The sequence below is a fragment of the Tachysurus vachellii genome, chromosome 1 (assembly GCF_030014155.1).
Source record: "Tachysurus vachellii isolate PV-2020 chromosome 1, HZAU_Pvac_v1, whole genome shotgun sequence".
Taxonomy (NCBI): domain Eukaryota; kingdom Metazoa; phylum Chordata; class Actinopteri; order Siluriformes; family Bagridae; genus Tachysurus; species Tachysurus vachellii.
The window spans coordinates 18,241,365-18,313,453 of record NC_083460.1 but is presented as its reverse complement, the minus strand read 5'-3'; the positions used below and the strand labels follow the sequence as shown (position 1 = coordinate 18,313,453).

Genomic DNA, 72,089 nt, shown 5'->3' with positions numbered 1-72,089 from the left:
CTTAGTTCTGGAAAGGCTTCCATTGTAGATACCTGCTAGCTCATTCATACCAGCTGCACCTGAATAATGCAATATATATAGTATAAATAGAAAAAGATCATTTTTGCTTTGTTTTGTATCAGCATGCTTCATTTGTGGCACGGGTATGTAATGTACATAGACTGGGTGGATACCGAGTTATAAACATTGGCATTATCATACTTCTGATATATAAAAGTATACATGCTAACACTTCTTATACACATTAAACAGAGATAGTTATGCACTTATCAAGGTGTGCTACATACACACTGTTATAGAGAGAAAGAACAGAACTGTCCGCAATCATGCGTAAATGAAACGAAACATCTGCTCTGAAATTCGCTGATGAAGGTTACCCGTATAAACAGGGTTTAATGGCACGGAAGGCGCTGCTATAATTAGTGGCTGAGTGCGTGGCTACGTCAGCCCTCACTTTCTAAATAGGCTACTTCATTGAACGAGCAGAAACGGCCATGAAAAGCATGAGCGGCAAAAAGACTCATTTGCATAGCACAAATATGGCTAATTAACATGTGAGTGAAAAGATTTACGTCAGCGGAAGCCTTTATTTTGCTTTCATATGCTTTTCTAATATGTTTTTCCCACCCGTTCGTTTTTTTTCTTCTACAGGATTCTACTGACGGTGGTCGTGATCTTCCGGATCCTCATTGTAGCCATCGTGGGTGAGACGGTATACGAGGACGAGCAGACAATGTTCCTGTGTAACACCCTTCAGCCCGGGTGCAATCAGGCCTGCTACGACAAGGCCTTCCCCATCTCGCACATTCGCTACTGGGTGTTTCAGATCATCCTGGTGTGCACGCCGAGTCTGTGCTTCATCACCTACTCTGTGCACCAGTCGGCGAAACAGCGCGATCGCCGCTATTCCTTCCTCTACCCAATCATGGAAAAGGACTACACCCGAGAAAGCACTCGCAAAGTACGCAATGTCAACGGCATCTTGGTGCAGCACCCAGACAGCAGCGGTGGTAAAGATGAGCCTGACTGCCTAGAGGTCAAAGAGATCCCTAATGTAGCACGTGGTATCACCCACAGCAAGAGCTCCAAAGTACGTCGGCAAGAAGGAATTTCTCGTTTCTACGTCATCCAGGTGGTGTTCCGTAATGCCTTAGAGATCGGCTTCCTCGCAGGACAGTACTTCTTGTATGGCTTCAGCGTACCAGCCATTTTTGAGTGTGATCGCTATCCATGTCTAAAAGAAGTGGAGTGCTATGTTTCGCGCCCCACCGAGAAGACAGTCTTCCTGGTGTTTATGTTCGCCGTGAGCGGCATCTGCGTGGTGCTCAACCTGGCCGAGCTCAACCACCTCGGCTGGAGGAAGATCAAGACGGCCATCCGGGGTGTCCAGGCACGACGCAAGTCTATCTGTGAGATCCGGAAGAAGGACATGGCACATCTGTCACAGCCTCCCAACATGGGCAGGACCCAGTCCAGCGAATCAGCCTACGTTTGATCTTTCAAACAGAGTCAGAGGTTTAATATTTGATAGTAAGGGATAGGGAGTAGCCTTACCAAACCACACCCCATTTCCACCAACCAACCACTCCATTCCCATATGTTATATAGTGTTGTGATATTGCATGAGAAAGAGAGATTCTGTTTCTGGAGAGTCTCAAGAATAAATACGAGGTCTGGGAGAGGACAGAAGAGCGGAAGAGCCGTCAGGGGAAGGTGACAGACTTCCATGTACAGGAACGACAATGTCTTGGATCACCTTAAATCTACTCCTCTTAGTTTGTAGAAAAAAATAATAATGAATTGCTTGAGATAGCAGGAGAGCGTTGTTCCTGCGATGGATCATAGTCATAGAAGAAAATGACTGTTTATGCCCGGTTTTGTCAGTGAGTCGTGCTAAAGAAAACAATGGAGGTGTCTAAACAGATATTTAGCAGATTTTTGCTTCTTCACTCCTTTTCTTCTCTCCCAGTCTACTTCATGTAAACTTCATCATGGCACCTTTATATCACAGTGTTCTGCCCCCGGGATGTCCTCTCTCTGTCTCAGTCTGTCCTCCCTACATAACATATCAGAAAAAAAAGAACGAGAAGAGAAATGTGCACAAAGAAAGGAGTAAAAATGCTTTTAACATTATACTTTATGATACTATTTAGTGCCATGATTTTAAATGACTTTTCAGCTATATATAAATATAAATATATAATTCGATATTTAGTTACCAAATTATTATAAATGTAGAATGATTTCACTTTATCACGAGATAAGATGAAGCTCATCATCATGACGTTATTCAGAGATTTCCTATATACAAATCACTCTTAGTGAATTATTTGGATTTTTTTCTTTCTGATACAGTACATCGTTTCTAAGAAAAAAGAGAGATGTTGTAAAGGCATGACGTTGAAAAAGGCATGTTTATGACGCACACTCTGTTGTGCAGAAGAAATGTGTTTGTTTTGTTGTGAGGGAGCTTTTCTTATTTGGCGATTAGCTTTTGTCCGTCTGTGGCGTGTTTTGAATTGCATGCCTTTTAGAAGAAAAGAAAGGGAGGAATCATGCATGTACAGGTTGCACCTTGTTTATCAGAGAGACGGGGGAGAGAGCGGCTGAGAGAAATACAGAAAGAGAGAGAGAGAGAGAGAGAGAGAGAGAGAGAGAGAGAGAGAGAAACTCACTCTGGGAAGGGGTCTGCTGATAATGCTCTTTCAGTGAGATTTCGTTTAGTTCACTAGCCAAAGAGACAAGAGCGTAGAGGACACAGAAGCAGCCTTGAGGGTTACGTCTATACGAAATGACACGCACAAGCTCGACTGCTCTAAAGAGACTCCTTAGCCTTTAGTGGAGATAAAGATGGAATGGAATGACAACACTCAAGATCACTCCATGTTTTAGTGTCCTTACTTAGAGCTGAGAAAATTTTGTGTCTTTGTGTGTGTGTGTGTGTCTGAGCCATTGGTAATCCAAGGTATTAAAACAAGGTATAAGGTGTCCTATATTCATGCAGCAAACACACACACACACACACACACACACACACACACACACACACTCAGAGCTAACATTTCAATGAGACACTTTGGTCTATATTATCAACACTGGAGTTTAAGTGCTTGATCATGGACTCCACAGATAGTGAGCACTAGCGTAGGCGTGGAGACAAACCACAGACTGGCGGAAAACTGCCAGGAGAAAGTCAGAGGAAAAAAAGAGCGAGAGACAGTCACATGTTCTTTTTCTTTTTTGTCACACACACAAGCCTCTTTGAAAAAAATCTGTTTAGGTTTGGAGCAACAAAAGCTGCAATCTAGCCATAACTCAGCTTGTGAGTTGTTTCAGCTCGTGATCTGCAGCCACTAGAAGGTCGACCCACTTTAATTAAAATACAGAAATAAATGGGATTAAAAAGTCAGAACGGGTTTATTGACAATATTTAAACATTATTAGTTCAGATGTTCCTGTTTCTACTGCAGCAGTTAAACCAACATTTGTTGAGAATCAATACAACAAAAAGGAAACATGGTGTTTTTTTGTATGATGAGAGATATAAGGTGAATTTGACTCACGTTAGTATTCGCTGGAAAACCAAGTGCTTTTGCCTTCTTTACTGTTAAATGACACTGAAAGAAACAGACAAATTATTTAAAGCTCTGACTTTATTAGAGGAACAGATGAGAGAAAGCTGGAAAACTAACCTTACTACCTATTCTGAGCACCTTATTGACTTTATGGTTCTCTCTCGTTCCTTCATGCTTCTAATTGAAGGACGTTACACTTACAGCCAGACGAGCCATGAGCAACCAACCACCCAGTAATTGGGCTATTATGAGAGAAACATTAAAGTCTCACCAGCTGCTTCCCTAAGTGAGCTTTTCTTCAGCCGGTTGTGATTAAAGCCAATTCCTCTCCTCGGTCTCTTCTTCTACTACCTTTATGAGTGTTTTAAATACAAAAAGAAAAACAGAGTTTATGCAAATACGTTACTTTTGAATTGATTTGTATTGATGTTCTTTGTACTTTCATTTTTGAGGTGTTTTCCTAATCTGGTCTTCAGGAACCACCAGATGGTCTGGATCTCTGCTCTCTCTCCCTCTGAGCTTCTGAAAATATGGCCTAAGCCAGACAAAGATCTTTTTAACACGTTGGCAGTCGCTCTTATCCAGTGCTTTGGTGATTAGTTGGAAATCTTATGCTAGTGCAGATGAGGTCTAAAGATGCCAACATAGTAGAGTACCTCCTATTATAGGTCAGGATTAAAGTTAAGTAAATACATTTTATGTAAAGTCTTATTTAGAGTGCTAAGTGCTATTTAGACTTTAAATAAGCAAATTAAGGCATTTAGAAAAAACTTCACTCCCAACAAGGTGCCATTAAAAAGGAGTCTGGATGCTTGTCTTGTCTGTTAATGCAGAATAATATAATACAAGGACAAGATAGTGTATGAGATTAAAGTATGCCACAAGATTCTGAATCTTTTCTGATTGCGGCTTCATACATCTATGTATGTACATTTAAGTATCTAGAACAGGTTCATCATATCGTGTAACATGATTAATGTTCGAACAAACGAAAAACAAAACGATTTAAAAAAAGGTTTTCTAATCTTTAGCAGCTCGACTTCTGTGAATCCAATCACATGCAATGATGTACATTATTTTTACATAAGTGGCTTTGGCTAACGATGTCAGGGTCAAAACGTGGATGATTTTCACATTTCGTTTAGTTTCAATGGTCTGATTAACAATTTAAACAAAAGTCAACAGTGAAAAGAAGAGCGTTTAAAGAAAAGAACAGCTTTAAAGAGTCACTACAAAACTTTCATTTCAAATTATTTTTAGCCATAAACGTAAGATGAAGCAAAGGTTTCATAATGTGACAGTTACTTTCTTATCTGCGCTTTAAGTAAGTAAGGAATTTTATGCAAATGGACCTTTAGAGATTATAGTACTTGTAAAACCACTGACCTACGACTTCTAGAAGTGGAAATCAAATACATAGTTAAAAGGGATGTCAGCCTCATCCTGTAACCTGAAGCATTATTAGAATTTCTATATAAAAAAACATAAAAGAAAAAACAGACTCTTATAAAAAAAACAGACTCTTATTAAACACTGGTACACAAACATGTAGTCATCTGTCCTGGAAGCTGGTAGAGAGCAGAAATACACCTCCACTGTCTGGAGGCATGCTGAAGACCTTTGGGGAACACCTCAGTACTGTAAAGTGGAGTGATGTTAAGAGCTTTGGGGCATTTGCATTAAGAAAAGAGGTTAATATGCCTGAGGAGTGGAAATATATTTATTTATATCTATCTATATACATATATATCCCTCACCAAAGTACTGTAATATGCAACTTCATTCTTGAACTGGGGTTATAAATGATATTTATAGGCTTGGATACATGCATGCTTTAAGGAATGTGGCTGGAATCGACTTCTTTTGTAATTTATTTTATAAGAAAGAAAACAGACTTTTTTGCTCTGTTAGTTAGGCAAAGTAAACCAATTAAAATGAAGGAAGCTCAATCTGGACAACTAATTATGCACAAAGTGCAATATTATCATTTGAACAAAAAGAAAATCAATGTATGTTCTGTCTATTAAACTGTTTTCTTTCTTTTTTCATTTTTTCATTTTTTTCTGGGAAGATTATTGGACATTTTGTCTTATCATATTATCATGTCTATAGCCCCTCACTGCCACAGTGTTTTATAGGATTTGTTTTTATGTTGTTTTGGAGACATAATTGATGTGTTTGTAGCCTGAGCGTTCGATCGACACTATAAACCTTAATCACTGCCACTGGTCGGTCCTTTGCTTTTGAAGCGAGGATGTTTTCTACTATTACGGAAGGTCATAATGTCGATGAAGCGTTCAGAGAATTGAGTGGACCAGCATGTCTGCTGCACATGCAAAAATGTCTCAGGTATGTTCTTTTTTTTTTGTAATCTGACACTTCGAGAGGTCCATCGTTTTTACTTTTTCTACATTTAATACTCAAATGTATCTTAGTAAAAAGCCATTTGGGATTGTACCCAATTATATTGTACCCACATTGTTTATTTTTTCTTTTTTTTTGGCCAATTTTAAAACCTGTAATCTCTATGTTGTGCATCACGTATTAATGCATTCAAAGACAAACAAAAAAATATGAATTTTTATTTTCAGCCATGCCAAGGGACAGTGATGTTGAATATGACTGTTTAAACACCGGTGTTTTATAGGCGCATACAAAGCGCAGCACATACAATGCGAAGTCTACAATCTTATACTGCCGCGTATTGATCCCTTTAAAAAGGACATGATGATGTACTAATGTTCTCTCTCTGTGCTCCAATTACAACCCACACAATCCAGCATGTAGCCTCTCATTCCAGTAAAAAATATTCAATCACACAGATTTCCTTGGAGTTTACATTTGCTGGTCTGGTGCTGGGTTCTGTTAGTACAGATCTGTCCTCTTCAGCAGATCTAAAACAAGTTTTTAATCCATGAAACCTGGTGAAAACTGACTTTTCTGTGCATTTACCAGTCTGAAAAAGTGGTGGGCATGGAGAGAGCGACACTCAAAATCAGGGTACTTTATAGTAACCAGGGTAGCAATGTAATATTCCATCACTTCCTCCCAACAAGCCGTTTTTTAAATGATAGGGCACTTGAACAGCATTCCGTGTGTATCTCAGAATGCTATACTTCTAACATTGTTGTTGAGCATTGGTCTAGAAACATATTCAATGATACAGTAGCAAACTTAATAAAGACATATCATTAAGGCCAATTCATACTTTTTTACGAGGGCTAAATAACAGCAAGATCACTAAACAATTGAAATCACTACATTAATTAAGAAATGAAGCCGATCACACCACGATAAGTGCTAACATTCTTTAAAACTTGGATTCCTAGATTCTATCAAGTCTTGATCCTTTAATAGATTAGTTCAAGGCGACATAGCACCACCAATCTGCCACGGCTGAGCTCTTGAACGAGGCCCTAAACCAGCTCTGCTCCAGGGGTGCTGTACCATATCCTGTGCTCTGACCCCAACTTCCTAAGATGGGACATGTGAAAAAAGTATTTTCCTGTGTTCTAATGTATATGTGACAAATAAAGATTTCTTCTTCTTATGATAATATAAAGAAATATAAAAGCCATTTCCTCCGCAGTGAGCATGGTGCAGTTGATCCTGATGTTCCTCTCTGTATAGTCTGTAAGTTCTGCTGATTCTCTGGTTTCCACTAAATTCTCATTCATGTGCAGAGTCATGAAGGACTCAATTCTTATAGTGGAAATATGTAGCAGGTTGGATGTTATACTGGGTGTTGGATGTCATACCAGGAAGTAGGTTGCCTACTGTAAATCGCCTTAAATGAAAGTGCATGAAATTGTGCATGTTAATGTGTTCCTGGTATCATGAGAAGGACCATCTCATTCAGGGTGTATTCAATCCTAGTGTCCTTCATTTCCACTATAGGCCCTGGATCTGCCCCTGACCCTGACCATGAATGAGAGAAAGAACCTAAAAGTCACCTTTACTGCAATGTATTTATGAAGCTCTCGGGCCTGAGGGTGGGTCAGACGAGGCAGGGAGAAAACGCTGAACAAAGCTTTCTTTGCTGTCGCATTTAGCCACACTGGCAACACAAGACTCCAACTGGTCCTGCAAGAGCATTTAAAGGATATTGAGACAGATAGAATTTAAGAATCCAAGATTTTGACTTTTTCCCTAAAGCCATATAAAGAAAAAGCTGGTGTTTTTGTATGCAACTTATTGCACTGGCATTTCAGCATCATTAACACCATGTTTCAGGAAGAAATACAATCTGTGCTAAAAACACTACGGCTTCATACTGGAACCAGGATTTATTGGTGATTGTGCACATTAAGGGTAGTCTGAAACCGAGACCGTTATGTCGTGACATTAATATGTATTCATAAATAGGGGTTTGGGTTTGTGTAAAATGTGCACTGGAGTTTTAAATATCAAGTTAATTTTTTAGCTTTGGGTTGGAATAACATCTTCATACAAACATGTCCACAATACTCACTAGCTTTCACTTCACCGTCTAAAGCTGCCACAAAAAAAACACTTCTATCTTTAGCCAAGAAATGAAATTGTCACAAACAGCTGTAAAAGTGGCAGCCCGCTGTACTTGTTAATACAGACGCAGCTGCGCTTTACACTTCACACAATTCACACGTTGAAAACATTCAGGTTTGCTGAGCCATCTGACACACACTGAGTCTAAAAAAAGGCTTTCTTCTTTCTAGAGGATCGTAGCGTCCACAACTTCTCCTCAATAGCCTTAGCTAGGATTTCTTCAGAATTTCTTCAGTGTAACTTGTTTCTAATTTTTAGAAGAAAATAAAAATCTGTTGTTTGGATCACAGATATTTTATATCTGAATGAAGTTATGTATGTTTCTGACTCGTGTACTGTACATAATGAGTGAATTAAACACCTTGAATGTTAAAGGAAATGCTATCTGTGTGTGTGTGTGTGTGTGTGTGTGTGTTAAAGTAAGATCAAATAGCAAAACTTCAGCATAACATTTACTTGACATCGGACTTTATTTTAATAAAGTATTCAATTAATTAATTTAATGAATATCTAATGATGTTAAACACAAAGTAGTTTAGAAGAGTGTCGGGTTGCCAGTTCTTCTATAAAATATAACCACAATAAAAAGTAAAGAGCTGAGTAAAGTATTTTATTAATCCCAACAGGAATTTTTGGTGTTACAAGACAAGAGTAACAGTGAAGACTTGTGTCTGAACACCACAGATGAGAATGAATATATACACACAAAACTCACAAAGAATACCCATATACACAAATTCTCCACACATGATACATTCATGTGTGTGTGTGTGTGTGTGTGTGTGTGTGTGTGTGTGTGTGTGAGTATGAGAGTGAGATTTTATTCTGCTTACACCAAATAATTATTCCAATAACTGCAATTTATTTGAATTAAAGAAGAGTAATAGTGGTCAGTATCATTAGGGTTGGGGTTTGATTCCTGCCTCTGCCCTATGTGTGGACGTCCTGTATTTCCTGTCTGGTTTCATTACTCAGTCAAAAGAGCTCATGTTGAAGTGAAAACTCTAATAAAGAAACTTTTCTGTTTAAGTGAAAGATTCTGGATGGAGATTTTTTGTTTGTATAAAATACATCGACGTACACGTACATTATATGATAGAAGGCATCATAGGATCTTTACCACAGATCACGTCGCTCTACGATCTTCACTCCATATTTACATGAAGTTTAATGTCTCTGAACTTTGTCTCATCACTGGACACAAACACATCTATTCACCAACAGATGCTGTCCCTCATGTACCTGGAAGTCATGTAGCTTTGATGCTGTATGTGTGAAAGGTTCTTTAAATGACCACCTTCTGACCAGTCAGATCTGTACATTTTACAGTAATTCTCAGTAATTATCTGATTATTACCAACCTAAAATATACGTATTGTTCACATTCATTAATTGTACCTGAGTATGAATATTTATAAGATTACAAAAAAGTATACAAAAACAAAGATCCCTATTATTTTGTGCTTTGACTGAATCCTGCTACTTTTAAGAAATGTTGAAATAAAAAAATCCATTATCTAACATCTATGGTTTATCCAGTCAGTGGATAATCTTTTAATTAATCATGAAAAAATATCCTGAAATGATTCCCAAGTGATGTTAATGTACGGATTAAAAAACATACATGGCAACCCTGGGCTTGGAAATGAGACACACTGTTTTCTTATCTGTTTGTCTTCTGCAATCATCTGCTGTTATCAGAATGGTAAATGGTGAATGGTGTGTGTGTCTGTGTGTGTGTGTGTGTGTGTGTGTGTGTGTGTGTGTGTGTGTGTGTGTGTGTGTGTGTGTGCGTGTGCACATGCTTCTTCCCATTTCCATATCTAACCCCGCCCCTCGTCCCCCAGTCACATGATTCTAACACAGAGTAAGGATTGAAGGCTTGTTGCCAGGGCGATAAGCCAGGCAGTAATATGTGAAAGCACTGCAGGGATTAGTGTGTAGACAGATGGCCAGAGAAACGCGTCACTTCCTGAGAGCAGGGCAGGATCATGGGCCCCGTCCCTAATATGACCGTGACCACTACTGTCACCACCTGCAGCTCTGTACACACCACCTCATGTTCATCAGTCTCTTATAGCAATGTAACTCATTATCTCTCAGCTCTTCCCACTGATTCTATCACCACATAATAGTTTGCAGCAGATGTGTTCTGTCCTAAATGAGGATGAGGTTCCCTACTGAGTCTGGTTCCCTACTGAGCCTCTCAAGGTTTCTGCTTCATCTCATCTCAGGGAGTTTTTCCTTGTCACCATCACCACAGACTTGATCATTAGGGATAAAGGTTAGAGATGTATAATAACTTAACTTTAAACTTTGTCTAAATTCTGATTGGTCAGAAGCAGTCCCACCAGGATTTCATGATTATGCGATGATAGAAAGTAACACAGAATAAAAAAAAACACAAACTCTGAAATATTCTGATTAGCTATTTTTCAAAATTACAGCAGATTTTCCACAATGTTGTGTCACATGGTGTTGTGTCATATGACAACACACATTCAGCCAAAGCACTTTTTTGATTTACATGAGTACAGCTATCATAGAAAGTAATTAAATATGTGACCAGTAGGAGTCTAAAATCACGTGCTTGCAATGTCACCAATTTAGAAGATGTCTGCAAAAAAGCACAAAGAAACTCAGCAAGTTGCAACAAAAATTTTGCAACAAAAATCCACAGCAAAATCAAGCATTTTTGGCTTGAAAAAGGAAATCCTGGAGTTGAGTGATAATAATAATCCTATTATTATCTATAATAATAAAGCCTTTAAACTGTAAACTTGGTCAGATACTCCACCATGTCTAATAATAAACATAAAAATGTATTAAAAATGTTAAAACATTAAAAATGTATCCCTATATATTCTGCAGCTATTTCAGTAAAATTGCTTTGTTATAATGTCCATTGTTGTGAAACAAATAAAACTGAATTGCATTGAATTAATATTGTTCAATAGCTCAAATCTGCTACAGAAAATATTTAGTCATATACGAGAATTTGGTCATGTTAATTACACACAGTTCAGTCTGTGAGATAAGTAATGTCTCAAGATTAAGATGCTGTCTGCTTTGCGCAAATAAACAAACAAACAAACAAACAAACAAATAAATAAATAAATAAATAAATAAATAAATAAATAAATAAATAAATAAAATCTCTTAGAGAATAATAGGATGATGATATGAAGGAATTAATTAATAGAACGTATTTACGGCCTAAACCATACATTTTTCTGTGATTACATCAATCTGTCAGACAGTGATGCTGGATGTAAGTCTCTTCTGCTTTTCAGTTCGCATCACACATAAGTCAAGCGTCTTATCTAGCGTCTATCGAGATATGTTTCTGTTTTACTCCACACAACGTTTGTCCCTCATTATTCTGAACAGTTTTTATGTCTGTAGTTACATCTGAGGTTCTCCATCATCCTATGTAGTTAAGTCCTTTAGTGAACAGGAAGGTATTTGGGATTTAGCCTAACTGTGTGTGTTGTTACAGTCACTTTGTGTGGCAGTAAAAAAAAAACTACAGACTCTGATTGATGCATCTTCAGCTTCATCTCCCCTGCTTCGCCTTTTATCTTCAGGACTTCAGGACCCTACACCAAGGAGAACAGTAACCAATACATCACAGAGACAGAGAGATCAACATAGAATGAGAAGGAAAGATGGAGAGAGAAATGAAAAGAGACAGAGAGCAGTAAATTGAGAAAGAGAAAGAAGAAGCCATGAATGAATTCAATTAGATAAAAAGATGGATAAATAATGGCAGAGGAGAGACTGGAGAAAAAAGAATGAGCTGGAGAATGGAGATAAAGATTGCAGATAGACTGTAGTAGTATGAAGTGATTGAGACTAAAGGAAGCATCAGAACTTCAATATTCACCAATCAGCCACCAGCCAGTGGTGATAATCACGCCCTCCGTTCCTCACGCCAGGCGTTTGGCAGCACTCAGGTGGCTCGACACCACATACTGTGGCATTTGGCTGGCTCTCACGGCGCGCACTAGCATCCACAGACATAGCGGCATGCTTGGAGCAGAGCCACAGCTCATTCACACACATCTCTGTCCTCCTCAAGCCTCAACAGAAATATAATCCTGCCAATTAGACACAAAACACAAGATCTCCTAAAGGAAGAACACACACACACACACACACACACACATACACAAGAGTGTGTTATGTAACACTCCCAGTCACAGCATGTTCTTTAAGTAGGACCTGAGTCTAAGCCATAGAACTCCATGTTAGAGACCTAAATAGCCAATGACGTCATTCTATCCATAGTAACGTGAGGACATTTGCCCCTATTCTCGTGCTCCTTTGAGGATGACTCAAAATGATTGTTTGTCTCTGTACATAATGGAAATGTGCCCAGAAATAAAAATGCTTACAAAACTAGTAGAATCAACAGTAGATGACTTTTGGGATGTGGTACAACTGGAGATTCACCACATGAAAGTGCCACTGCAGCATTTTTGTCATGGACCAGAATGTCATGTAGAATCAGTTCTGAGAACAAGGTGTGTGTGTGTGTGTGTGTGTGTGTGTGTGTGTGTGTGTGTGTGTGTGTGTGTGTGTGTGCGTGTGTGTGTCATCATCAGTTTGCTGACTTTAAACTTGTCGAGTGTTTGGATTGTTTGCATGGGCTTTAATTAAAACAGTGTGTTATATTTTTCAATAATATTTCTTGTTAGGGGGGGTCACGGTGGCTTAGTGGTTAGCACGTTCGCCTCACACCTCCAGGGTGGGGGTTCGATTCCCGCCTCCACCTTGTGTGTGTGGAGTTTGCATGTTCTCCCCGTGCCTCGGGGGTTTCCTCCGGGTACTCCGGTTTCCTCCCCCGGTCCAAAGACATGCATGGTAGATTGATTGGCATCTCTGGAAAATTGTCCGTAGTGTGTGACTGTGTGAGTGAATGAGAGTGTGTGTGTGCCCTGCGATGGGTTGGCACTCCGTCCAGGGTGTATCCTGCCTTGATGCCCGATGACGCCTGAGATAGGCACAGGCTCCCCGTGACCCGAGGTAGTTCGGATAAAGCGGTAGAAAATGAATGAATGAATGAATGAATGAATTTCTTGTTAGAAATCTGAGATTTATATTTTAATAAATTCTGACAGTATCATCAGTCACTTCTTTGGTTTGATGATGAATCTGGTAAGTTTTTTTGGAGTAAACAAAGTTTTTTAATGATTTCTATTCCAGTATGAGAAAATATGTCCAAATTATTCTCCTTGCTCATCACAAATATGCTTCAAATGTGCGGATGGAACTGGATTTATATTATAATGTGACAAACTGTGAGATAAACTTAGTAAAACTTTGTGTTTTTTAAACACAAATCAGTTTCCAATAAAATGGAATTTGCGACAGTTTTGTTGTTCCCAAGTTCAACACTGAATTTCTCTGTCGTGTCACAGGACACAGTTGTGGTTCACGGCCCATATAGAGAAAAGATGTAGCACTTAATTCTGAAGGACTTTCTGAATGGTTATTGGGATTCAAAAGAAACTCTAAATAAATAAATCATTTACATTCCAGCACAAAGACAAGAGACAAATGAATGTTGAAATCTAGTCTCATATACATAAATATTTGTCCATTTATGTAAAGTTACTGCTTTTAAATATATCCAGCTACAAACATGAATTTTACTCATCTAATATTTTAATTCAATATAATCAGCTTATTATTTCATGCTTTCGTACTGCTGTGTTGTTTAGACTACACACATTTGGTTAGGGCCATTTAACAGCCTTCCCCTTAGCAAACATTTCATCTGAATGCAGTCAAGCTGAACTTCACTAAATATCTGGACTGCATTTTTCCCAACTTGGAAGTGGACTTTGTTAGAGGCAAGAATACTTTAATCACTTCAGTGGTTGTTATTCTTCATGTTATAATAAAGATAATAAAGATGTGTTTAAAGTGAAAATCCTGGTCTTTAGCAGACAGTCCCTTAAAAGGCAACCTGACTATTCAGAACTAGGGCAGAACTTCTAAATATATTCAGAACTCAGAACACTAAAACTCTTTGTAAGTGGTTTCTAACACAAGTAAAAAAAAATGGATCATACACACACACACACACACACACACACACACACACACATACACACATACACACAAATACACACACACACATACACACACACACACATACAAACATACATACACACACATACAAACATACACACATACACACACACACAAACATACATGCACACACACACATACAGTACACTCACACACACATACACACACACACATGCACACACATACTCTCTCTCACACACACACACATATACACACACACTCACACACACATACACTCACGCATACATACACACACACACACACACACACATACATACACACACATACTCACACACACACACACACACACACACACACACACACACACACACACACACACACACACACACACACACTGCCCCATTTAGCTTTCATAGAGTTATTATTGTGCCTGCTGTTAAAAACAGAAACTTTCCCAGTTTAAATGTAGATTAAAAACTCATCTCTTTAGTCAGACATACACATAATACATCCCATAATATTGTGCTCTAGTACATCTGACCAAACACACATTATCATCTAGTGCTTGCTAATATAATGTACAGCAGATATGTTAATTCCTCTCCACTGCTTCTCTCTTTCTACCATCCCGAGGCATCCTGAAACTGTACCAGCTCCGATCGTCTTCTGTATGATGAAGATTTTGGACCTCCACTGAGATGAGGGCATTTCTGTGAGGATCCTGAGGCATCTAGAGATGTTCCAGCTCCAGTTAGACTCTGCAATACTAAAGAGGAGATGGGAACTCCATGTGATCTTTGAGGACAACAACCTTCTCATCAATACAACATTTATCAGACTGTATATTTATAATCACACCCTCCGGTGTCACCCATATGAGGATGAGGTTCCCCTTTGATTCTGGTTCCTCTCAAGGTTTACCATCTAAGGGAGTTTTTCCTCCCCACAGTCACCTGAATCACCTCAGACTTGCTCATTGGGGATAAATACAAACACATTTAAATATAAGTTTAATATTAATCTTGAATTTTTGTATTCTATTAATCTTTATATTATTCTTTATAATAACTTTTTTGTTCTTTGTTTATGTTCTGTAAAGCTGCTTTGAGACAATGTCAATTGTAATAAGTGCTATACAAATAAAAATGAATTGAATTGAATATATCTCATGAAATATATAAAATGATGCTACATGATATTTCCATAAAAATTCAAATTCATGAAAATACTCTGGAATAAAAAGAAATAAAAATATGTCTTTGCTGTGTCAGTACCTCAGACTTCACCTTGCTTCACTATTTCACACTACAGAAGTCTTAATATATTTTCCTTTCTTTCCACATCATATCTCAAACAGTCATGGAGCAGACACACGGACGCAAAGCAAAGTGCAAAGCAAATTCTCAGCAACACGATCAAGGAGATCAAGGAGATTAAGGAGAACAAGGAGAACAAGGAGAACGGTCAGCAGATCATCAAACAGGCATAAACTAGACCAGACAAACTAAGTAAACATTAAACAGAATAAGGTCAAAACCTTAAATCAAGACAAGCAGAGAAAAAAGTTTGGATGCATCACTGACACAATGCTGAAGTCTCCACACATACAGCTTTACATATACACATCTACACAATCTTATCATTCAAGTTCCTCTTGCACATATATTTTTTTATACACAGTCCTGAACAAAGCTATGCCAAAACCCCTAGGGGTAGAAAAGTGTAATTACAGGTAAACTGATTACAAGCAGCTCTTGTCCCACTTCTCGTCAATCAAATCTGTGTAATTGACAGTAATCATTGCATGTTGTTACTGATCACTGGTTTCAAACTGAAAAAGAAATGACCTGTTCACGCTGGCAACCGGCATCAAGCACAGAATGGTGGGAGGACTGCCAGATTTAGCAAATCAACCCTCCATCCATCCATAATGTGTTGAGTATTAAAGCACAGTTATAATGACATGAGGAAGAAACCAACATCATCTCAATTTTATGCATGTGTGAATGCCATGTTTACATCTTTTGAAGTATCAACATAGAATTTATGCACTGAAGTAAAAGGAAAAAAACAAAAGATGTGTGAAATTTTATCAATCACTTGCTTTTCCATCCAGCTACCTTGGTAAACATTTCAATGCACTACCCCCCCCCCAAAATAATTACTTGGGATGAATGGAAACTTAACTAATGTGGTGTTAATTTGCGTATTTTCTAATCTCTATCTGAAATAACTGCTTGAATAATATCCACTAGCCTGCAACATGGGGAGTTTGTTATATGCAGCAGGATAAAAGATGTATTAAAAACACAGAATCAAATGAATGTCCAACATTTAGCAAAAGTAAATGTCTGATTAATATTAAATGTATAACTAGTGGTATAAAAGGACACAATTGTATACAGAGATATATTTAATTGTTCTCATTCTCATATCAGTTTCAACCCCGAACCGTCGTCTTTTACATGTTAATACAACATATTGGATTTCTTTCTGCTGAAAGCCTTTATTTAATGCACATGAAATCTCATTTAAATAAAAAAACTAAACTCTGGAGTGAATCCTAGTAATTTAAATAAAAATGCTAATGCTGTCTTGCAGTAAACTGTAGAAATCTTTAATTCCAAGATACTCTGAACAACAACACCAACATGTGCATGTAATGAGAAAGAAGTGAAATTGAACTAAAACCCCATGAGTTTGATATTCCATCTCTGTGACTTGACCTACAGTATCAACAACAAGGTAACAAAAACAGAAGAAATTTTAATTCTCTGCTCCTACATGCAGTCTTAATTTCTCCTTTTCTGATCTGCCAAAGCCTTTTGCATTTCTTTGTTTCCATAGGGATGTCATTCTGGTTTTAGACTGGAGGTCACACACACTTGGTTGGATATGAATCAAGAAATTAATTGTACTTTGGGTGCAGATGGTACCTGTACCCTGGAGGATTTGATTACTTCAGCTGGAGTTATTTTAAGCTTTTTCATCTTTAGTCATTTTGTTCTTCTCCCATGCACATGACAGATTTTTGATTTTAATTGAATTAAATAATCTTAAAAAAAAAACAAATTACTTCTAGTATTTTTGTACATCCATAAAGACAGATGCTATGAAAAAAAAAATATATGTTTTTTTGGAGGAAATAAAATAAATAAATCCAGTGGGGTTTTTTTTTAAATTCTAATTCATGTATTCAAAGAAAAGGCCTTCAATGAACAAAGTGGACGGTAGTGCATGTAATGTTAGCTCTTGCTGTTTTAGTCATATTTATTTGTGTATATCAGCAACTATAGCAAATTCTATACATGTTTTATAAAGGAAATAGCAAACTAGCTAACTATATATATATATACAAACTTCATGTCATTCATGTTTCATGTCCAATCTACAATAAAGCGTGTGAACATGACTTACTCATGATTACTACTTTTGGAAGTGGGAAGTAAGATAATTCCAATAGCAGATGACAGCAGAATTATGGAGATCCTACACCTTATAATGTAAGATCATCAGAAACCAAACCAGATCAGTAGGTGATGGTTAATGAGCTAAGATTGCTAGATTTATTTGATTTTTATCTTGATTTCATTGTGTTTGAATAATCTTTGTAAATCACAGCAGTTACATTTACATATACAGAATTTGGCAGACTCCCTTATCCAGAATGATGTAGAAAAATGCTTTTAAGTCTTTATTGATGAATAAATTAACGCTGGTTCTATAGGTTACAGACTTGTAGGTCTTCGCCTGTTATTTTTAAGACAGTCAGTGACTCTGCTGTTCAAATATCATGAGGAAGTTCATTCCACCATCTTGGTGGCAGAAAAGAGAAGAGCCTTGATGTGTACCTCGCTCTTACCCCGAGAGATGGTGGGACCAGTGGAGCAGTGTAGATCTGAGAGAGCGAGGTGCAGTGTGAGGACTGATGAGGGCTTTGAGGTAAGAGGGATCTGGTCCATTTTTGGCTTTGTAGGCAAGCATCAGTGCCAACAGTTGCTGCCAAACACTGGTAACCTACCATTTATTTACCATTTAGGCCCATTTCACTAACTGTATACCTTCTGAGTTACTCCTGAAAACTCCTGATATACCCAAAAATGTTTAATATCTGATAACTGTTGTAGAGATGGAGACCATTGTTATACCTCTGACAAACACTATCCACACAGCCACAGATCTCACTACTCTGAGCTTCTCACGTGCACTCCATACAAAGGCTCACACAACACAACCGTCTGCATGCTTTATTTAATCATTACTATCTAATCTAATCTCCCTCCTTATATCCCTCCCTTCACTCTCCTCCAAACCTCCATTACTATTCTCACTCTCCAGTCCGTATTTGTACATGTGCATCTCTGTCTCTGTCTCTGTCTCTGCCCTGACTGCATACTGTGTATGATGAGGTTAACTTCTCTTTAGTTACTCATGGTAATAATAATTTAACTGGCATGTTATAGAATCAGGAATTCAGTTCATAAGTGAACAGAAGAACGACAACATAATCTCTTCTGTCCCAGAAGCTTACAGTCAAAAGGATACACAGACACATCACACCCACTTACAGTTCTAAAAAATACTGTGTTTCCACTTTGATCAGTATTCTCACAATATCACACTCTCACAATACAATAAATACAGACCCTGGGGGTTGATATTTTATAATCCAGCAGAATACAGCAAAAGCTGTCTACAATAGTTTACATATTCTATATGGACAAAGTTTTGTGGTCACATGACCATCACAGTCATATCTGAGCCTTTACCAAACTGTTATTACAAAATACACTGAACCGATCTGGAGTGAGCAGCAAAAAGCCCTGACCTCAACACCACTGAATACCACTGGGATGAACTGCTGCAGATTTCAGGTTTTGGAGTGGCCTTGACTGATTGATTGATTTGAGCCCCACTGAGATTCTGTGGTGGTTATAACATCTGGGAGGCCGTCAAAACCCCTCTAATGTGTCTAATTTGACACAATGAAGAGCAATGAACGTGGGCCAAAACTCCTCCACAGTGATTTAAAGACTGCAGAAGCGATTGTTGTTAGCACAACCTGCTATTAAGCTTAGGGGGCAATTACTTATTCACATATAGCTGAAATACATATAACAGGGATTCATATAGTACACTAATAATCAAAGACATTAAATATAGGAAATATTAGACAGTAAGCGTTCCTCAGTAGACAGTACACATTCCTGTAGTGAATGAGAAATGGGTAGGTGAGAAGACCCTTTGCTATAATTTGTTCTGAGGAGAAATAAACCATGAACTTGTGCCAGGGTTTTTGATGCCCAAGGCTCACTGACATCCAAGGGCAACAAGGCCATCTGCTCCAAACCACAAGAAGAACTACGCTGGTAGTGAAATAACTGATTACATGCTCAGTGTGCTCGTGTCTTCCCCTGTCTACCAATGAAAGCACTTACAAAGGACACACAAGCATCAGAACTGACCTTTGGGGCAAATAAAGAATAGAAAGGTGAATGTGGGGGGTAAGTGTTAATGTAAGAGGGTAAGGTGTTCAGTGCAAGTTTTTGGTGGTGTATGACTAGTCATAAGTGAAAAATAGATATCACTGAAGATGTGTATATTTAATTGGAAAAGAAATTATATATATATATATATATATATATATATATATATATATATATATATATATATATATATATAAGGTTATACACAGTCCCTTATGATTAGACCCAAAAGATAAAATATGTATTTTTTTTTTTGAAGGGTGCCAATACTTCTGTACTTGAAAGCAAACATAAATTGCATTTCTCAAAAAGTTTATATTGTACTTTTATTTCACGTTATGTTTGCGCCATCTGCTGGTTTATTTCACAAACATCAAGGAAAAAACCGTTTGTCCTTCTGTGCTCGCCGTAGCAGTAGATTTTTAACATGGCGACCTCCATGTTGGTGAGAAAAATCTTCGTGTTTACATGTTGTTTAGAGCTGGATGTCATTTCAGTGTCATTGTACTTAGTCGAGTTTGTATAGCAGCGGTGTGGTGATATAAATACATAAACATGAACAGTCAAAGTGATTAAATCTAAATAAACACCAGTAAAGTGTTATGTAATGAAATAGTATTAACTCACTCTCTCTCTCTCTCTCTCTCCCTCTCCCTACTCTCCTCTCCTCTCCTCTCTTCTCTCCTCCTCTCCTCTCTTCTCTCCTCCTCTCCTCTCCTCTCCTCTCCTCTCTTCTCCTCTCTTCTCTCCTCCTCTCCTCTCTTCTCTCCTCCTCTCTCCTCCTCTCCTCTCTTCTCCTGTCCTCAGGTGAGGAGTCATTGTGCCCTGGTACCAACTCTCACTGTGGTTCGAAGGCAGTTTGCTTCCAGTCCCCCATCTGTGTTCAACAAGTTCCTCCTTCAGCTAAATCAGCGCTTTCTTGAAGTGGAATATCTCCTAAAATTTAGCAACTGGTTAAAAAATCGGGATGTGAGGCGCAAAAATTTGTAAGTTATAATGTTTAGTCATTTTTGTATCCAAAGCAACTTAATAAGTGAGACACAGAGTAATGTGCTGTGGGCAGTTTGGTATTGAATGTAATGTTTCAGTTCCCAGTCTCCCAGTCTGAGAGATAAACAAAAGAAGCATTAAACAAATCGTATGAGTCTCTGAGTAAACGTCATGTTGCAAGACTCGAAAGTGCTATTTTTTAATAGACATTCACAAGTTATAATTTGTGCCTCTGATGCAGGTTCTATGAGGACGCACAGAAGAAATATGGTGCAAATGTGGCAGCAGCGTACTCCATTCTGAAACTGGGAGGAGGCTTCAGGTACAGTATGTATCTTATCTTACAGAAAATCCCATAACATGAGCCATAAAGTAAAAGATTACATGAAATACTTCAGATACTCCTGAACTCCTGGGAGTTTCACACACACAGTCTCTAGAGTTTACACAGAATGTTCCTTTCTAATCTGTCCAGTTTTAGTGAATTTGTGCTCAGGGTGGCTGTTCTTGGTTGACCGGAGTGGAACCTGATGTGTGTTCATCTGCTGTACTGTAGAAGCTCATCCATGTAAAGTTTCAATGTTTTGGGCATGTTGATATGCTTTTCTGCTCACCACATATGTAAAGAGTGATTATATGAGTTACTATAGGGTTACTATAGAGCCTCCACACAGGACGTTATTTAGTTTTTCACACCAGTCTTTTTAAACTCTAGAGATGTTGTGTGTATAAATCTCAGGAGATCCTCAGGCAATGCACTGTAGTTGTAAACAGACCGTGTTGTTAACACTAAATGCTTTTTGTTCACAGGTTTGCTGGACAGACCGAGTGGTTTCGTGTCGATTCAAAGGGGAAGTTTAGCTTTGACTTTGTATACACACCAGAGTCCACTATAGAGGAGATTGACTTGAGCAGGACTCTGATAAACCACGCTGGACTACACAACCTCAGTAATCCTCTCTCCTCATGTTCACACGCTGCACAATAGCACCTGGAAAATCTTTATTTCAAAAGGAAGAAAATACAGAAAGCAAATTAGTCATTTTAACTCTCTGAACCAAATTCATCATCAAAACAGTGTGTGAGTGTCGATCAAATTTTATTGGTCACATACACAATCATATACTCTATGGCATTTGGAAAAAAGATTTTTTTTTGACTGTCCATGTTATAACAAATATAAAGAAATAGAATGGTGTAAAAAAAAAAAAAAACAACGGGATTAAAAAAAAAACAAGGAATACAAGGAATTAAGATTAAAAAATAAAAATGAGAATATAAAATATGATGAAGTAGAAATAGCTGTGCAGAGTGGAGTAACATGAAATGAAGTGGCTGTAATAATAAAAATAAATAGACAAAAAAAAAAAAACAGCACATGAAACTACAGAGTTACTGATGAAATGCAGTGGTACGAATACAAAACAACTGCTATGAATAAAAATTAATCATTAGCTGAGGTCCCAAAAAACAATAGTATAGAATTTAGGATGTTTGTTTGAATACAGAACACGAGACACAGCGGACACTTTCAGGTAAAGCAGCAGTCCAATAAAAACACATCTAATACAGGAGGTGATTATTATTAAGCATCGGGACGGGTTCATTTGCGCACATCTGAAAATAATTTCAATTCACTGTGCTGTAAATGTCATTATTTGTTCTCCCTGCCCTGTAGAATCTTCTCATTAGAAGTATGTTAGTGAATGGTGGATGAAATTAAAATGAATTCTGATGGTCTAAAAATCCTAATCTGTTGTTTTAAATATACACTTCAGATCTTGGTATCTGTAATTTATGTCTTAAATATGATACCAAAACCTTTAAACACCATCCTCCTTCCTGTGTTTAGTGAAATTTGAGAGTTTCCTGTGTCAGTAATCTAAATCTGATACAAGTTTCAGTGTACTGTGAAACATGGCCCTGTGGTTTCAGTACCTTGTGTATAAATGTCTCATCATGTGTATTACACTGGAGTTAAGGTTATAGTCTACAGGTCATGAGCATGGGTTGGTTATCAGACTTTACATAACTATAGATGCTCACGTCATCTGTTTTGAACAAAGAAAAAGAAATAAACGTTGCTATGGTGATACTTTCCATGAAGAGATAGCAATTTAATATTTTTAGAAGGAGGCTGTCGTGTCGGTTCTTTGTAACCGCATGAGATAATGACTTTGAGACGGTGAACGTTGCGTTTTGTGAATTTCTCAGTTAATAAGCTTTTTTAATAATTTAATTATTTTAATAAATTTAATAATTTTTTTTGCTCTTAGTTCATTTAATTCATGAACCTTCTGCAACATTATATACCGTATAACTACAAATGGATTTTTAAAAAGTCAAATTCCATTAATTTCTTTAAAAAAATTATTTTTTTTATTCACAGCCAGTCAGCATGGCCTGCGTTCACTCTCGGTGCAGGGCTGTCCAGAGGTTGATGACTGGTTCCTTGGCCGCCTGCATGTTTTCCGTGAGACCCTACAGGAGTTGAACATTTCACACTGCCCTCGTATCACCGTGGGAGGTTTAGCTGCACTACAACACCTCAGGTACAGCAGTTTGGTGTAAATGTGATAAAAAGGATGTTTTAGGATTTAATACACCAAGAGTGTGTTAGAACGACTCGTTTAGATCCCTCTGAGGCCTGAAAAGGCCTGTTTAGCAGAAGTCTTCATCTAATCTTAATAGCACTTGTGTTTACAAGTAATAATGTGTAAAACTATTAGGATCCAGATATACAAAGCTGCTAGTGATTTTCTAGAAGACCCGATAATTGCAGCCGAAAGATGACACTATGAAGAACAGGCATTGGGGTAACTAGTTATACAGTTGAAAAATGCTTTTTTCATTTAAAAACAGACTTTGTTGAATTTGTATTGTCTTCTCTATCAGACTGTTCAGAGGACACGATATTAAAGACATCCCAGAACAATATCAAAATACTGATCTCCATCTCTCTGTGTTTCTGCTTCAGGAAGCTGAAGCAGCTGGATATGTCTTCACTCCCACAGCTGCAGAATCCAAGCCTGGTGCGCATCCTTACTGAGGAGATGTTACCTCACTGCAAGATCATCGGTGCTGAATATGATCAGGGACTCAGGAGCCCAGAGCAGCAGAGACTCTGAGACGTGTTCAGATCTAACAGGACTGTTTATCCACATGCTGCTCCTGTTCATCTTATAATGTAGTTTAATTGAGTGAGAAATATTTGTGCAGGAAATGATTATACACAGAAAAAGGTTAGATTTGAGTCTCATGTGACTTTAATCGTAGGGCCGATGACAGGAGTGTAGCTTTAAAGCTTATTGTTGTACAGTATCTTTGACTGGTTTGTTGTACCGTCATCTTCCCAACAGTGTAGATTTCACATGAGAGCTCCAGCAGTTCTTCTCTCGTCTCCTAGTGTAACCAGCTGTCTGTGTTTTAGTAGCTGCTTCCTGACTGCTTTAGTAGGAATGTGGAATTATTTGATGTAAAGTTGAATGTAAATGAAGATGTTGTATTAAACTGTGATGGAATAATCATTTATATAAAATGCTTGTTCTTTATCTGTTTCACATGTGTTCAGGTGATAAATCTATTAGCGTTAGTGTGAGGGGACATTACCTGAACATCAGGACAGGGAAACTTTTACACATTTTACATAGAAAAAGTCACAGAGAGTGTAAAAGATTAAACCTTCCGTTTGTTCAAATGTAAAGAGAAACATTCAGATTTTTAGCTTCATTACCCAAATTAACCACAAGGGCTTTGGGGTCGTGTTTATGATCAGAACCAGAATCAGAAGGAACTTTATTATAGCTTTTATGGGATGTTTGTGCACATACAAGGAATTAGTTTTAATGTCATATTCTTCCTGAACACAGAGTCAACAGGATGAGAATGCAAAAATACACATATGTAAAAAAAATAAAAAAAAAAAAATAGAAAATAAATTAGAAAATAAATAAATAGTATGTACAGTTATGCTATAGATGGGAGAATAGAATATAATGTAATAGAATGAGATGGTAACAATTAAATGTAAGATTATTGCACATTATTATTGTCTGAAGGGAAAGAAAAACTTATACTACTGAGTTCAGATTCTGTATTTGGTTCTAATCTTTTTTTAGCGACGTTTCTGTTTCCAGTCGGACGATTTATATTGACGCACAACAACAAGCACTTGTCCCTTTAAACGAATCGCTGGGATTTAAACATATTCTTTAAATATACGATTTATTTACAGGTGGACGGATAGATGTCTGAATCACAAGGTAATAATCTAACTCTGTTCGTCCTAATATACACGTTACTGAAATATTTAAACTAATCTACTTCCCATGCTGTATTACAGACACAATTACTGAAGCTAACTTGCTAACAACCAGCTAACAGCTAGGTAACGACTAGTTAACAGCTAGCTAACGACTAGTTAACGGCTAGTTAACATCCAGCTAACAGCTAGTTAACAATCAGCTAACAGCTAGGTAACGACTAGTTAACAGCTAGTTAACAAACCAGCTAACATCGCGATAACGACTAGTTAACAGCTAGTTAACAACTAGCTAACGAGTGACACCGAGTCTTTGTAATATTGCTGGTTTTGTTTTATAGAACAAAGTCAAACAGCTGAAGAGCCTGAGACACCTGAACAACAGGTAACACCTGATTAACTGTAAACAGTTCAGTATTCAGGATGAGCCCTGAAATGGAACTTAAACACAAAGTGCATAAATTGCAGAGTCTTGTAATATAATTATAGGTTTTCCATTTAAATAAAGAGTTATATATGTAATATTTTCAGTATTCAGAGGAAATACATCCTGACTCTAGGTGTGTGTGTGTGTGTAATAGTTTTTAACATTAATAATTATCCTTATAATCCATAGTGCACTGTTCATTTCTAACAGTTTCACGTATATAGATTTTACATTTCCTCTAATATTAGGCCAAAATGTCTCATGTTAAACTACACACATGCTGTCTGCACTGAATCAGACTTATTAATATCTTAAGAGTTTATTTTCAGAACACGACAACATGCTCTTACAGAATTCACTCTGACCACAACAGAAACATCTAAAGCCAAATCCATGTACAGATACAATCTTCAAAGTAAATACAAGAAGATAACTTACATTTTAACAGATATGATACGTGCACTAATGAACTAATGCACCGTTTATGTGGAGCTTCTGCACGAGTCACTGGATGAGTTTCTACTGTAGAAATAATAATCTATTAGACCAAGTGCAGTAATAGAAACCTGTGAGTGTGAAATTTAATTAAGTCCTCTGACCGTCAGAAGCTGTTGAACATTGACAAGATGAACACACACACACACACACACACAGAGTAGCACATTTGTTATGAAATCAAATTCTACTTTAATCAAAAGCAGGACGATTGACCATTAAACAATAAATAACAATAGAAAATTTTCAAATACACACAGATGCGTGAGAAAATATCTAACAATACACAGTTAAAATAGACCACAGTAGTGTGTTATTACTGACTAAAACCAAAGCTTACAGTGAGAGTGAATGAATAGAAATCCTAAACAGGGTTTTATTCTTATTTTAACTTGACATTCTGTATTTCTAAGTATGTTGAAGTCGACTGTTTACTAAATATGAACACTCTCCATCCCATATTTTTTTCAATTTTTATTATTTTTGTTTGAATGTTTTTATGACATTCTAGCCAGATTCTGACGACAGCAGTGAGGAAGGCGACGCATCAGGAGACACTGAAAGTAAACAGCAATTGTTTCCTTTTTATTAAGAAAGTTTGAGAAATTGTTCATTACTTCTGAAACTGTGGTCTACACTTACATTATTGTGTTTGACTGTATGTGTGTGAGTAGATTTGAGTTTTAAACTTCATCCTGTTAATCCTTTTAAGTGGATTTCTTGCGTAATCTCTTCTCTCGGACACTCGGCCTGAGCCCTGGAGAGAAAGTCCTTGACGAACTGAGCCTTGATGGAGTTGCTCGTTATATACAGAGTGGTAAATGTAAGTATTAGTGTTACACTGAGCTTTGTAGTCTTTTAAACATAACTTAGATAAACGCTGTAACCTATTTACTTCTTAAACTCTATACTATAACTAAACTATATCTCACTATATTGTCTTATTGTGTTCTTCAGGCAAGAATGTTATCTGTATGGTGGGTGCAGGAATATCAACCTGTAAGTGCACTGTGTCTGCATCCACTGACTTACTAATTATTACTTGGCATAATCTAATGACTAGAAACAAATCAGCATGTTATTAACATCCCCCTCCCACATCCCCCACCCACCCACCCGTGCAGCGGCCGGAATCCCTGACTTCCGCTCTCCTGGAACTGGCCTCTATTCCAATCTGCAGAAATACAACCTTCCATACCCAGAGGCCATCTTTCAGATCGAATACTTCAAGGTCTTTGTCTTTGATTGTCTCTTCATTTGTTTATGCTCGGGTTTAAATGTTGTGAACAGAATGTTTCTGAACAGGTGACTTGGAGACGAGATATTGCACCTTGTGCAAATTTTCTTTTAGCTATTTTCAACTACACCGTATAATCCAGTGGAGCTTTGGTGTCACAGACAAAAATCACACATAGGAAACGTATTCATAAGTTTTGAGTTGAGACCAGAGTCTGAAAACATAATAGGATGAGCTCACGGACCATACAACTGAGATCGAAGAGAACTAATAACATTTCTAACAGTGTCTAAAACTTTTTAATTTAAGTCCCAGATGTTGCAAAAACACTCGTCTGAAAGACACCGATGTGACGGCAGAATAAGACGATGCAAAACACACCCATGACCTTTACAAAGTCAAACAAATGGACAAGAGACTTCTCTCACTACTCCAACTCCACTGCAGTCTGTTATATAGAGTATTTATAGTATAAACAGAAATGGACAAGATTTTATTGGGATCCTGTTCAGTGAGACAAGAAATAATCATAAAACACTGCTGAAAATACACCTTGTAAACCAGGCTTTAGTCTAAATTTGGTGGATTAACACTAATTTCCCATGAGAGATGTGACTAGATGTTACTCAACACATCAACTGTTTTCTTTTTCATTTCCTATCAGAAACATCCAGAACCTTTCTTTGCTTTGGCCAGAGAGCTCTATCCAGGACAGTTCAAGGTAGGAACGCCATAATTCCTCAGAATAAATATCAGTCTTTTTCTCCGTATTGTGCTTGTCTTTATCTTTAACTCTGTCTCTGATTTGTTTTATCTAGCCCACTGTGTGTCATTACTTCATGAGGATGCTAAAAGATAAAGGCATCCTCAAACGCTGCTATTCACAGGTCAGGAGTGTGTGTGTGGGCGTGTGTGTGTGTGTAAGCGTGTGTGTGTGCGTGTGTGTGTGTATAGTGTGTGTGTCAGCGTCACACAATCCATGTTTCTGTATCCGTTAGAACATTGATACTTTAGAGAGAGTGGCAGGGCTTGAAGGAGAGGACCTGATTGAAGCCCATGGAACCTTTCACACGTCACACTGTGTGAGTTTCCCCTGCCGGAAGGAGTACAGCATGGAGTGGATGAAAGGTAAGCTACACGTTCTCATGTACAGTTTTTTTAATTCATTGCTTGTTCCAGAGCAGATCAGAAGTCATTCATGTGAAGAGATTGTTGATTTTTATTCATCTATATAACTGATAGACAAGATCTTCACTGAGGACATTCCTAAGTGTGAAGCCTGCAACAGTCTGGTCAAACCTGGTGAGTTCATAATAATAATAATAATAATAATAATAATAATAATAATAATAATAATAATAATAATGAATATACTGTATAAGCAGTTTTATTTATATATATATATATATATATATATATATATATATATATATATATATATATATATATATATATAAAATCTTTATTTCTTTTCTACTTAAGAGTGATTATTTGGCAAACATACAGTATATCTAAAGATTCTATACAAAGTGTTGATATCTAAACATGTTATCTTGCAAAATAAATAAGAGGTTGGACCTTTGGGTAAATGCATTTACAATGAATGGATTGGTTAAGTACTGTATAAACTAATATAAATCTATATATTACTGCTGATAATAACAATAGCAGTAAAATGATTTATGTAGCGCTTTTCAAATCACATTTGAAGCAAAAAACTTCACAGTGGTTGTATCACAATAACAACACAGTCAACAAAGACAACAGATTACCAACAGACTAAAGAGACCTTAATGGTAAGGATTTTTTAACAAAAGAGAGTGTTGAAGATCCAACAGTGTGAAGAAGAGAAGTCCTCAAGTCCCTGTGGAGAAGGCATTGTTTTTATTATTTTGTTTTACAGTGCGTCAAGTCAAGAAGCTTTTATTGTCATTACAACCGTACATAACTGTTGCAGTACACAGTGACATGAGACAACGTTTCTCCAGGATCAGGGAGCTACATAAAACAAGTGTGTTATCTTAAAGAAATACTAAAGACTTCAGTGGCTTAACACTCAGCTTAAACACCAAGCCAACAACAGACGGGCAGAAAAACTCCTTCAGTCGACTGTAAGGAGGAAACTAGACCAGCACGAGGTGTTCAACCTCCTCCAGGTGGTGCTGTGAATCCTGTCAGAAAATCAGGTTTATACAGCGAGCCATAAAGAAACCTACTGTATATATTGGTTATCATTGGAATAGTGGCATAGTGTAAAGTATGAGGAGCTGACGAGATGGGAAAGGAGAACGAACAAAGCATGTAGGCCAGAAGTATTCAACTAAAATTTAAAGAGGTCCAGTAAGAGAACATTTCTTGAAGCAAAGGTCCGGAAGATCATAATGTCTCACTAGTTAGTGTGATATATATTTAAGTAGCCTAGTAGTTGTATGAACATCTGCAAGCAATCAATACCTGACTGTCAAATCAAATAAATTCAATACAATTAAAAAACTTTTTGACAATATTTATTGTCACATAACATAGAACCGAACATATGTATGATTGTAGATATGTATAACGTTCTCTCATTAAATAAATGAAAGTAGGGCTACATTTCAAAGTAAGAGAAAATAAATAAAATGTGAAAATTGTGTATGTTTAAATAAAGTGCTTAACTTTCCCTTTTATATCTCAGTGAGAGAACTGAGCTCTAGCTTGGCTTGGCAGGATTTTAAACCTGGGCTTGAATGTAGTCAGAGCCGCTCTCATACACATGTGGAGGTGCTCATTAGTGACCCTGGAATATTTAGTTTGGATTATGTTAATTGTAGAGAAAGCTGCCTCGCAGTTGCATGTAGAGCCAAACATGGTCAGGATGTATAGAGCTACTTCCCTCAGACCTGGGAAAGCTGTCTCAGGGACGCTGTCTTCAGATTTGAGTGGATATGTTTGTTCAAAACCTTTGTTTTGTCTCATAATGGTGTTTCACATTAACACTTTTAATAAGTGCCCCGGTTTCTGAACATGAGACACACTGGTTTAGTGTGAAGTGGGAAGTGTGAACAGAGTTCAGTCTCCGTCTCACTCGTCTGTTTCTCTCCCTTTCTCCGTCTCACTCGTCTGTTTCTCTCCCTTTGTTTTCTACATGTATCGCTATCTTTCTTCCATGTGTAACTTTACTCTAATTCTCTCTCATCTGTCTTGCACTGTTGAGTCACAGGGTTTACTTCAGGAATGCATAGACTTGATTGGCTGAGTGGTATCATGGCTTAACTCACATGCAATTGGTCTGTGTGTTTCCACTACCACTACCGTAAAAGATTGCAAAGGCTAAGCCGGTTAAAATAGAAGCGCTTCGTCAAGTTTTAAATCATAACCTTTTGTTTTGGCTGTAGGTCCGTGTCCGTATTGGGCAGCTTCTGGGTCCGGACCCGGACCGCGGTCCGCCTGTTAGTGACCTATGATGTAGGCTGTCTCTTATTATCAGAAACGTGGCACTCTGTTTATTAGTTGCTATTTAAAACAGCTTTTCATTATTAAAGCTGTCTGCAGCAATAAGGTATTGAGGTTAATCTGAGCAAAGCTCACGAGTTACCTATCAAGGAAAAGGGGAGAAGCTGAGCAGCTGTGATCCAGCTGAGGTCGGGATTCATTTCAGGCTGGAAAAATGTGAACTGATGCCAGAAACAAATAAATTCCATGAGAATATTGTGTGTCTTCCTGAGATATCTGTGTATAATTATTACGAGTCTATAAACATGTCAAACTGCAGTAAAACTCTTTCTGTGTAAATCACCTACTTTTAATCATCAGATATCGTGTTCTTTGGGGAGAATCTACCAGCTCGATTCTTCAGCTCAATGAAAAAGGTCGGGAAGTAGTTTAATATTTCTTTAACAGTTTCACTCGTTCTGCTGTTCCACTCACCTGCTCTGTATGTGTACAGGATTTTCCTCAGTGTGATCTTCTTATCATAATGGGCACGTCTCTGCAGGTTCAACCCTTTGCCTCTCTCGTCAGCAGGTGACAAACACAAACATATATGTATAGTTCCTCCTAAAGTGTTGGAACAGTAAGGCTGATAAAGGTGTTTATGAGTAAACTCGTTCTCATAGGAAAGAATATGTGCTACAATTAATCATGGACATCATAAAACCTCAAACAAAGCACAAGAAACTGCATGTTTTGTACTTTTTGTGTGATTTCATTGTTAGGAAGCTATTTGTGTTAAATACATTTGCTTGAACAATATGTACAGTTCCTCCAAATGTATTAGAATAGTGAGGCGTTTTGTTTTGTTTCTCTCTGCGACACACTAAAGACATTTGGGTTTGACTTCAAAATGAGACGACAGATCAGAGTTTCAGCTTTCATTTAATAATATTTACATCTCGATGTGTTAGAACATGGCACCTTATTGATCAAAACAAGTGGAACATGTGACATGGTGTCATGGCTTGGGCTCCGTAATGGAGATAGTGTGATGGCTTGGGCTCCAGGATGGAGGTAGTGTCATTACAGCAAAGGACTTCATCAATATATTCTTCATTAATTTGACTAATCCTCTCTGTCAACAGAGTTCCCAATAGCTGTCCTCGACTCCTCATCAACATGGAGAAGACAGGACAGGTACTGACCATTCATGTGCCTAAGTTATGTACTCGTCCCATTGAAAACATTTCCCAACAATTACTGTTTTATTCGCTGTTTATCTGACAGTCAGATTTTGCAATGGGCTTGCTGGGATTCGGAGGAGGAATGGATTTCGATTCAGATAAAGCCTACAGGTGAGAGCTGAATAAGTATGCAACTTTGTTTGGAAATAAAATTTATATAAAATGATGTTCCTCATGACCACATCTCTGAAAACTTTGCCCCTCTTCAGGTCTGGGCAACCTAGCAAGGGCTAGTCACTGTGTTGCTCTGAGACAGATGGCTGTCACTCAGTAGTGTTCATTAATCTATAAGGCTGCTCCCATACATTTCTCAGATTAGCTTTTCAGTTTATTTATATAAAGATTGGCTTTACACCATTTCTTTTTTGAAATATAACCTCTTTTATAATGAATCTACATATTTGGACAGACAGGTCTTTTCCCTCTCAGTCATCTTCAGTGACTGCTTTATCCTGGTCAGGACTGTTGGGGGTCCGGAGCCTCGTCCAGGAAAACCTGCTGCATGACAATACACACGTCAATGCTGAAACGACAGTCCAGCGTTGAAGTTGTGGCAAAGCAAACATGGAGTCTGAACTATAAACTAAGCAGACATGTGGAAGAATACTTACTTGAAGGAAATAGTACAAAATCCAGTACTGATGAAAGACCTTTACATCCATATGTATTACTTTAACAGCATTACTAACGCTCATGCTCAGCCCTATGAACATCATGTCTTTAATGATTGCAAACCACCCATTAAACCACCCCCAACCTTCAGAGATTGGTTTAAGGGCAGAAAAAGTCACTGTAATTTATTCATACGGAGTAAACAGGTCAAAAAGATCAGGTTGTCTTTAAACGTGATGATTATTTTGACAGCTGTTTCATGTTGATCACAGGGATGTTGCACATTTGAGTTCGTGCGATGACGGTTGCTTGGCTCTAGCAGAGCTGCTGGGATGGAAGGTAAAATATCACACAGATTAATCATGTTGATTAATAATTTTATTCACCTGCAGTAAACCAGCCATGCCATCTGATCTGCCAATCATGTGGTGGCAGCACAGCACATAATATCCTGCAGATACTGATCAAGTGTTTCAGCTAATGCTCTTATCATTCCATTTGAATGGAAGGGAAAATGTGATCATGGAGTCAGATACTGCGTCCCAAATGGTGCACTACACACTGTGGCATATTTACTCCATCATCTAGTGTCTGAATTTTAGAAGTGTAGCATCATCTCAGATGGGACACTAAGGTTTTTTACTAAGCAGAAGTATAAATCATTGAAAAACTTGAAAGTAAATGACGTCAAACTTACGTGATGTGACGCTACTAGCTTTAGCTATACAATATTATACAGTACATATTTAAAACATGGAAAATCACAAATGTGGGCTAATTAAAAAGACATTTGTAAGAGCTCCGCCCCCATCTGCTATGTAAGACTGTTGAGTCCATAAAGTGTCCAACATTCTACACTTTGTTTATTTTGGTTTATCATCCAGATATGTGAAGTGTACTTCTTTTTATTGGAGTTTATATTCTGATCACACTACTCACTACAAAAAGCATAGAATAATGTGTTGGTATGCAAATTGGGACTCACCAAACTAGGAGATGCTGAGAAGCTTTTCTGCTCATTATGATTATATAAAGTGTTTATTTTCCGTAGTCTTCCTGACCAGTTTCAGCAGAATTTAATACACTACACTATTGACCCGACTGCCTGATTCAATAACTGTACAAATGTGCAAGTGCTCCTATTGATCGTGTCCACTGAGTGTAAATAAACCACATTTTGATGATTGTGTTCCCTTTATTCCACTTTCCTCTATTTCAGGCTGAGCTAGAGGAGCTGGTGAAGCGTGAACATGCTCTCATTGACAGCAAAGAGGGAACAAATAAAGGCGAGCAGATGAATCAGAGCTCTTCAGCCTCGGAGAAAGACGTCAAAAACACAGCTACTGATAAATCAAAGAAATAATTCAGAGTAAAGAAATTAAACGCTGGTCCATTTACTACGGTTTCTCAGATTCTCTCAGAGAGACTTCTGTACCTTGTCTCTCTGGCTCTTGGAATTTTTTGTCGTATTAGATATACAACAGACATAAAACCACTAAAAAACTAGGCAGAGCAGCAATATTCATCACATAAGCTATTAATTGTACCGTATGCATTGCGGCGAGACAGACGCAGGCGATGGCGAAGCCCACATGATCGGTTCACCGTGATCCTGATGTGCTTTTAACAATCATTTGTCATTTTATTATTAAGGAATATTTATGCATAACTTTCTCTGATGAAGTGTTATTATATGTACAGGAGGCTATTTAATACAGTTTCTTGACAGATGAGAGGTGTTTTATTTGCAAAAGGTGCCTGAGGGATTTATTAATGCTTATGGAAATATGTGTACAGCTTTACTAAGGCAAAAAACCTGCAAGTGATTGATTATAGAGTGAAATAAAAAAAACATTAAATAACTTCACTTTATGTCCAGCTAAATAAATAGCAGCTAGATGATATGATGGAGCTGCTTTAATAGTAAGAATACTTAGAATTTGATCAAGTTGAAGGATGTATTTGTCTTAGTCGGCATTGTCTTTCTCTTGGTTAATTAAATTTATTTAAAATTCTATTAATGAAATTATCCATTATTGTATCTATGTTTAATTTAAATTTTCATTTGCTTTATTTTTTTTATTTTTTTTCTTTGAAATGTTGGTGTATTTCCTGTGTCATGATTATGCAAGAAAATCTTATTTGAATCGTGTTGAATCGTGTTGGAGAACCAGCAGAAAATAAAAATAAACACGTAATTATTGAATACAGTATTGTTCTTAAAAACAGAGGTTTGTGTTTACTTACCACAGGATTGTTGAGTTCTCACTTTTGATTGGTCAGAAGGTGATGATGATGACGGTAGTTGTATGTCTGCATTTATATCATTTAATATCATTAGATGGCGCTCTTTAGAATAGATATTGACCTGCAGAAATTTTTTTAAGGTCATTAATAAACAGTTCATGGCTGGTAAAGAAGAACTTGACATTTTATGAGGAAGACATACAGATTATCTCACCACAGGAATAATAATTATGTGTTTCCTAATGGTATGGGTCCATATTTATTTGGCCTGTAACTGCACTGTGATGCTGTTTGTAGTTAATCCCAGGTTTTCTTTAAGGAGCCTGTTCCTGCTTGTAATGGAACTTTAAAGCATTAAAGGTTTATTGTGAAATTAGCTGTCAGATATTAAGAAACCTGTTATGGTCGTTACCTAACCAGCAACCAGGAGAAGTCAGTAGTCAGTTCAGTTACTTGCACAACAGGATGGTCAGCTTATCATGATTTTATGTAATAAAGAGCTAACGACTGCGTCTAGTGCTGCAATGACGATTTCCTTATGTTCAACATGTTCTTGGATTGGACTCTCGCTATCATCATATTTTCCCAGACTGGAAAGCTGCAGTGTTTCTCTGCTTGTGCATTCATTACATTTACTGTAACAACAAAATAGTGAAACAATTAGCATCAGTTATTAGTGTTGGGTCTGTGGTGAGCTCTGTGTTGTGCAGGCCTGCTAGTTCCTCAGGAGCTCTCGGTTGCACAATTATAAACTGTTGTAGAAAGGACATTATTTACATTGACATTATTTTCTGTCCAGTGTCACACAAATGAGGATGTTTTGTAAAGCTGCTTTGAGACAATGTGAACCGTTACAAGCTCTGTACAAATACATTAATATAAAACTCGCAATAGGAACTGTTACAGATTCTGTTCATGAAGATGAATCAAGACTCTTAGTAAAGCGAGTAAAGCAGAGCTTCTGATCAGTGACCCAATTCATCTGCACTCAGGTGTTAATATACAATCTAAACCCTAGCTCTGTTGCTCTGTTGATGTTATTGTACTGTGAGATGAAATTCTTGTATTTCATTTGTTTATTTGTGATTTGGACTCAGCAACTACATGTGATTCTGAACAGCTTGGCCACCTCAAAATATGACATCATCTGTTATCACTGATTTAAATATGATATCATTATAGAGTGTTACAGAGTGTCTAGCATGCATGATTCTCAAATTAGGGGTCTCAAATTCTTTTTGCAGTCATTAGCCAGTTGAGAACACATTAAACCCAGTTTGGATATTTTTTCAGGCCTTTGTGAAAACCCCTTTAATTCTAACCAGTCGAACAGAATAACAACTGCAAGAACTTCACTTTGACAAGCATCAGCTAAAGCAGAGCAGCAGAATACAATGTTTTATCACTGATTGTGTGTAAAAATGCATGTGGTGTGTGGAGAGTGTGTGTGTGTGTGTGTGTGTGTGTGTGTGAGTGTGTGTTTGTGTGTGTGTGTGTGTGAGTGTGTGTGTGTGTGAGTGTGTGTCTGTGTTTGTGTCTCTGTGTGAGTGTGTGTGTTTGTGTGTGTGTGTGTGTGTGTGTGTGTGAGAAAGAGACTAAGAGGTTTACCACAGTCTTCAGAGGGAGGAGGGAAAGGAAGCATGATCAAAAACAGAAGATACAGGTTTAAAAGTAAGATAGAAAGAAGGAAAGTGTTGTGAAATGTCACGGCAGAAATGATAAATTTATAGAGTCCAGGAGTAGATTCACACCTGAGTTACGTGACAAAGTCTGAAACTTTTTTTAATGGAGTGGCGAGGCACAGTTTCACAAGAGGACTGAAACCAAGATGAGCTGTGCAATGACGAGGTGCAGGCGTGACACTCTGTGCGTAGCAATTACTCTAAACTACGAGGCTTAGAAGAACCAGCAGACGAGTCCATTAATAATGTAAGTTTCATTTTATAATCCATCATCAGTCTTGTTTTCTTTTCAGTAGTTATGTATGTTAGATTTAAACTGTTTGCTGGATTTCTTCCTGTGTGTGGAAACATGAGTTCACTGATGAACTGTTATTAATACCTTAAAATTAATGAAACGTTTCTGCTTTAAGTGTTTGGTTCAAGGACGATTTGAAATGTCACATTACAAACATTTACTTAACAAACAGTACTTGAACATTTCAAAGCACCACATCATCATAGATCGAGTTCACGTGAGATCACGACACACCACTAGAAAGGCCGCAGCTAACTTTGCAGCTTGTTAATATCTAAGAAAATATTAGAATTAGAATTTCGATTCAGCTATTTGATGCATATCTAAAACATAAAGTGATCTTAAACACAAATAAGACACATTTCAACAACAGGCATCTTTACATTTGTGCAGCTTCGCTTACATCGTCAACGTGGCTCCATCTATCAGTCTGAATTTCTCTTTTCTGATTTCATGTGTGAAATAACTACAACAGCAGGAAATAGAATAAAATCAAGTAGAAAAGGATGCAACTTTTGTTGTCAGTGTTGCTTCATTTCCTATTTTTTCTTAATCATTTTGTAACAATCTCATCTTCTACAGATAAAGAGTTATTACATAATGACACAAAAAACGTTCAGCTGAAATTCTCCTGTAGCAGGTCAAACACTTATTAATAACAGTATTGTTAAGTAATGAAAAATTCTATTACATTATTTATATTAGACCAAGTAACAAGAAAGTAATAATTCTGTACTTTTGGGCTTCACGTGCTCCTCTACTTTCCTCTATTGAATCTAAATTTAATTGGAATTTAAACCTCATGTACGTGTTTTTTCACACTTTCATACCTTCATGCAGAATGAATTAAATGCTTTCAACATTTTGAATATCAATTTAGCTGAGAGCAGATGGAGTTGAAAACGTTTACACTTAACACTTTTTTTGCCTTTTAAAGACAGCACAGTTTTAATTAAAATATACATAGCTGGGATGGAGATAAAGATAATGTGTCAAAACCATCTGTCATCACTTCCATATTTGGGTCTTCTCCAAACTTTTGGCACGATTTTGAAAGCCCAAAGTTTACAGAATTCCTCTGTATGCTGTGGAATTTACCTTCAACCGAACGGGCATGTCAATATCACTGTGCACAAAGTGCTCCTCGGCCGACACCAGAGCCTGACCTCTCTAATGCACTGCTTTTAATGCTGAATGCTCAAATCCCCACAGCCACACTCACACATCCTCTCTCCTGGAAAAGTTTATAACTGGAGTTTATTAAGTGTGAAAATCAGGCGTCTGCAAACCTTTGACCAGAGAGTGTGTCTGAAAAATGTGTTGAGGTAAAAGTCAAAGGTTATTTGTTAAAATGATGTTACTATTTAATTATCACTTAAAGCAACTTTTGCCTTTAAACATCATTTAATTTCTGTATGTTTGCATGTCATTTGCATGACTACCACTTATTAATTTCTCATCATATTACATTGAAATGTTTGACCTCAGGTTCCACGCTGCACTGTGATGAATCAGATATACGTAGCTTGAACTGTGTAACATCAGGTCATCACAGACCAAAGAAAATCTTTCACGATTTTAGATCGTTCTTTGTTGATGAAGTCGACTGGGCACTAAACTGAAATAAGTTAATGATAATTTAAGTCATTTGGTGGATGAGAGAAGACAAAACCTTTGAGAAGTACCTCGAATAGTTTAAATAAAAATCAACCAAGAGTTTTTATTTCTTAAAAAATAAATAAATATTAATACCCCACAATATACACAAATAAAGCAACTAAGTGCGCAATATCCACACCTGATGAATAGTATAGTGATAGTTGTTTCCTTTTTTGAAAACAAGGTTTGTTTTTGACTTATATGTCACAATTTCCAGAGAATCAAGATGATTCAGAAAAACATCCTTCATTAGCTAATCATGTGCTTCAGGTGTGGAAAGACTGAAGCACTCTTTACTGATGCATGACTTGTCATGTCATATTGTTTCTGGAAACTGTGTGTGCATGATATGTTAGTTTGGTTTCTGTCCTTTTTTTTTCTTATCTTATCTCTAATCTTCAGAGGGAAGCGAATGCTTCCTCTGCTGCTGAACCACCACAGTAGAAGCTGCACCAGTGGACAGAACGTGGCTTAGTAAGACTTCCTGACACAGCCATGGATTTAGCCAGTTGATCAGATACAATGAAGAGACTGGATGATGAGCCCACAAAGAGTGGGGACAGGTGAGAAACACTATATTTGCGTCATTATGTGGAAGTGTGTATAATACACCTACAAAGGGAATTAATATTGAACAGCAATCTGTTTATTTATAGGAACTTTAAGTCATTTCAGCTTTATTGTAGAACAGGTTCAATAGATATAATCACAAAGGAGCTTTACAGAAAATTTGAACAAATGAACAATCCAGAAACAAATGTCTCTATAAACACTGAGAGGAAACAAACTTTAAAGGAAATGCATCAAGTTCTGTGTGAAACCTGATGTAATGGGACCATAAATCTAATATAACTCTTTTACAGTAATACAGTACATGTGCTGAGAGGATGAGATACAAACCCATAGTAATTATCTACACAATCATCCAGTAAAGAAAGAATGAAATTTAGGCAATAACTTTAGTGAGACACACACGTCTAACCACTGAGTATATCGATTTACTGTATAAAAATATAAATAATAGATACACTGAATAAAAGTTAATATCGAGTGTCTTATAAGGTGCAGCTGGAATTATAAAATGTGTACAAATTCATTCGCAATCCACTGAATCTTAGCTTAGAGAAAGTGTCCATCATTGTGGGTTCATTCCAGAACAATCTGAATGGATAGAGATAAAGAAATAAAGGTGAAAGATGATGATTTAGATCTGTGAGTTTATTTAACAGTTTAGTGAAGCTTGTGATATTTTTTATACAGTTGTGTAAATCACAAGCTCCCTTTATTAAAGCTATTTATTCATTATTGAGTTTGTATAGTTATTATCCTGTTTACCTGGTCAGCTGAATTGATTCAAAAGTCCAATAACTTAAAAGCCTCAAAAGTCCAATAAATAGGCAAAATATTACTTTAAACTTTTAAACAATGAGTTTATGATATTTAATAGTTTGATTAATTAAAAGATGAGATTTGTGAATTTTTTTGAAGGTAACAATGGAGCCTCTTGTTTTCAGAGTTTATGAACATTGTTAGTTTGGGTAAGTGCTAAGCTATGCAGTTCCCAGTTAATTCATAGTTTTGCTGTGTTAAGCAACTCTGCTCTCAAATGTTCCTCTTTGCAAGCCGGTTTGTTCATGTTTGTCCTGCTTTCGCATGACTTATATAGTTGCAGTTCAAACAATTCAAATGCACACATTGGCTCCATCTGACTGAACTGAGCTCAGGCTCAAACTCACAACTATTCTACCATGTAATTAATTAAATGCCTAAATTGAGTACTATAAATATACAGTAGTTCCGGTCAGTGCCAACATCCTCATTCTATTAATATTAATATATTAATATTAAGTGATTATGATGAATCTTCATCATTCAATCTAGTGATTAGTAGCTTTTAAAATTTGTATTCCTGTCAAATTGCTTTGTGACGATGTCCATTGTTAAAAGTGCTATAGAAATAAAAAATCATTGAACTGATTTAAATTATGTCCATCTTTACAGGGGAACAGATATTATGTCAGATATTCAAGACATGTTTAATCGACACTTTTGCTGCAAAAAAAATAAAGGAAAGACAGTAAGCCACTGACTTGTCCCAGAACAGGTCACTAGAGGTAGCTAGTAATGTAATCATACAGATATTATTAGAAAATTATACTTGTACCATATTTCTGTATATTCTGTATATTCTGTATTATATTCTGTAAAGCTGCTTTGAGACAATGACAATTACTAAAAGTAAAGTAAAATAAAATAAAATAAAAATAAAATTACTAAAAGCAAATAAAATTGAATTGAATTGAATTGAGCCTACGAAAACACAACCTAAACAACAAGCTCTGATGTAAAGTTTTAAGATAACACTTTTATTGTGCAATTGTTAGCATGAACCACTGGCCTGCTAGACCACATCATTTTTAAAGACAAAATACAAAAGTGGTAATTTGGGGAGCCTTCAGTTTACTTTGGGTTTGAAACATAAGCAAATGCATTTTTCATATTGGAAAACATTTAAACAGACATATATGGGTTATATAACTGTGCACTGTTAATAACATCACTGTTAATAAAATGTAATCGTTTCCTGTGCTTTATTTTTGCATTTATCTAAATCTTACTTCTCACAATCTTTCTGACAGCCTCACCAATGGTGACTCAGTGACCCAGAGAAGTCCTGTGGCTTTACTGCAGGGTTTACGTCTGTGTCAGGAATCCTGGAACCCAGGAAGCCCGTGGGACAGAGAGGGAGCCCATGCTGCTCTGTGGGGGAGGCCACCAGGGGTAACATCTCTGTCACTATATTTAATCTCTTTCACTTGTGTCCTGTTTTGTGTTTTTGACCTGTAGAAATAAAGTCTGCAGTCCTTGTCTTGTATGTGCAGATCTAAGCATTTCTAAGCTTTTTTGCTTTCTCTGGTGCCTACAGTAGCTTCCCCTTGCACCATTTCCCCTTTTCATTACTTCCTACTCACACTCTTAGTTTCTTGGTCCTTGTTCTGTCTGCTCGGATTATGGTAGTGTAAATTATGGCAATGATTATGTGTTGTTTTCTATGATACATCTGAAAACGTGGTCATAAATAGCATCAGATTAGCTATTGTTCTTTTAAATATCTTTATAAGATCGTACACCTTACACAATTTCTGACAGCTTCAGTGTGAGTGCAGTCAGTGGCCGTGGTGTGTGGTTTTCCGTTTGAATTCAAGTAAATTCTACAGTTTCTATTTAATACTATTATTGCATGCTGTTGCCCTAAACATATTCACATGTACTTCCATGTGCTCATTCATAACTCTCTAAAGGCTGTAGTCATACATCATGTGTATATAATGTAGACTGAGAGGTTTACCACAGTCTTCACACAGTAATGTATAAAGTTAATGTCAGTAAGTTTGTAAATATTTCAGTTATTGGATTCTTGCATTCAGGAATATTTACAGTCTATTGAATTGTTTAATGTTTGAAATTAAATTGGAGTTTACATTTGAAAGTTATTTAAATACTTTACCATAAACATATGATTAAATAGAAATATCGGCAAAAGTTTGTGGTCACCTGACCATCTATTTTGTTCATTCATCCATAAGAACATTAGTGAGGTCAGGTGCTGATGTCAGGTGAGGAGGTCTGAGGTGTAGTCAGTGTTCCAGTTCATTCCACAGTAGGGTTCAGTTGGGTTGAAGTCAGGATGCTTCAGTTCTTCTACTCCAGTTTCTACTGACAAACCCTGTCTTCATGGAGTGTGCTTTGTTCACAGAGGCTTTGTCATGCTGGAACAGGTCTGGGCCTCTCAGTTCACCTCTCAAGTCTGATATAAAATGAATCAGGACTCTGTTGGCTTTCAGTGTGACATCTCTGTAGGGATAAAATTACTCAGTTTTAGTGGTTGACGACGATGACATCAGGTTTTACAGGCTTATGAACAAGAACTTGGGGAATCATGGGGAATCTCAGAGAGCAGCTATGGGTTTGCAGGATGTAGCATAGTGGTTAAGGTGTTGGGCTACATTAGAAGGTTGTGAGTTTGAATTCCAGGTCTATCAAGCTGCCACCACTGGGCCCCTGGGCAAATGCCCTTAATGCTCAATATAAAATGTAAGTTGCCCTGGATAAGGGGAACTGCCAAATGCTGTAAATGGGTTTGTAGAATGTTAATTGTACTTTTTAAATAAAAAATGATCAGAGTTTAAACAAGAACTATAAGGACAAACATAAAGCATTATGAATATTTAAACTTAGATGAAACTGCTTGTAATAAAGATGTTAAAACAATAGCAGTCATTTGTGCTCGGCGGCTGGGGGGTGCTGCGAGGGTGCTGGGGGGGGATTGCTGGTGGTATACAGTTTATATTGTTCCTTTTCTGTCTGCTTCCTTTTAAATCATGAAATAAATGCAGAAGTAATGAGAGCAAAGCATGAGGCAGGACAAGCGTAGCAATCATCTGTGGTAAGACCCGCAGCTTTCATTTTGTTAATTTCATTTTTATAAACAATTAATTTCGATTTAAATCATTTTAATTCCTCTTTGAAATGTTTTTTTTCTCTCCTTTACTGAAGAGGGTGTTGCTGTTTAAACATAAGTTTGTAACCTGAGTTTAAACAGAAAAAAACACATTTGAATTGCACAAAATATGTATGTATTTTTATAACTGTTAGTATTTAGTTTAAATAGAGAAGCTAAAGTTTTTCCTCCTGGATTAGAATATTATTTAAAAAAAAAAAAGAATTCTGTGTGATGGTCAAACGGTGGTCAAATAATGTCTACATTTCCCACAACAAGACACCCACATGAACTCCAGGAAGGAAGATTCAATAACAGCAGATTAGCTTTTGTTCTTTTAAATATCTTTAATATTGTACATATTGTATTATTACTTTAATGTTGAACAATCTCAAGACATGATAAGTTGTCAAATGTAACTTACTATATGAAAATAACATTTTTACACCCTTAGTGTGAGTGCAGTCAGTGGCAGTGGTGTGTGGTTTTCCGTTTGAATTCAAGTAACATCTACAGCATTCCTCTCTCTCTCTCTCTCTCTCTCTCTCTCTCTCTCTTTTGGTTTTATTTTGCGTGTTGTGCTTCTCTGCTGAGCGTCAACTTCCTTTTACCTATGTATAGTCTGTGCCTTCTTCTACACCTCAGTGTGTCTGTGAGTGTGTGTAAGTCTGTGTGTGTGTGTTTGTGTGTGTGTGCGTGTGTGTGTGTGCGTGCGTGTGTGTGTGTGTGTGCATGGATGTATTTTTAGACTATTGCATTTGCACATAAACTGGCTTACAATTTGGAAAAAAAAAAGGTTTGAAGCACATTTTGAACAAGAGCAGAGAATCAACTCAGATACTTAAAACTTAAAAATCAAAAAGAAAATATTTCATCTAATTTTTATGCAGTTATGTTGATTGTACTTACCAAATGAATAAAACTCCAGATTTCTCTACAGTATATGTTGATATCATAGATCATGAAATATTGTACATCTTTAGTTACTGGAACATTTTACTCAATACAGAGTTTCCTGGTGGTGGCTGAATCTTCTTCTCAGAATAAACTCCTGTGTGTGTCTGTCGATGACCAAAGCAAAAAAGTACAAGACTTTCCCATCATTAAAACTGGCTCAGGTATGTGTGTATATATGTGTGTGTATATGTGTGTATATGTGTGTGTGTGTGCATGTGTGTATATATGTGTGTGTGCATGTGTGTATATATGTATGTGTGTGTGTATGTGTCTATATATGTGTGCGTGTGTATGTGTGTACATATGTGTGTACATATTTCCTGTTAATAAAAACCCTAATGGTGTTAATAATTTCTTAAGACCTCTTTTTAAGACCGTTAGTAACTCTTCCTACTTCCTTGTGTGAGTCTCGAGTCAGTACCAGTTTGTCCTGTTTCTTTATTTGTTGCTCTGCCTTTCGTATGCAAGCTTTTGTTTTTCTTTTCAAACTTTCTCAGCACAGCGCCTGGATACATCTCACTTGGCCTTCTCTGACCTGCCACAGCTGGTGATCTTCTACAATTTAAGCAGGTAATGCATATTCACGTAACTTTGTTCATGATGAATCAGGAATCTTCAGTTTCTGTAAAGTTAAACATGTACAGACATTTAATTATTAAAGCACATGGACTGAGTACTCAAGGTGTGAAAAAGAAATAATGTACTGAAGCTTAAAAATTATTATTATTATTATTATTATTATTATTATTATTATTATTATTATTATTATTATTGAAATATGTATGTTTTTTATAGTCCTAATGAAATGTAAATTTCCTTAGGACTTCTTTTTTTTCGGTTTCTCCCACAGGGATGTGTTGCCTTTGTGTTTGTTGGTTCCTTCATGGGTTTGTGGCTTAACCGAACAGCCAGAGCATCTTGTTTCACAACTGGGTCCAAGTTAGTCCACTAAAAACATCATCCAATCACGCTTCGGTTACTGTTTGTCTTTTTAAGAGTGTGGTGTGTAAGGTTTAAACACACTGGAAAGTGTTTAATGGTCTTGTTCCCCCGCTCTGACGTAGTTAATGAGTAGCTGCCTTATTCATGCCCCCTACGCGCGTCTGTGGCAATGACACATTGATCCACCAGGTGGCGCAGTGATCAGTGTAACAGCTGCTGGCATTAACCAATGAAACGTCTCTAAATTAAATTAAAACCATTTTGACCATTTTTAATGTCAGTAAATAATAAAACCTATTTTTTTCCAGGACAAATTGACTTGAATGCTTATAAATCAAAAATTCTACAATGATCACCATTCTGTGTGATCAGCTTACAGTTGTGAACATTTTACACTTGTTATGTCTATTTTGCGGGCTACACACACACACACACACACACACACACACACACACCACTCAAAAACATGGCATAATTTGTTGTGAATAAAACTTCCTTTACACCTCTTATGCTTTTTATTATATTTAATTATAAACAATAAACCTCATGAAATTATGCCATGTTTTTGAGTAAAATAAGCAGAAATGATTAAATATTTATAAATAAATAAATAAATAAATATTTGTCTGTCTGTGTGTGTTTGTGTGTGTGTGTGTGTGTGTGTGTTTGTGTGTGTACTAGCATTTTTTTTTAAATCAAAATAAGCCGTTTGGTTACTCAGTTTAAGATTAGGTTTAGATTTAGGTAAAGCTGCTGCATTAATAAGTACTCGAATGCAAGGTCCTCACAAAGATTGTAATACAAAGGTATGTGTGTGTTATTTTCAGAGGCCTGGCTTTGTCCATCAGTAGACCTGTTGCCATACTCAATGGGTCCAGTAACACCAGACACTCCGAACACTGTAATGTGCACCATACAGGTAAGCATACTACTGTTGTCTTATTTTGTTTAACACATTCACATTTGTTATATTATATTATATTGGTCAAGGCATGAACGCTATATACAGTGTATTATAGGTTGTTATAAGTCTTTGAATAGCACAAAATATATAAGATACAGTTTTACTTTATTTATGTTTATCTTTCATATGATATCTTTTGTTTTTTCGCAGTTAACAGCAGCCAACGGTGCACTCTGCTTTATCAACCCACTGTATCTCCAAGAGCATGGAGATGATTGGCTGACACATTCTCCGGTTAGCCCAAACCTCACTAATCGCCTCTTCACTTCCAAGCGTGACCGGAGGCTGAGCACAGCAAGACCTTGGTCAGGGGCGGGGCTTAAGAAGCATACCGAGTCAGTGGAAGACTCGTCTGTCAGTATGGACAGCTCAGGTGACACAAATGTCTTGGGTTAGGGTCAGGACTTGGAAACTAGATACAAAGAGCAATGCTTAAACAATTCCGTTTATCAAGTGTGCCAATTAATTTGACCAAATGTAGAAGTGATCACTAATCAGATCTGTGTGTCAGATTGAAAATAAGATAATAAACAAAAAATAAATAATAGATATTGAAACAAGAAAATATAAAATACAAACTGGAAGCATTTATGTACTTGTTTGAACCAACAAAACAGGAAAGAGGTCCTTTTAGTTTTTATATAGTGATACCAGATGCCTTTTACTAAAAACAGCCCATTTCAACCTGGCTATAAAAATATTAAAGAAGCTTTTATTTGTCGCATATAAATTAAATTCCTCGTTAGGAAGTTGTTTATCAGGGCAGCTTGATATGGTGCCCTTGGAGCAGAGAAGGTTAAGGGCCTTGCTCGAGGGCCCAACAGTGTCAGATTGGTGGTACTAGGGCTTGAACCCTGAGCATTCAATCAACAACCCAGAGCCTTCATCCTTTGAGAATAGGGTTGGAACAATCGAAAATTTCTTGAAAGTTACAAACATTCCTTCTTCTTGCAGTCAAATGTAAATTCATCACAGAAAAAAGAAATCACTCTAAGTAGAAGACACATGGCCTTTGCCATTGGTAAACACAGAGCACAGGTTTAGCCAGGCTAGGACATCCATGGAGCAAAGTAAGTTAATGTTCTTAGCGTTGCCCCAGATTACCCATGATTACCCCTGACTCCTACCCTAAAAGACCTGAATATAGCTTTTAAAGACATTTGCTTTTAAGATATAAACCAAAAGAACAGCAGGTAAGGTTAGTTTCACATACTGTTTCAGTACCAATGATGGATGAACTTTATCTCTCCAGCAGGTTCTCTTGTTCAGAGCCCAGTTTCCCAAGTGACTACAACTGAAGTGGTTTTGCGCAGAGCAAGCAGTTCCAGTATCTCAGATCCTCAAAAGAGAGTGAGCGCGGATTCGATCGGCAGCCCCGTCCCTCAGTCGCCACACCGAGTTTCTTGGGTCGAGGACAAACTCTGGATGAACCCACCTACTCTTTCCTCACTACTCCACCCTCCATGCCTAGAATTTGATTCTCTGTCAATGAGCAGCATAGAAGAGGAGCCTGAGCCTGAGCCAACCGTAAACTCCTGCCAGGTCCAAAACTCCCCACGCCTCCCGCTGGCTGACAAGGTTAAGAACAGGCTTTCAGCAGTTGGCCAGGCTCTTGGTGGTTTCATTAACCCACAAAAACGCCTGAGTAAGCGTGTGCAGGAACTGAGCGAACGTAAGGGCAGTCCTTTTGCAGAGGCTCTAAAGGGATTTGTGGAGCAGACACTGAAAATGAGAGCATCTTGTAGTATGACGAGTACAGAGATGCTGCAGGAAGTGCGGTCCTCCCTCACGACTTTGCGGGAAACATTGTATGACACTGCTGAAATCCAGAGCATCATAGACACCCTGGGAGATGTGCCTGATTTCGAGTTGGGTAAGAATACATGTTGCAGGATTACTTTTAATGGTCCATTTTTACCAACAGACAAACCTTTCCACTTCGCAGTATGATAACGTACAACTAAAATATTGTGGTTTTTAGTACATCCTGATATAAACCTCGTCACACACAGCGGCTCAGCTGTCCCCTAACCACCAAAATTGGGCAGAATACATCAGGGTGGATGTTAAACTGCATTTACTAATACAAAGATTTGTACTGCACCAGACTTACTAATATTCTGTGGCAGTGGATCTTACACACACCCCAATATCTTTAATTTATGAATATTATTTTCAACATACAGACAGAACTTTCCACCGGTAGAACACATTAAGTCTGAGTTGACTTTGGTGCTTGAACCCCATCATATCTTTATATCCATAATTTTTTGGACCCTAGCTACAGTAAGCATTAAAGACCCCACTTTAAGAAACACTGTTCTAGACCATTGTCGTCTTATTCTTCTGGTTCCTTAAAGCAAAGACAAATGTCATAATTTCCTGTCTCATTCAGTTGCATTTCTATTTCATCTTCTCCACACTAGATACCATGATGGAGCAAGCCTTACATAAAGTGGCCCTGAAGCCGTTGTATTCCCATTTGTACGAGTGCATGAAGACAGCACGACAGCAGGATGGCAGTTTGAAGCGTCTACAAGCGAAGCAGAACGCGCTGATGGGCCGAAGCCTAGAGGAGCTGGAGGGGACTGCGGGTGCAGGCTTGCCTGATGCAGCCATGTTGGAGAAGATCCAGCAGCGCTGGGCTACCATGCAGCAGCAATACTCACCACAAAAGAAGGTGGAAATGCTGCTCAAAGTATGCAAAAACATTTATCACAGCATGAATGTCAATGCCAAGCCTGGTGAGTACATCAGAAATCAAGGAAATATTTTAATACTAATATTCAGCATTACTCTATTCAGACTTCAGACGTAACTACAGACTTTTCGGAAGTTATGCTAGTGTTACACACAGCGAGGAGTTTACCTAAAACGTGCACAACTGAGGCTGTTTTCTAGACCCTAAATCTTCTTTAAAACTGGTCTCAAAAAAATAGACTTAAGTATTATGTACATAACCTAAATCTGAATATGTTTAATATTCCCACACTAATATTAACAAAATCTTTGGAAATAATTCTCCAGTTCTAAATACCACCAAAGTAATTGCACTGATATGGCAGTTTATTAGATGCACCTGCCTTGTATCTATACTAATTGCCTGTTTTATTAATTGACACCTGAACAGATTTGTGTTTGCTTTTGTGTGGTGACAGGGGTGGTGTTCGGAGCAGATGACTTCCTGCCTTGTCTGACATGGGTATTATTGCGCAGTGATGTTGTCACTCTGCAGATCGACACAGACTACATGATGGAACTGCTAGACCCCTCCCAGTTACAGGGAGAAGGTAGGAGGGCATACTATTTAGATAGATAGATAGATAGATAGATAGATAGATAGATAGATAGATAGATAGATAGATAGATAGATAGATAGATAATGTGGACTTTTGGTGAATAGTCAAGATCTTTTTGGGTGGTCTTTGAGTTGAAGTTGAATTTTGTAAATCTGTCTCTTCTGCTTCAGGTGGATATTACCTGACGTCCCTCTACGCCTCATTGTACCACATTAGCAGCTTCCAGTCTCGTTTAGCATCACGGCAGCTGAGTGCCGAAGCCCAAAAGTCCCTCAGCCAATGGCATCGCAGACGTACACTTCACTGCAACCAATCACGGCGCAGCAGGAACCGACGGACCATCAGGAGGCACCGAAATAATGAAAAAGCCAATGAGGACTCAGTAGAGGTGAATGCAAACGATGCATACAAAGACAAGGACAGTACTCACGACAACGATGCATACAAAGACAATGATGATGTGACAGAGACATTGCAGAGTGTGACTGAGATCTCTGGAGAGGAAAAGGAAGTGGATCAGTAACACAAGAGTGATGTTAACATTAAAACTGCCCTGCACTTTTGCCTAAACTGTGTGTAAAAAGACATTACAGAAATGTGGACAATACCGGTGTCCAAAACTACACAGTCCTTTGGCTTTGGGTTCTGATTTTGTGTGTCCTAATAGCACCCTTTACATGGCCTTAATGCACCTTTTGGTGAAGTCTATAGACTCACTGTTTTATAATATACTCAAATGTATCTTAAAGTATCTTAATTTAAATTGTAGCAGCATTTAATTGAAAAGCTGCTTAAAAGAGCTGAATAAACCAAACACAACTGATTTCCATCAACAGTCTATATCATTGATAAGGAGCTACAGTGAAGGATACAGGGAGTCGATTTTGCCATGATGCATCCCAGTGGTTACACACATACACTTTTAATGACAGTGGACTACAGACGAGCACCACATGACAAAGGCACCAACAAGTATTTCAGTAAAACCACACTTAAGGTAATTTCCTGTGTAAGTGAGCACACATCCTGGATTAGATGCAACCCAAATTGCTTCACCTTCCTTTAAAACACATGCTTAATTATTTTAGAGGCTGGCAATACAAAGAAGATGCAAAATAATGATGTAGGTGAGAAAACAGTGACTTATTATAGTTTTTCTATGAATAATTCTGCTCTTTGAGATAAGAAGTTAACGTCAGAAAGGTTTCTAGTAGCATTTCATTTAGTAGGCTATACTTTTCTTTTTATAAATAGACATATATACATTCTCTCCAGCCGCCCATTTTCTGTCCCAGATATCCTGCACAGGGTCAGGGGACATTCAGGGGAAACCTGCAGCCAGGGGACTGGGAAACTTTGGATGGGGTGCAGCCTGTGACAGGACATAATCCTGGACATACACACACCCATTCACACACATGATGGACACGTTTGACATGCCAGTCAACATGTCTTTGGGAATCAAACCTCCAAAGGTGGAGGTGTGAAACACTTGCTAACCACTAAGCCACCATTACAAAATACAAAAAGTCATAACTGCAGACTGAGTAATATTTTACAGACTTAACTGTTCCATGCAATATTGTAATGAACATTACTGAACCTCTTCACAGATCAGGCTTGTATAAGTCCTAATGGCACTAAAATCTACAAGAAACCGTGTCAACAAGACAGCTGAGCATCACTTCCCCAATTCACTTAAATGTATCAACAGAAACATTGTGAATATGATCTGCAAATGACACAAAAATTTTTTCATGTCTTAACATCTAAAATGTGGAAACATCTATTAGTTTCTAACAGAAAGAGTAACTAGGCCGATGTAGAAGAGGTTTACAGTGTGAACATCTGAAATACAGCCCAAACAATTATGAATTAGCAGGAGCTAGCTAGCTAATGAATCTAGCATGAAAGCCAGCTAGCTTTATTGATAACTATGCTTTACTGAAGGGATGGTTTTTACTCGCTCACATGTTTATTTAGCCTGAAAACAGAATAAAAAATTTTATTTAGTCAACATTAAACATATAGCACATACTTAATTACTCAAATACATTTTCACCAAATGATCTATTAACTTTTACTTGAGAAAACATTAATTTCACTTTTTTTAAGTGAATTATTACAACAGTAACAGTATATGTAACCGATTAATATTAAAAGTTAACTTTTAATTACGGTGGGCACGGTGGCTTAGTGGTTAGCACGTTCGCCTCACACCTCCAGGGTCGGGGTTCGATTCCCACCTCCACCTTGTGTGTGTGGAGTTTGCATGTTCTCCCCGTGCCTCGGGGGTTTCCTCCGGGTACTCCGGTTTCCTCCCCCGGTCCAAAGACATGCATGGTAGGTTGATTGGCATCTCTGGAAAATTGTCCCTAGTGTGTGATTGCGTGCGTGAATGAGTGTGTGTGTGTGTGTGTGTGTGCCCTGCGATGGGTTGGCACTCCGTCCAGGGTGTATCCTGCCTTGATGCCCGATGACGCCTGAGATAGGCACAGGCTCCCCGTGACCCGAGGTAGTTCGGATAAGCGGTAGAAGATGAATGAATGAATGAACTTTTAATTACACTCGCACTTTAATCCACCAGGTGGCGCTGTTGCATCAGTTTTGGATATTTATGAGAGTTACTATCAAATATCAAAGAGCAAAATATTAAATTCAGTCTTCTAAATTTCCACAGCTGGTCCTAGTATTTTCAAAGCTGTTTTTATTATTATGGTGCATTTAGATTTTTATTAAAAGCAAAATAATGATGATTTTGTTGAACTTTTGTTTGTCCAGTTTATTCAAATAGAGCTGGTCCTTAATGTAAACGTTAGATCTGCTATAAATAAGTCTGTCTTGGAGCTGAGGCCTAGTTGAGGCAAATACAAGCAGGATGACATACATGTGTGTACACAGAAATGTATACATGCTACTGCTCATGCACGCTACCTCATATGCTTATTCATGCAGAGACATGCTTGATCATGTGCACACGGTAATCCATCGTCCTTAATCACAAACACACACGTTCACGGGGTACATATGGAAGTCAAAAGTCAAAATTGCAAACCTAATCACATTTGCCTAATGAGGCATCTGGCATTCAGCCTGCATTTATGATCATAGCACTGCTAATAAAACATCTGGGCTGGCTTTGTTCCAGAATGCGAAATCCGACTGGAATCAAAAAGCCACAATGAACCACCCAGTTAACAACACGGCATCTCTTTTTAACATACATGATTGTGCATTTTAACACATGATTTCAAGTACGAAACAATATTATGCATTCAGCTGGGTTGTAAATTGGGTATATGGCCTTCATGTGTGAGTTAGTGAATACACAGATGGTGGAGGCCTGAGGCATTTGAAACATAGGGACAGTGTTCCTACAGGGAGGGAAAAGAGAAGAGGCTGTGAGCACACACTCTTCTGTTTGCTTGGATCAGTAAAGACCACTGTGTATTTCTCTGCTGGGGAAAGTTCTGACTGACAGATCGCTAATGAGTGTCAGCCCTAATGACTGTGCTGCCATTAATGGAGATAAATAAACCAGCACTGGTGGCTAAACTTTCTCCAACACTTTCAAACCAATTTACTCCCTGAGTTAATGTGGAGGACGCACCATAACAATCTGCTGTCTATAGTCTCTGTTTTTATTCTTATAACAGACGACTTTCCTACATTAACAGATAAATCAGATACATTTTGTACGTGATTTTAAATGTTTCAAAAATATTTTCACAACGATGTTCCCTGAAAATGCCCCAGGAACAATGTGAACAAGATGTAATCAAATGTGAATATGAGTTCTTCATGTGAGAAATCAGAACACGTGTGATGATATGAGAGGGAAAAAAAATATTTTTCTTGTGTGATGATATTTTATTCATATAATCATATGTGACATCTTTTTCACTTGTGATTAGGTGAATAATGTGATTTAAAACAAAAAAGGTGTATTTCACTATGCTGTCCATGCCAAAAGCAAAAAAGATATTTATTAATGTCAGGACAAAATAACCTCATATATATATATGTATATATATATATATATATATATATATATATATATATATATATATATATATATATATATATATATATATATATACTTAAAGAAAGGGGCATCTGAAAAAAAAAATACATTTATAGGGGTGAGAAACTGAGAAGAAAACCATGTGATAGAGAAACATGTCAAAATGCCATGTGTCTAAATTTCACATATAACTCATGTGACCTTTCTTTTAAAAACATTCAATAACTGATAATTTCTACATAATTTTATCATAAAATATGCTGTGAGTTTTCACTGAACCCTGAGTTTTGTCAAATCTTCATGTTTTTGCTGTAGAATTGATTGAGATAAAACCTGAGAACACTTTGGACTCTTCACTATGCACCAATAATCTCTCCTTTTACTCTTTACTCTTTCTTTTCATTAATGTTCTGTAAACAAAACCGCAGCTCTTTGCAGTTTAGCATATCCCCCCCCTTTTTTCACTTTCCATTTTCTCTCTCTCTCTCTCTCTCTCTCTCTCTCTCTCTCTCTCTCTCTCTCTCTCTCTCTCTCTCTCTCTCTCTCTCTCTCTCTAGCTCTCCCTGCTCAGCTTCCTTGTCTAGATTCTGACAGGTGTGTAATTGGATGATTAATGTCCATTCGCAGTCCTCCTACTCCCCCTTCCTCTCACACAAAGCTACACACACACAAAGCTACACACACGCACACACACACACAAAGCTACACACACACGCACACACGCTCACACACGATCACATACACATTGTACAAGTATAATAACGCTGGAGATTATTATAAAGAGTCTATTATAAAGGAGAATTTGTGTGGTTTTGTGTGAGGTTCCTCCTGCTGCAGGAAGTTTCTAGGTCCAAATACACCAGTAAATATTCAGCACTCACTCACACTTCCAGGATGGATTTGATGTGAACAAGGCTAACCCAAGCCTTTATTATCTCTTTTTCTTTTTCCGCATATCTTTTCTACATCTTTGTTCATTTTAATTGATTGAAAGATGGTGAATGCCTCTCTTTTTTTTTTCTCTGAACCTTTGTGTAACATGGAGCAAGTCTACAATGTCCATTAAAATGCCTTGCACCCAGAGTAAACATCCATTATTATACAAGAAGAAAACAGTGTGAAACAGTGAAAGCAGCCAAGATCTAAAGTGGCTCAGGGTTAGCTGCAGGGGTCAAAGAGAGATGCCACTTCCTGTTAACCCCTGGACGAACTCTAACCCCTGCTGCAAGCTGCATTCATCACATTAGCATGGTTAGGGGTCACAAAGCATGAAAGTGCAGAAGTGAGAGGATGAAAGAAAGAGTGGGAAGGTCTCTAGGCATGAATAGTCTCACTTTTGACCAGGACTGCAAGATGTAGAGCAAAAGTAAAAGCTCATGGGTACATTCATGATCCTTAATGGGTACATTCATGATCCTTTAAAAGCTGCTCAGATTATATTATATTTTAGATTGTATGAAATTGGATTTAAAATCCTACTCAATTCACAGATTAACACACAACAACACACATGACATCACTGAATAACAATCTGAGTAACAAACTGAAGAACAAATCCAGGAACTTTGCTTAGTTTATTATTCTGATTAGAATACATCAGGGTCCAAAAAGTCTAGCAGTAATAATAATTCATTTATTTGACTTTCTTTTCAAATGTAATACAAAATTTCTCATTTCAAACAATATTATTAACACTAAATAGTGAAATGAGCAGAACTGGACGGATTTACACACCTCATCATTTCCCCCGTCGTTTAACAACAACTCAAGCAACATGGACGGCACAAGTTTGTTTAAAAGCTGAAGAGCGTGATCACGTTAGATTAGATCCATTAGCACTACATCTAAACACAGAAGGGATCAGACTAAAAATTTGCTTACATTTGAATGTTAGTTTTGTACTGAATTATGCTGTGAATTCATGATATAATTCAGTAGAAATATACTGCAGAATAATCCAGTAATAATAACAAAATTATTAATAATATATAATTTATTATTATTATTATTATTATTATTATTATTATTATTATTATTATTATTATTATTATTATGTGGTTTGTTGTGTAATTTATTTTTTGTCCAAGTTTTTTTTTTCTGAATAAATTATATATTGTGATATAACTAGTACATATAATTACAAATATATTCCTTGTATATTATTTTTAAATGCTATTCATGTATGTTTTTGTGCTTTATTGATATTTATGTGTGGTTAATGTAAATGAATTTTCTGGTCAAAGTGGCTTTTGTTAGTTTTTTTGCATGCATATGGAATAAAAATGATATTTAACAGGATCAGATGTGACACAAGCGAGGGCATTTTTTGCAGAATAGTAATATAGTAATAATTAAAATTAACCTTTACAATATTATCATAATTATTATTCTCATTTCTATGACTCGGTTTAGATTAGTTTTATTATTACAGAGGCAAGGGAAAAGATCTTTATAGCTTCCAAATATTAGTTTGAGTTACTTCAAAACAGGCAGGAACACATCCCTCTGTATAAGGAAAAAAACGGACCCGACGTTGGTACTTGCAGAACTCCTCACAGATTTTACTCTGTTTGAACAGTTTAGCAAAAAATGTTAACACAGAATACACATGATAAACAAAGATGCTGTGCTAGTTCGATCCTTTACAGCAAAATTAAACATATGCTATATGTTAGGACATGGTGAATGCTACCTTCAATACAAACTTAAAAAAAAAACTGAAGAGTAACGTCAACTTAAATTTTGGTGATCCAGAGACTTTGACAGACATAAATACAAAAATAGATTCAACATTAAAGAAAAATTAAATTAAATATGGTGTACAAATGACAACAGTGCCATTAATGACAAGGGGTTAAAACTGCCCTCTTTGTGGGAAGACTAGGATTGGTCCGTAGCATATGGGACTGCTTGAGGAACCCAGCTATTATTCACAGTTCAAACTCGTCAAACAGATCCAGCAATTAAGTCTTTGGGTTTGTGGCAAGGCTTGAATACATCGGTTCAAGGAGTCAGTTACAGGAATTTTTTTGGTAGAGTTGTGAAGGCACCAGACATCTGGTGTGCTCCTCTGTTCACGATCCTGACAAGCGGTCGCTGGGCAAGGCAGAGAGGCTCCAAAAGGCCCCGGATTTCAGTTCAGGAAGCAGAAAGGCCATAGGAAGACATGAGTCTAACCAGACATGTACCGTGCAAAATTAGTTGTGTATAATAATGTGTGAGAAATTTCAGACAACATACAGATAGTGCGGCTGTACAGTATGGGATATTTTCCACTGCACACTATAGAAAAAAGGACAAGCCAAACCAGGAACCGATGGAATTTGGGGTTCTGGGATATTTTCTTCCAATTCCGTCGACATATCAAACTCCTTATGTATCGTTCACCTGGAAGTGTGGATGTAGTGTAGCTTTGAAAATGAATTAAGCTACATAATGTAGGAGTATATTTAGTTTTTATGGTACAGCATTAAAGATACACTACATACACCTTTCTAGGTAAATAATACAAAAGACGCAGCACCAAAACAACAACAGCACATAGAACCCTGAGACTGAACACCACCACGGTCAAATCCAACACTGAATATGGGAGTAAATGAATGAATTACATGCCTGAAAATGCTTGTTAATGGATCATTACATTTCATCAACAATAAAGACTAATCAATCTGCATGATAAAATTCATCAATTAACTTTGAATAGATTTTTTGCCAGAAAAATAAAAATTCAATGGAAATCTGAAATACAAATAAAGATCAATTACACCCCATATAATCAAGATCATTTGTAAAAAAAAATTATAATAATAATTTGTTGTGCTTATACATGTTTTAAAGAAATTTTAACTATGGCACAGGATAAGAAATAGCACAACGTGTCATGGCGTGAACATCTCCTCCCTGACTACCATCAGTTCTTGGTTGGTGGACCTAAAAATTTTGGCCCAACACTTTGCTGATGAAGCAAAATCCAGATCCATTTCATTCCTTTATACAGTTGGATAAATCCTACAGATGAGCCTTGCCACTTTGTTGCCTCTGATATCAGTTACTAATGTAAAAAAAGACATAAGAGGTTTCGTGTCAGTTTTTAAGACAGTGATAATAAAGGGTTAGTGTCATAACATGACATGGTGTTGAAGTTTATGAAATCGTGCCATCATGTTACTGAGGTGAAATTAGTGCACTCTGAGTGTGTGAGCCCGGTTTCTTTCCCCTCCCCTGCTCTCAGTGGGCATGGATGTCCAGGCCTTGTCCAATTAGAGGCTCTGCAGAGTGCGGATGGGGGGGTGGGTGCAGGAGCATGGCGGGGTGGGGGCCGGGGTAAGGGTGCAGCGAGGGAGCTGCATGGGTGTAACCCGGCTGGGGCAAGAGCGTGCCAGGGTAGTCTGCAGCCAGAGACGGCATTCCCTGAAGACCTGCAGAGTGGAAAGATAATGATGAAGGATGGTAAGATTCAATAATTATTTATATTTATTTCAAGTCTGAATTTATATCTAGTTGCTGTTCTGTTTAATTGATTTGTATTCATAATTAATAATTAGTACTAATTTATCATTAATAAATCTACTAAAAATGGCTGCTAAAATTAAACATGGATGTTGAACTTGATTATAAACTGAGGGTGAATAAAGTGCAGCATTACTCTGCTGTCTCACAGATTTTATCTTGAAACTAACTGAAAGATAATACTCATGTCACTTATTTAGTCATTTTACTCTTTTTAGTCACGTGTTTCACAAATTCAGGTGGTCTGGGATTTTTTTTTTTATGTATTTGCACTAATGGAAATTAAATGAATGTGTTTAATCCAAACCTCGATACATGAAATCATTACAAATAATGTGAAAATTCAGTAAACAGCCAAAATACTACGGTGCACATTTGATAAATGTCCTGAATATCCGATTCGCTGGATTACGTTCATAAAATAAATCGTTACTGAGCGGTTTGCTGTCTATGAAATGTTTTAAAACTCCTTATTTAGCAGCACTTCACTGACATAAATATAGATCCAGCCTAAATCATTATTTATTTACGTTGTCAATGTTATGTTCAAGAGCACAGATTTAAAGTTGCGCTTAAATGTGTTCGCATCCCCACATAAGAAAATACTCACAGATCCTCGGACCCACAGATGCATTAGATTAGAAACGATTTTCTTCTACTCGCTGTACACAGTGTATGTGCTGTTTACCTGCTGTACGAAGGCCTAAATGAGGCTGACTGTCTAATCCATAACCTCCTATCGCTCCTCCGTCTGGGCTGTATGGGGCACCTTGTCCTGTGTGGACACACACACACACACACACACACACACACACACACACACACACACACACACACACATAAGCACCAAATATATTTCAGAGAACTTAAACACATTTCCAACTAAAATGACATGATTTACAAGTTGTTGTTTTTTTACCTGAGCGATTCGACTGGTCAATCATGGGCTGGACTATTCTACGTCGGGCGTTTATAAACCTGATCAGGACATCACACGTTACACACAAATATATACAGTACTAATGTTGCATATGAGACCTATTATTGATAGAAATGCTTTTACTCTACGATAGAGAGACTAACCTCCCAGCCCTAATCATCATTATGCTTCTACAATGATGACTGAGAAGAAATAAGAAATATTACTCAAATTTAAACCGTACACATGTAATACATGTTTTTGTATAAAAAACTAAATATCTCCAACTTGCAAATCTCCTCACTTCTATATTTACTGTTAGGAATAATGTCATTACATAAAACAATGTATAACTGTATAAGGATCCCAGTTTTGATAACGTATATTGTACTTGTAATGCAACACATTGGCTCAGACTGAAAGGAATGTGATTCATAAAGCCATAACTGATGCTGAGTAAAAGAAAATGTTATTTACATAAAGCCTGAATAGATACACAGATAAGAAAGGCATTATTAATATTTCTTACATCTATCATAATCCTCATTCAGAAAGTGAGTATTGATCATTGTGTAGTAGCTGCTTCATCAGCTGCCAGTCATCAGTGTGAAAGGACATTAGAGATGTTCTTACCAGTTGTTGACCTGAAGGATGGTGAGTCCTGTATCTTGAGAGAGTTGTTTTTTTTGTTCTTCTGAAGGGTACGGATGCTGTACACAAAAAGACGAATTTTACTAAAATAGTAATTATAACGTCATGGCATCACATCAGAGGAAAGTACAGATTTCATGGTCAGTGGTGGGGAGCTCGTTATTTTTGGAATTAAACACTAAAGAAATTGCATAAGAGTAAAAAGTGAAGTGAAGGAAGCCTCAAAACACAAAGCAAGAAAGACTACATAGCTACTCACACTCGTGTCTTTTCTGTACACTGATACGTCCACGGGGATTTATAGCAAATTATTTTTTTTCAACCGCGACGTTTAAAAAGTGCATGTGAAGTGACTGAATAACAAAGTACACTCCGAGTCTGTAGTAATTGAGCAGGCACGAAATCTTTGATGGAGACAGAGCTGATGCGATCTGCACAGTGCCTCTCCTGTCTTTATTTATAGTCAATGTGCCGGAGTTCAATTATGTGCGTAATTACAGCAGCTTCATTAGTGGATAATTACCATATGCTCGTTACTGTACTGTGCCGGCACCTCTCATTTCAACTCCATTCAGCTATGCAATAATTCCCTGGCTGCGAGTTCATAAAATTCAGATTTCACACCGACTGGTTTGAGACACCATGACTTCATCTCTGGAATCTTCTATTACATCCCAGTACCTCTTCTTGTCAGCTCATATAGTTTCCTAATATAATACTATTACTCAATTCTGATGGGGTTATTTTGTCAGTGCCACTGTGTCTGACTTACTGATAGGTGCTGAAAGAGCCAAGCTCTCATGATGTTGGTTGCCACTTTGGGAAAGATCCCTCGTTTCTTATTGTTTCGTCGGTCTCGGTCTGTCTCGTCCTCTTCTCCTGTGCTAGGAGATGCTACAGCATCCAATCCATCTCCTGTAAGATGCAACAACAGTGCAGTTAAATAGTTACTACATTTTTATAACTATGTGTTTCTCTGTTTTTTTCTTAACCATTATATCAAATCTCATACGTGTCAAACATCTTTCCTGGAGCTACATTGCTTTTAATTAATGTCAATCTAATGTCATCAGTATGCACTTGTCCCTCTCTTTTCTCTTTTTTCTACCAGCCCCAATCCAAAATATATTCTGTTGTTAAATCTTCCTTCTGTTCACTGTTAGTTGTTAATTCTTAATAGTTCTTAATTCTTGGATTATCATGACTTTTATCTCGAATAATAATAATAATAATAATAATAATAATAATAATAATAATAATAATAATAATAAAACTTCTTGTTAATTTTAGCGTGAACTAAAACCAAACAAAAGGAACTTAACAAATCTAAATGTAAAATAAGCAAATAAATAATAGGAGTGACAGAAAAAAGAATAAAGAATTATATTTTTTATTATAGAAAGGTTATTATAATAAAGAATTATATAAATATACTTTAAAAGTAATTTACAGCAATTCAGAAAGAAACATTACATCATGTGGTAAAACATTCAGGCCCCGTCATTTATCAATATTAGACAGTCAAACGTTCTGGTAAAAAACGCGCATGTGTGCGTGTGTGTATGAGTGTGCGTGTGCATGTGCGTGTGTTGTAACTACCAGCATCACTGCAAGTGTCCACACTGTGTGCGGCAAGTCCACAGGAGGCGCTCGGAGTTCCTGACGGCGTTGACAAACAGTCATCTGTGTCTCGCAACCAAGACTGATTCTAGATTACACAAAAAAAAAACAAAGTTAAACATATACACTCTGAGAGCCATCTTCACTAATCACCTACAAAGGAGAGCTCTAGATCCCATCTGCTCTACTGAATCTGAATCACTCACCTGCTCTGAAAGACTTGTGCAAGAACCTGTGAAATCCTCCATGTCAGATTTGGATCCGGACTCGCGATCCTCTAGCACCAAATCAGTGGGCATTTTGCCCTTAAGACAGGTGATGTAGCGATGACAGAAATTATCACACAGATCATGAACCTGTAATTTCCGAAAGAGAATAGATTCTTTTTAACCCAAAATGTCACACAGAGAAACATACAATAAAATAGAAAAGACTCAGTAGTTAATAACATACAATAAATGTTGCAATATTACTGTACCTTTTCTAGCTCTAGTAGGTGAAAGCGTAAGACTTGGATGGCCTGAATCATCTGTATGAGAAAATAAAAAAATGTAAGTAATAATTCAAAAAACATTCTAGCTTTCTAATCTGATTAATCAAAGGTCAATCATTTTCTCCCCAATTTGGAAATGTATCAATTTTCACCCACACCAGATGAGGGTAGAAGCTCCTCAGAGATGTCGTATCTTTTCAAACTGCTGCTCATGCTGTCGAAAGGCAGCGTAACACACTCAGAGGAAAGGCTTACACAACCTTTTCCACAAACATGAGCTCACAGACACCTGCAAATGGCTAGTGATTAACAGGAGGAAAAGGTTTGATGCTGTCCCTGCCACCAAGTTCACTCTCTAAACTCCCAGCTATGGCTGATGCATCTTTGGGATTTGGAATCATGGAGTGCGACACAAGCTAATAGTGCAACTGCTTTTCCATTGGGCCTCTCAGGAACCAACAAATCTACAGTTAAACTCTGAAAGTAATGAAAAATAATAAAAGAGCTGACATGGAGTATTATTAAAGTGGACTAGAGGTTTCTCTAACAAAACGATCATCACACCCACATGTAATCCTATAGTGGAATTGAAATAGGAGCAAATGTACAACAAATTTAAAGCATAATACTCTGGTGTGTGTAACATCTTACCAGATTATCCAGTTCTGGATTTGAAGAAAAGATAGGTTTCTCTGAACGGATCTAAAAACAAAAACAAAATATTTAATTATTATTTAATTATCCATTATCTACTGCCTCAGTATCATATCTGTTACTTATCGAAGTTCAAGGAACCCGATTTGCTGCCAGTGCTGCCACTCACCTGTTTGGCAAAAGCTGCAATGTCTTCGTTGAATGATTCGGAAGAGCAGACGTCGCTGTGCCCCGTCATGCCGGGATGATGGGACGCATTTGACATTGAGCTGGAGTCACGCGGTGAACATGTAGCTAATTCACACTTTTCAAACACCAAAGCCAAGAGTGGAAACAGAGGGTGGCTGCACACATATACAGATTTAGAGTAAACACTAACATCCCAGTGTTTAAACAGAGAGCGTTCATGTGACATTGGCATGTGTACCATATTTATTTTGCACCTCACCCGTAGATCTGATCACGGTAGTGTTTGAGAGAGTCAGGAACACTGTGACCATAGTGAGACGGTGGTAGGGACCTCATCGCCTCCCCGTACCCACCCATGGGCATGATCTCTGACCCTGGGTACTGCACCAGCTCTTCATACTGAGGAAAAAAGAGGTTGTAGAAAGAGAAGTATTGAACTGCACCTTTCATATTACACTGATTGACAGAAACGAAGGACTTGCACCTGTAACTACAGGACCTTTCATTTATAAAGAACATAAAATATATGTTACATATATATGTGACATAAAATAGAACATAAAATATATGTATCTTTATGTTACATAAAATTTAAATATCTTTAGAGGAACCATGTAGAGTTTTTATATCAGATCCTGCCTAGATAATGAAAGGTGGTATCAGATGCAGATATTTTATATATGCATTATATATTTTTTCTTTAAATGGTTGGTTTTTACTTTGACGTAAATTTGCACCAAATAAACACCTGTAAAATGACTGACATTAGACAACCAGAACCAATAAGACATGAATATGTAATATGTTGGCTTTATGTAACCAACAAACCAGAAGCATGGTGTTGATTTCAGGGTTGTTTTTTTTTCTGTTACACAGTTATACCTTTTAGTTACCTATATAATATTAAAATATTGTAGTTATCTAAAGAACCTTTGATAGGAGGCCGATGTTACAGTTACAACACAGAAGGAAAGAATATTTTGTCTACAATAATGTTGACTTTATGTTTAAGGTGTGTTTCGATTTTTATTTGTTTAAATTCATCAGTTTTAGCATTATTTTAAAATACTAAAGCATCAGTGCATATTGTGCTATACGATTTAATCTAAGGTAATTTTCGGTAATAACTGATTAAACACATTCTACTGATTTTACGGTTAAAACGGCAGCATCCCAAAGTAAACATGTGAATCTGCGCATGCGCTGTATCGTCTCGCCTCATTGGCCTCATTAAGGCGCTTTAATCCATTTAAAAGCATTTGGTGTAAACGTGCATTAGCTGATTTATTTGGTCACAGACCATATTGGAGTATGTGCATTTCTGCAAAGTGTCTATAAAATATTCACCGTTTTCAGGATTGTTTATAGGAGAGTTTAAAAAACCGCATAATTATGTTTAAACGATTAAGTGTAAAGAGGATCAGTGTTAGTGTGTAAATCACTGAGCATCTGATCATCTGTTAGATCAGACAGAAAATACTGAGTCTGATCAAGATACAATTATTAATAATCATTCTGACTTCTGCTTGTTACCAGTCGGCAATCTGAAGGCTGACAGATTGTAATAATTAGTCTGCAGCATCACATTAACACAGCAGCCTGAATTACGCACGACAAATAATAAGAATAATTAGACTTAAAGTGGCATCTACGCAGAAATAATAAGAATTAAACCTCTTTAACACGTGTGGACTCCTTCAGGCTTTAGTTAAACACGTGTGCTGTTTTGATCACACGTGAGCTTTTACTCCGTTTGTGTTAAATAAGACTTTAATGAGTGTAAAATGAGTGAATTCACTTCACTGCGTTTGTGGATAAAAAGCTGATTGCTTTGGTTTTGTCTACACAAACTCTCACGTTTTGAGCGTGATATTGTTTTATGCTACAGATCTGAACACGTCTTTGCTCTCATTATGCAGTAAGACTTTGTTTTAAACTCATTTACAACTTTCACATCACAAATTCACAAAAATAAACTTGTACACTACAGCCTTTGTATCATAAATCTATTATTATTCATATTAACATTATTGCTACTATTATTATTATTATTATTATTATTATTATTATTATTATTATTATTATTATTATTGCGGAATTAAATTGCATGCACAACAGGACTTTATTGCAAAAAAAGTTCTCATAAATTATGCTTTATCTTTTATTGTGCAGAAAGCAGAAAAAGTTAACCTTTTTCTCCATGATTCAGTCTGTTTAAATGCGGTTTTAGACAGTAGCAGCGTTCCTCCTATAATAGAACATCACTTCCACAAATATCTCTAAGCAAATTATACGAGCTGTATAAATTCCTGACTGATCAAATATTTCCTTGTAAATGTAAAGTCCTTCCAAGTTAAAGACACTAAACTTCTGTAAGTAAACACTCGGATTATAAGAATATAAATCTGTTTAAAGTTTCGTTTATTTTACTTTTTATTGACCTGGAAATGAATTAGCTGCTGCTGAGTAGTGATCATCATATAATAAACATAATTATACTTTTAGACAATAGATATATAGTAGACACATAGCTGTTTATATGGATTAATGATAAGGCAGCATGTCAGAATTATTCTGCATTAAGGTCTGAGTCCATTCACCTTTATAGTCGCCTTAAACTCACCACCATCTCAGTGTGCAAAATGTTGACCTACTTACTGACTGCTGATCTTCGGCTCTGTCTATTATTCTCTTCTGATCCTGATGTTTAGCTTTAAACTATAAATGGTTAAGAGATATATGGAGTTTTGCGTTTGTTATTGTCTCTCTACTTATGGTTCAGTAATCCGTTACCGGGCGACCTGAATGCTCATCGTGCCATGGCGCATTATACAACAAATTATTTTGTACTTCTATTTACTTCAAAATATGTTGTAAATGTTTTGTTTTAGATGTCATACTAAAGATGTCATAATAAAGTATATTTTACGCAACTCTTTTTTGGCACACTTTGGCCCCTTAGAACCACCGTACAGTACGAGATTGATACCTTAATAACCCCCTACTATTTTGGTATAGTGTAGAATATATACGGAAATATGTGATTTGGGATGTGGCCCAAAGGTCCGCGTGAGCGCGCGCTGAGAAAACAGGAAGGATGCTGATCCGGGATCTGTCTCTCTCTCTCTCTCTCTCTCTCTCTCTCTCTCTCAACCAAACATCGCCTGCTTCCGAGATCCACAGTCGTGTTTCAAGTGAGGACAATAAATCCTAAAAGATTGTTTTAAAGCCGCATGCATGAGCAGAGACGTACCCTTTTCTCCATGCGCCACGGAAAGCCGCGCTCTTCACGCGGAAGATAACACACACCGATCCGGCAGTCCGGGACAGAACACAGTCACAATCACTACCAGAGGTTAAAAAAAGAAAAGAAGGAAAGAAAAAAGAATGCATATCAAAATACAAGCATGTACAGCGTGATGAAATGTATGATCGTCAGTAGATGAAAGATGGAAGCGCAATGAAGCGCGGGATGATTCACTAAATCTGATCTCTCATGTTGGCCTGTAATCTACAAAAACACAACTGCCAACACGTGTGTGTTTGTGTGTGTGTGTGCGCGCGCGCGTGTGTGCGCAAAATTCGTATTTTACAGCGATGAATGTAATGAAGTTTTGAAGTGATCTGTTAATAGCAGATACACGTAACTCTGGATTATAACGAGACATGAAAAAGAGAATAAATCCTCAGTGTTTGAATTCCCATCTGGACTCACTGTACGAACTGTACGTGTTAATTCGACCCTGTGGTGTAACCTATAGACAGCACCAAACCTTGAGACGCGGGGATCCTCTCTGTCTCTTGCCCCCTCTCGCTGTTCCAGGGTAAGTAAATCGGTGCTGCTTGGCGGGTTGGAGAGACGTGGCAGCAGTGTGGCGATCTGCTCGGTGTATCACAACATCCATGGACCGAGACAACAAGCAGTAAAAGGATACGCGCGTGTGTAAGTGTGAGTTTGTGTGTGCGAAGCAAAGCAATGGGCCCGGTTTAAAAAGCCGAATGGAGGCGGGAGCGATGCTGGAGATCGGGAGTCGTTTCGGGGGTCAAAACGCGACGGGGTCTCTCCAAACCACCCCCCCACCCCCCCTTATCACACACACGCTCGCGCATTACAAACGCAAGACCCCTGCGTTTTATCTTAAACGGCACGCTCTCGCGCATACACACACACACACACACACACACACACACACACACACACACACACGGCAAGCATCCTTATATCGTTGAGTTCCTGAAATTCTGAAATATTGGCATAGAGGGTTTAGAGCTGCACACATCAACACCCTTACATTTCTTCTGCACTTATTTTACTTTTATCATCACATATACACTGTTACTGTCTTTATCATCACATATACACTGTTACTGTCTTTATCATCACATATACACTGTTACTCTCCTTTTACCATCTTAAGGATTTAGGCTATATAGACTTTTGTGTATTATGTTAATAGCTCGCAACTTTTGTTTGTGAACATGTAAACAGACCATTAGTTATACTGTGTTAGGGTCAGTGACAGTAACATATGGCCTCTCATTCAATTACACATCGCCTCCTTCAGTACTACCATTCGCAATTGTCTCTAAATGGCCATAAATAACGTTTGGGGTTTGTTTTTATTAGTTGTTTGTATATGGTTTGTATCTGGTACCAGCTCGACATTAGAGTTTTTGTCATTATTATAAGATCCAGTTATATGTGTGTTATTGAAACTATTTCCAAAGAACAAAAAATTCTTTATTTTAAGTAACTGAGTAACTAGTGACATTTTTCTCCCTGTTGCACCCTATTTCAGTGTATATTAAATAATGAGTTAAACCCTATAATATAATCCCAACACTATAATATAAACATGTATATATGTTTATATATAACATGTGTGTGTGTGTGTGTGTGTGTGTGTATATATATATATAATAAATAATTAAACCATATAATATGAACACATCACAGTACATATCTATAATAAATAATAATAATAATAATTAACCCCATAATATAAACACAGCCTGAAGCTTGGCCTTGTGTGTTGTAAATTACTTCTAACTAAAGCAACAATTATTCAAAACGTTTCCTTTATTGGCCTCCCGTCGGTAAACACCAGCAGGCAGTCGGAACTTCAATGAGCAGAAAGCGGCAGGCGCGCAATCACACGCATTTCACACGCACAATCACACGCATTTCACACACCAGGGGAACATGAGCGACTGTCACTAACCGTGCGGGTCGGTGAGCACCACGCATGCGCGTCATGCTGACGCATGCGCAATGAAGGCGGGTGGCGCCTCCTGATGGAGATGATCATAGCAGAAAAAGCTTCTTTTACAGCCAAACAACGGCCATTTAACCAGGGCGTGAATGAGCAACGCCCTCTGAATGTCCGGATTAACGCCTTTGTTTCCAACTTACCATTCAGTCTGGAGCTTTTATTTGTACAGCCAAATATTCTGTATCATAAAAAACCTTGAACACAAACCACTTTACATCATGTTCAGTCTGAACACAAGCGTTTATCTACTAGGATAATGTTTATACTGTAGAACTGACCCAGTTTTAGTGTGTGTGTGTGTGTGTGTGTGTGTGTGTGTGTGTGTGTGTGTGTGTGTGTGTGTGTGTATGTGTATGGGGGGGTGTATGTGTGGTTGTATGTGTGGGTGTGTGTGAGTGTGGGTGTGTGTGAGTGTGTGTGTGTGTGTTCAAAGCTGAAGTTGGAGGCCACTAATGTGAGTGAATAAACCCATTTAGGATGTGGGTGTGAAAGAAGACTGAGAAATGGATAATGCTTTGATTTTTATGTGCTTGTTTGTCAGCCACTGTCAGAGTGTGAATGTTTGTGTTGGACGTAGTGTTCAGTATTATCCTGAACACCCCCCTTTCTCTCTCTGTTCATTGTCAAGTCAGTTGTGCTGTTTTATTGTTGTTGTTGTTGTTGTTGTTATAAGGATATATTTAAAGGTAGGAAAGAGATCAAGGCCGGCAAAATACCATCATTGTACAATGCTCTCACTGCAAAATAGAATTAAAACCTCCATCTTAAATTTTCACATTTACACTCTTCTTTATCTATTCAGTTATTCAGAAGAGTCTTCTCTTAGGTTTGATTAAAAAAAACACAGTCCCTAAGTGTTTATATGCATCTATAAGTCTTATATGCATGTTCTGATGAACAGTGGAGATCCTGGAGATCCACCTTTCTTCTGCTTTCCTCATTTCAGCTCTAACCACAATTCATCTAATCAGTCTTGTAGAACAGTTGAATCAGCTGTGTGTGATTCTGGCCAGTAGATCGAGCGAAAGAGTTTGAAATATGAATTCATTATTTTAGTGCTGTTATCTTAACACTTATTATATATATGAATTTATAGGAAATGTAATGATTTATGAGAAATATAAATAAAAATAAATAAAGATAAAAACGGAACACCCAGATCATGTGCTGTTCTGTGGGTTCTTCATGTCCCAGCTTGGCTAACCTTGGCCACCCAGGCTACTTGACACTTTTGACTTGGCTGTAAACTCTAATGGCTGCCATGACCCCCGCATGCCCCAGCACACTGTAGGACATCAAAAACGAGCAGGCCGCTCATGAACTGCTGCTGTGTTCAACAAAGAGCTAGCGTTAATACTGACTCGTAGAAGTAGAGTGCTTTTTTATGAGAGTGATGCACCAGACCGCTTTGATTAGGAAGAAATATTATCTAGCAACTCACTACCTGTCTACATCAATTAAGTTTGGTGTTTTGATTCATTTGAATTCTTTTCGAGTGGCAACTCAACACTGAGCAGGTTCCAATGACAACCACTTACCCTTCAGTATATGTGCTCACAACCCACATTTCACACAAATACAGTTTAAATAAGGAATAAATAATAATCCACAGTGGAGTCTTCCAGTGCCTTAAACCTCCATGTTATTGGTTATTTACCATAACAGCACATCCCATCATGCTTTATTTCTGTAAGCAGCTCAGTGTTTCTGGATTTCTCTCAAAATGATGAATCTTTTGGTGTGCGTCAAGTTGATTATTTTCCTATAACAGCACATCCCAAAGGGCCTTAGTCTTCTTGCAGCACAGAAATGACAATCTTTATTCTTTAAAGAAGGACATGTAATGCTGTTGAACATAGTTACATTAAATGCTGTGGAATGTCCATGCATTTACTTCATCTTATCACTTACTTTATAACAGCTATGAGCTGTCATTTTCTCACCAGCCTTTTCTTTTCTTTCTCGAAGTTAATAAGACTAAAAGCAGCATGACGTATTGCCAAGAATGTCCCAAGATCTTTGGAATTTTCCAAGCCAGCAAAACCTACTGGCCTTTATCAAGCTCTGACACTGTTATGTTAAATAATTAAACATTTATGGTTTTCACTGTTAAATAACAATGCATTCATAGAAATCCATTCTATGTGAATCATCAGTTATTAGAAATAATAGCATATTAATGTTAGGTGCTACTGTCAGAGCTGCTGCTGTAGAAAATGAATCAGTTTCAGAACAAACAAAAGCAAGCGGTGTGGTTATATAACTTTAAACTAATTTTTGATAGTCTGTGCTGTATAATCTACATTTACATTACAGTGGTTTCAGTTTTGGCAACGTAATCAGAGTCATGAATAAAAGCTTTCAGTAAACAGTAGACAAGAGAATGTTAAGCAATGCTATGTTACAAATCTACTGTAAAATAAAAAGTATAAATATAATTAATTAATTTGTGACTTTCCATTGTTTTCATTTGCATCGCTAAAATCACTGTAAAGCTTTCATGAGTTTTGTCCTCACTAATCATCTAGATTCGCCTGTCTCACTCACGCAGCTTTTATCACAAATTTCATGCTTGTATGCTCTCTTTAAGTCTAAATAGTTAGTGAGAGGTAATTAGTGACCCAAAACTAACCTAGCAGCCGTAATTTAACCTAGTGAGGGAAAGCCATACTACTGTTAACTCTATAATTGTGTTGTTACATCACGTTGAGTTGAACAAACCCGATTGTGTTTGCTTGTCACGTACTAATTGTTACTACCTTAGTGGTGTAACAGACTTGAGTGATAGATGAGAGTTCTCGGATCTGATAAGGGAGCCGCTGTTTAAGCAGTGCTTCATCATATTGCTAGCATTCGAACTTTGCAAGATGTTTCATATAATAATCCATTTTTTTACATTATGACTCACTTCAATAAGCCGAGTCTTTTTTCTAAATTTGCTGTGTTTAATGATAAACATGATAATCTCAACCGAATAAAATTGTTTTCAAATGACTCCAGATGTTTTGGCTTCATTTCAAGAACAAAAATGAAAGAACAAAAGTGTTTGTCAGTTACACATACACATGACTATTCTTAGTTAAAAGTGCATACCCAGCACCAGAGTGGGTTTATGATAAGAAACCCGAAGGCAGATAGGGAATAGTGTGTTTATCACCACTATGTCAGACGTAGAAAATGTTGGTGTCGGATGTTTAGCTTGCTGTTCCTGATTGCATTGAAAAAAATAACAAATAATGTTAGTTCAGGCCTGTGAGTTGTTTTTTCGACCACTTTATATCAAAGAGTTGTTTAAAAAGAATAACTCATTCACATATCAACCATCAGTTCTCGGGTGTCAGATAATTGCAAGCTTTACCTTAGCTTTGCATCAACTTATCCTTTAAACGCTTTACGAAACTTCGTTTTCTTGTCTTGCTCGCCTTGTGTTTAGAGTTCCTTTTTCATTTGGAAAGATTAGGACAGGCAAGGTTTCCTACGCTGTCATATTCGAGTCGTTCTCCGTCTCACCGTATCTGCCTCCATCCTTCTCTCTTCCTCCATCCCTCCCTCACTGCCTCCCTCGCCTGGTCCCCTTACAGATGGAGATTAACTTGGAGCCTGAGCCCCATCCGTTTTCCTGACTGTTTGTTATTAAGGAGATGGATGGCAGCTCGCAGTGCCAGGCCGACGCAACCACAATTACACCAGGCCTTGTGATAGATAGAGGTTGAGAGAGAGAGAGGGAGGGAGAAAGAGAAGGAGGGAGAGCGGGAGGGAGTGAGGGAGGAGATGGAGAAGGGGAGACAGCGAGAGGTGCATCTATCACACCCCTTAATCTACCTGTCACTCTGGGCGCATGGCAGGAAAAAAGAAAAAGGCTGAGAAAGGAGAGCAGGAGAAACAGAGAGAATTGTAATGTGAAAGAGAACATGGTCTTAAAGTCATTTTCCTGTTATTGCTAAAGAAATGTGTATGTTTATTAAGCAGCTTGTACATGATTAAAATAGTTTAATATAGTATTATACTTTTCAATTTATAGTACTGCATAACACACATACTCAGTTTCATTATTTCTGGAATTCTTAATAAGTCTTATTAAGTCTGCTTAAGGGTGATTTATAAACATGTCATTACTGTGGGATGTCACGTGGCATTATGATGAATTGTAAACATTACTGGAGTCTAGCCTGAAATACATGAAATATGTTTTCATTGAAATATAAGCTTGCTAATATGTTGGTTGGGGCTGTGCCTTTATTAATCCTGTAAGAAACTGTGTTATATGGGGATGGCTGTGGGGATTTGGGTTCATTCAGCAACAAGAGCATTAGTGAGGTCAGGCAGTGATATCAGGTGAAGAGGTCTTGGGCTTCCACACCATGTCTTCATGGAGCTAGCTTTGTGCACAGGGACATTGTCATGCTGGAACAGGTTTGGGTCTCTTAGTTCCAGCCACAGAAATACATGCTGAACACTATATAGGCTTAAACAGGCTATAGGCTTAAAATAATATTATTTTAACACAAAAGCTGGAGCCTTGGAAGCTTTGGTTGAGTGTAAAGGTGAGAAGGTAAGATGGACAGACTAAAAGACTAAAGGAAAATAGAACCATTATCCAAGTTGGAAACAGTTTGAGACATTTAGCTTCAAGGAGATAATTACACCATTTATATGTAGAGTTTGTAAATGTTTACGATTAACAAACTACTTGTAATTGAAACCATATGTAGAATTTTATATGAATATCACAATCAAATCATTTTTTCCAAAAGCAATAAACATTAACTAAACAAGGATAATAACCTGTAAGTGTTACATATAGTGCTATACAATTCTATACAAGTATAGAGTGCAAAGTGCAAGACTAACATAGACTAACTGAAGAGTACAGTAATTGTTGT

The 72,089-nt window shown here is 37.4% G+C and overlaps 5 protein-coding genes across 8 annotated transcripts in view; 4 read left to right on the top strand and 1 right to left on the bottom strand.

The window, feature by feature from the left end:
- The window catches only part of LOC132849794 (gap junction delta-2 protein), a 22,156-nt gene extending 13,678 nt beyond the window's left edge, over positions 1-8,478 (top strand). The window contains exon 2 of the mRNA XM_060875669.1: positions 652-8,478. Coding sequence (XP_060731652.1) covers positions 652-1,495 — 844 coding nt within the window. The 3' untranslated portion in view covers positions 1,496-8,478. The remainder of the gene's footprint in view (positions 1-651) is intronic.
- An 11,546-nt stretch (positions 8,479-20,024) lies between these two features.
- dmac2 (distal membrane arm assembly component 2) lies at positions 20,025-24,173 on the top strand. Its single transcript, XM_060863876.1, has 6 exons — positions 20,025-20,090; positions 20,453-20,631; positions 20,877-20,957; positions 21,446-21,585; positions 23,025-23,187; positions 23,613-24,173. Exons 1-6 carry the CDS (start codon positions 20,073-20,075, stop codon positions 23,761-23,763), a joined length of 732 nt encoding a protein of 243 aa, XP_060719859.1. The 5' UTR covers positions 20,025-20,072; the 3' UTR covers positions 23,764-24,173.
- A 597-nt stretch (positions 24,174-24,770) lies between these two features.
- Positions 24,771-34,531, top strand: sirt2 (sirtuin 2 (silent mating type information regulation 2, homolog) 2 (S. cerevisiae)). 2 transcript variants are annotated; one of them, XM_060875647.1, is made up of 16 exons: positions 24,771-24,897; positions 25,238-25,281; positions 26,330-26,381; positions 26,531-26,641; positions 26,776-26,817; positions 26,943-27,049; positions 27,720-27,776; positions 27,874-27,942; positions 28,054-28,183; positions 28,298-28,357; positions 30,851-30,906; positions 30,984-31,060; positions 31,615-31,666; positions 31,757-31,824; positions 32,598-32,664; positions 33,545-34,531. In XM_060875647.1, the coding sequence occupies exons 1-16, from the start codon at positions 24,882-24,884 to the stop codon at positions 33,686-33,688; spliced, it is 1,152 nt and encodes a 383-aa protein (XP_060731630.1). In that variant the 5' UTR covers positions 24,771-24,881; the 3' UTR covers positions 33,689-34,531. The 2 variants fall into 2 exon arrangements, with proteins under 2 accessions (XP_060731630.1, XP_060731637.1); XM_060875654.1 differs by lacking the exon at positions 25,238-25,281 and having other exon boundaries at positions 24,823-24,897.
- Positions 34,532-36,185: 1,654 nt separating this feature from the next.
- Positions 36,186-49,700, top strand: rinl (Ras and Rab interactor-like). Of its 2 annotated transcripts, none has more exons than XM_060875634.1 (12): positions 36,186-36,501; positions 38,611-38,771; positions 40,848-40,989; positions 43,719-43,827; positions 44,164-44,236; positions 44,517-44,605; positions 45,436-45,527; positions 45,723-45,945; positions 46,828-47,445; positions 47,999-48,316; positions 48,731-48,862; positions 49,042-49,700. In XM_060875634.1, exons 2-12 carry the CDS (start codon positions 38,731-38,733, stop codon positions 49,392-49,394), a joined length of 2,190 nt encoding a protein of 729 aa, XP_060731617.1. In that variant the 5' UTR covers positions 36,186-36,501; positions 38,611-38,730; the 3' UTR covers positions 49,395-49,700. The 2 variants fall into 2 exon arrangements, with proteins under 2 accessions (XP_060731617.1, XP_060731609.1); XM_060875626.1 differs by having other exon boundaries at positions 46,825-47,445.
- A 5,950-nt stretch (positions 49,701-55,650) lies between these two features.
- Positions 55,651-65,918, bottom strand: meis3 (myeloid ecotropic viral integration site 3). 2 transcript variants are annotated; one of them, XM_060863855.1, is made up of 13 exons: positions 65,707-65,918; positions 65,187-65,279; positions 62,193-62,332; positions 61,914-62,088; positions 61,742-61,792; positions 61,076-61,126; positions 60,804-60,953; positions 60,577-60,685; positions 59,750-59,892; positions 58,960-59,036; positions 58,327-58,385; positions 58,096-58,182; positions 55,651-57,316 (listed from the first exon to the last, which is right to left on the bottom strand). In XM_060863855.1, the coding sequence occupies exons 2-13, from the start codon at positions 65,196-65,198 to the stop codon at positions 57,126-57,128; spliced, it is 1,245 nt and encodes a 414-aa protein (XP_060719838.1). In that variant the 5' UTR covers positions 65,199-65,279; positions 65,707-65,918; the 3' UTR covers positions 55,651-57,125. The 2 variants fall into 2 exon arrangements, with proteins under 2 accessions (XP_060719838.1, XP_060719847.1); XM_060863864.1 differs by lacking the exon at positions 65,707-65,918 and having other exon boundaries at positions 65,187-65,313.
- Between the last annotated feature and the right edge of the window lie 6,171 nt (positions 65,919-72,089).

Excerpts from the sequence above, each read along its gene's own strand:
- dmac2 (XM_060863876.1), top strand. Across the intron at positions 20,958-21,445 it reads AAACTGGGAGGAGGCTTCAG|GTTTGCTGGACAGACCGAGT; the intron begins GTACAGTATGTA and ends TTTTGTTCACAG. Across the intron at positions 23,188-23,612 it reads GCTGCACTACAACACCTCAG|GAAGCTGAAGCAGCTGGATA; the intron begins GTACAGCAGTTT and ends TTTCTGCTTCAG.
- sirt2 (XM_060875647.1), top strand. Across the intron at positions 25,282-26,329 it reads CTGAGACACCTGAACAACAG|CCAGATTCTGACGACAGCAG; the intron begins GTAACACCTGAT and ends ATGACATTCTAG. Across the intron at positions 27,777-27,873 it reads TCTATCCAGGACAGTTCAAG|CCCACTGTGTGTCATTACTT; the intron begins GTAGGAACGCCA and ends TGTTTTATCTAG.
- rinl (XM_060875626.1), top strand. The coding sequence starts at position 38,731 with ATGAAGAGACTGGATGATGAGCCCACAAAGAGTGGGGACAG. Across the intron at positions 45,946-46,824 it reads TGTCAGTATGGACAGCTCAG|CAGGTTCTCTTGTTCAGAGC; the intron begins GTGACACAAATG and ends TTATCTCTCCAG. Across the intron at positions 47,446-47,998 it reads TGTGCCTGATTTCGAGTTGG|ATACCATGATGGAGCAAGCC; the intron begins GTAAGAATACAT and ends TCTCCACACTAG.
- meis3 (XM_060863855.1), bottom strand. Across the intron at positions 61,793-61,913 it reads TTGCAGCTTTTGCCAAACAG|ATCCGTTCAGAGAAACCTAT; the intron begins GTGAGTGGCAGC and ends TTTTGTTTTTAG. Across the intron at positions 61,127-61,741 it reads ATCCAGAACTGGATAATCTG|ATGATTCAGGCCATCCAAGT; the intron begins GTAAGATGTTAC and ends TTTCTCATACAG.